The sequence below is a fragment of the Brachypodium distachyon genome, chromosome 2, assembly GCF_000005505.3.
Source record: "Brachypodium distachyon strain Bd21 chromosome 2, Brachypodium_distachyon_v3.0, whole genome shotgun sequence".
In the NCBI taxonomy this organism is placed as follows: Eukaryota; Viridiplantae; Streptophyta; class Magnoliopsida; order Poales; family Poaceae; genus Brachypodium; species Brachypodium distachyon.
In genome coordinates, this window is record NC_016132.3 from 4,358,673 (window position 1) to 4,415,132 (window position 56,460).

At 44.5% G+C, this 56,460-nt stretch overlaps 5 protein-coding genes and 1 pseudogene across 7 annotated transcripts; 3 read left to right on the forward strand and 3 right to left on the reverse strand.

Annotated features, from left to right (window-relative positions):
• Positions 1–2,618: 2,618 nt before the first annotated feature.
• LOC100842323 lies at positions 2,619–4,759 on the reverse strand (annotated as a pseudogene).
• A 2,502-nt stretch (positions 4,760–7,261) lies between these two features.
• LOC112270850 (pentatricopeptide repeat-containing protein At1g12300, mitochondrial-like) lies at positions 7,262–10,601 on the forward strand. The gene is made up of 2 exons (XM_024459258.1): positions 7,262–8,007; positions 8,564–10,601. Exon 2 carries the CDS (start codon positions 9,395–9,397, stop codon positions 10,358–10,360), a length of 966 nt encoding a protein of 321 aa, XP_024315026.1. The 5' UTR covers positions 7,262–8,007; positions 8,564–9,394; the 3' UTR covers positions 10,361–10,601.
• A 3,394-nt stretch (positions 10,602–13,995) lies between these two features.
• Positions 13,996–15,607, reverse strand: LOC106865940 (EPIDERMAL PATTERNING FACTOR-like protein 3). 2 transcript variants are annotated; one of them, XM_024459259.1, is made up of 4 exons: positions 15,048–15,607; positions 14,775–14,833; positions 14,422–14,655; positions 13,996–14,287 (listed from the first exon to the last, which is right to left on the reverse strand). In XM_024459259.1, exons 1-3 carry the CDS (start codon positions 15,136–15,138, stop codon positions 14,452–14,454), a joined length of 354 nt encoding a protein of 117 aa, XP_024315027.1. In that variant the 5' UTR covers positions 15,139–15,607; the 3' UTR covers positions 13,996–14,287; positions 14,422–14,451. The 2 variants fall into 2 exon arrangements, with proteins under 2 accessions (XP_024315027.1, XP_014753501.1); XM_014898015.2 differs by having other exon boundaries at positions 14,213–14,655.
• Positions 15,608–15,754: 147 nt separating this feature from the next.
• On the reverse strand, positions 15,755–20,330 carry LOC100820989 (BTB/POZ domain and ankyrin repeat-containing protein NPR1). 2 transcript variants are annotated; one of them, XR_002963360.1, is made up of 5 exons: positions 19,657–20,330; positions 17,116–17,863; positions 16,730–16,930; positions 15,931–16,302; positions 15,755–15,843 (listed from the first exon to the last, which is right to left on the reverse strand). XR_002963360.1 is itself a non-coding variant. In XM_003564809.4 (4 exons), exons 1-4 carry the CDS (start codon positions 20,203–20,205, stop codon positions 16,049–16,051), a joined length of 1,752 nt encoding a protein of 583 aa, XP_003564857.1. In that variant the 5' UTR covers positions 20,206–20,330; the 3' UTR covers positions 15,863–16,048. The 2 variants fall into 2 exon arrangements, 1 of the variants encoding a protein (XP_003564857.1); XM_003564809.4 differs by lacking the exon at positions 15,755–15,843 and having other exon boundaries at positions 15,863–16,302.
• Positions 20,331–30,240: 9,910 nt separating this feature from the next.
• LOC100835201 (monothiol glutaredoxin-S2) lies at positions 30,241–31,113 on the forward strand. The gene has a single exon (XM_010232278.2). The coding sequence runs from the start codon at positions 30,365–30,367 to the stop codon at positions 30,728–30,730; it is 366 nt and encodes a 121-aa protein (XP_010230580.1). The 5' UTR covers positions 30,241–30,364; the 3' UTR covers positions 30,731–31,113.
• Positions 31,114–36,792: 5,679 nt separating this feature from the next.
• Positions 36,793–47,267, forward strand: LOC100835515 (protein FAR1-RELATED SEQUENCE 9). The gene is made up of 3 exons (XM_010234701.1): positions 36,793–37,069; positions 44,867–45,289; positions 46,327–47,267. The coding sequence occupies exons 1-3, from the start codon at positions 36,793–36,795 to the stop codon at positions 47,265–47,267; spliced, it is 1,641 nt and encodes a 546-aa protein (XP_010233003.1).
• The last annotated feature ends 9,193 nt before the right edge of the window (positions 47,268–56,460 follow it).

A 56,460-nucleotide genomic window follows, 5' to 3' on the forward strand; every position in this document is an offset into this window, starting at 1 on the left:
CATCCCGGGCCGGGCTCGGGCCTCAATTTCCAGTCCCAAGCCCGGTCCGAAATGACCAAAAACGGGTATTTTTTTATGAAAAATAGGTATAAAAATCATTTATTTATTCCGAAAATAATTATTTTAATGCTTACATGGCATATTTTCGGGGTTTCGGGCCGGGCCTGGGCTTCAAGTTTGAACGTCCGGCTTTTATGAAGCCCGGCCCGAACCCGGCCCGGCTCGAGGTTTGCCCAGGTATAATTTCACCTGTGTAATTCTCAATGTACAAAAGCCTAGTGTTTTCCAATGAGGTGGATGATCGATTGAGTCGAGTGTGCTGCATCCAGGGACGGAGCCAGAAAATCATCACTAGGGGGTGGGGGGGAGAAAAATCAAAGCCGCAAAAAAGAACTGCTCCATCCGATCCATAATAAATGTATTGAATTTAGTACAAAGTTGATGATTCGGAAGGAGTATATAGTTTTGATATCCAATATATATAGATAGAATAGCAAGTAGAGTCAGATCTAAATAATAAAAATATAACTACAATTGAAGAACCAAATAAATTTTATAATCTGAACATAGTTCGGCAGTTTGTTTGTTATAATCAATTTTCTAATCTGAACACAATCAATTGAAGAACCAAATCAATATAGAAGATGAAGTAGATTAACTTGTCCACCTGCCGTGGTGCTGCCTGCTTGATTAATCAGCAGCTTCCGATTTTGATCTGGAAGAGAATTGGGAGCGCCGCTGGTTTGGGACGTTTGATCTGGAAGAAAATTGGGAGCGTCGCTGGCTGGGGACGATAGCTGCAGCAAAGAGACAACGCGAGCGCATCGAGGTTGGGCTTCTTCTCTTTGCTGGGCCATTAGGCACAAATATGCAGTCCCACATGGGCGGGGGGCAAAATCATAGGTCCAACTAGGAGGAGGGTGGGGCTGCATCCAATTTTGCTATATGTGTTCTTTTCTGAACTAATGGTAGGTACTACTGGGAAAATAGCTCTTGTAGACCTCAAACTGTTTTGGGAAGTGCATGTGGTGGCTCATCTTTATTTGCTTAGGCAAGCCTTTGCTTGCTTTGTGAATCTGCCTGCGCTGATAGAGAAAGACAATAGAATGCAGTTTTCATATGCAATGCTACTTGTATGGGCTGGCTGGCAATTGTCTGTTTTTAATCACCTCTGTTTAGCTGTACAGATGCAAGGAAAGAAATCATAGTTCATTGACATGCCAGTAAGGAGATACTTCCAGACTTCTAGAAGCAATTTCATTGATTTTTTTTTACCAGCAACAAGATCGTATTAACAATCGTCTTCATTTTCTATCCTCTTATTCTTTCATCAATGTCATGAAAGATGGAACCGATTTCTGTTTTGCATGATGTGGCAATCTCCTCAAAGAAATGGCTGATAGGAATTATTGCAGGTACTTGTAGCCTCTACGGACACAAAAGTATTACGTCACGCACTATGCTACTCTCTCTGATTCTAAATTCTTGACTCAAATTTGTCCAAACATGGATGTATCTATTCTTAAAAAACGTCTAGATACATGTAATATTTCGACAATAATTTAGAATCGGAGGGAGTACGTTAGAACAAAATAAAATTTTCTATCAGGCATCGGCAAGATCAATGTTGAAGTTAATAGATCACGGAATTACCGGTAGACGTGTAAAACCGTAGCAAAAATAGAGTTGATTTAGCGAGCTGATGCCGAGTAGACGAACTACTAGCTTCTCCTTGTGAATCTTCGTACGGTTCGTCCAAGCGAGTCCAAGGTTGAAACAATTATGAAAGAGTCATAAATCTTCCCACGTAAACAAGCTAAGGTTGTGTTTGTTGGATAATATATTATTAGTACACTATGGTATAATGTGTTCAAAATTATTGTCATGCATATACATTGTTTGATGGAGTGAAAAAATGATCATATGTAGCAAAATAAACACACACACACACTCTTAAACGACTAATTTACATTTAAAACAGTACAGTCAGCACTAATACAAAACTACAGAACTACGTGGTCATTCATGTCATTTCAGCATATTTTAGCTGCAGTCAGACCAGTCGCACAAACAAACAACTCCAATCTTTCAGCTGCAGCTGGCAGACAAACACAACCTAAAAGGTTCGACAATGATGGTAGAAAGCTGCAAGGAAGCCAATGGGGCCTTATGTAATGTTAGCAAGTACACTACATTTTTCTTTTTTGCCAGGGAAGTATACTACAATCAAATTGAAGTGAAAGCACTAAGTTGCACCTGTCATGTGCACCAAATTTCTTCCCGTTGCAATTCCAAACAACTTCATTTGGTCTTGCGTCTTTCTTTGCCTTGCTTTAGCTGCCAACTAGTAAGAACCTTATCACCTTCCATTTCTCACATGTGTTCCTGCCTTTGGATTGAAGAATGCCATCCAACCTACAAGGATCTGCCTCCTGTATTGATCTGTCTTTGCATGATTGATTTATAACCGCTACAGGGAAGCAACTTCACAGGGATTCAGAATAGACCTTAATTGTTGTTACATAGCACGATTTACTATATCACTGGTTGACTAATTGTGTAGTAATCTGTGCATGTAGTTGTACATGAGGCTATTTGCAGTCATTGTCCATTGCCTCAAACGTTAGAATGGAACATGCACCAAAAATTTTAGCACCAAATTTACATATTGTACACCAAAGACAAGGATAATGCAAATACAACGCCAAATGATCAGATACATATATGCATTCTTTGTACTATGGTTTCCTTAGCATGGCCAAATCAGTGCCACCTCGGGCTCTTGGCACTGATCATCATTTGCTACTTTTCTTTACATCGGAACTATGTAACAGAGGAATAACATAGAACCACAACCTAAGCAATGCACTAGAACATGATAAGGTAAGGGTGCATATTTATGATCTCATACTAACATCAAGCATAACACTTCTTATATTTCTCAGAAGCTCTTGTAAGGGCCTAAGCTGCCATGCCATCTCATTTGCTGCATGCAGTGCTAAAACTCGGGTTTGGCAGCAGCATTCTGCCCCAGTCCAAGCCATGGCTGGCTCTCAGGCTCCTTCTTTACAGGTGGTTCATCTGATGGAGAAGAGGCATATGGTGCCTTTGCATGAAGGCTATAAAAACAGAAAAGAAAGTTAGATCCAGAAAATGCAGTGGTGACTAAACCATACCATACAATGTGACAGAGAGAGCAAATTACCGATCATTCCTCTTCTCAAGGAACCGGTGAAGTGATGCCTTCCTAGCAATAGGCAGATCTAGCAGGCCAAAAATAGTTTAATGAATAATTGACATCATAGGATTCAACAAATCGTATGTTAAACATCACAATAGACATGAACAACAAAGTCAGGTAACTACCGGCAGCGTTAGGATGAGCGGGCTTGTGAGCATCAGTCTGAGCACCAGGCAAGCTACTTGCTGGGGCCGGCACAACTGTTTCAACCTTCTTGTTGTCGGTAACAGGTGCGGGCACGGGTTGTTCTGAACGACAGGGTTGCCCTTGCTAGCCAGCTAAATCAAGTTCTTTGCCATGTCAGCTGGGAAGTCGTTGAACACGAGCACCTTTCCACCATAGAAGATGCTCAGCTCACGCTTCTCTTGCTCCCTCTAATTTATTTGCACACAACTCTTGAGTACACTTGGGAAGAACACCACTCCAATTTACCGTCAGTTGCCTTCTGAGTGTCAAGCACAAATATTCTTTCAGAAACGGTTCATGTACTATCAACATCGGTACAAATCAACTCTTTCTATTAACAAGGATCCAGTTTAAGGTCCATAGACTCTGAAGTCTGAGCAACCTAGTGTTACAAGTCTGAGCATGCATGACTGATTAGATCATTCCAACAAAATAGACAGCAGGTTCTTGTAATTGCAAAGATTCAGTTTTAACTGCTCTTTCAATTATAGTTCATGCCAATACAAAATCTTCTTCCAACATTTAGTACTGATTCAGTCATTCAGCTAAACTAACACAAGATAGGAAGGCTTCTGAACTCAACGTTTGGCTTTTATTTCTATGATTCTCACAAGCTTAGTATGAGCCTAAAATAAACATCGAGTAGAGGAAAGTGGCGTGTGTGGTCCAATACCTAGCAACAGCATCAGGGGTAGACGCATCCTGCACACTGCCCAAGCCGGCGCTCTGCGGGAAGAGCTCCATGGTCTCCTTCTTCATCCCTGGCTCTTCGCCCTCCGCTCCGAGCAAAGAGCTCTTCGTCCTCTGCGCGTCTGCGTCACCTGAAACCAAATAAAACCGCGCACATATGAGATCAGAGAACTGGACCGCCCGCTCTGAAATTCCAGACCAAATCGACGTGAAGCCAATTGGAACACGAACCCGCCCAAACCTCCCCCAACCAACGGAAAAAGGCGACCAGCTCTAATCGACAGCATCACAGCAATCCCAGACCACGTGCTCACCTTTGCTGAACCCGAGGCTAAGCTCGGCCGCGGCGCCGCCGTTCTGGCGGACGTAGAGGCTGAGCAGGCTGCAGGCCACGGCGAAGCTGCTGGGCTTCTCCCCGGGCCTCGTGGAAGCCGCTGCCATCTCCTCTCCTCCGCTCCACAACAAACAACCTCCTGCTCAGGCGCCTGAAGAACCAGCCAAGCTCGTGGCGCGGTCCTTGGCCGGAGCAGCGGTGGTTGGTTTGCCTCTTCTCCCCGTGTGCCTTCACTGCCTTGGCCGTGTGCGTGTGCGGAGGACGCGGTTTCAGGTTCAGGGTACGAAATGAACCAGAATGAAAATGAGTGATTAAAATAAGGCGCGGGCCGGGCCAGGCCAGGCGGCCATGATTGTTGTTGAAGAATTCCGCACGTGGTAGATGTGGTGGGGCTTTCGAGCGAGAGTTATTTTCCTTACTTTTTTTTAGGGACGTTGCGTCCGCCGGGCGCTCTCTCTCCCGTGTGCGCGTGTTCATGCGGCGTCGTGCCATCGTGTCCTCGGTCGGCATGGACAGCAGCCGTGCAACCGTGGAGTGCAGAAGAGGGAAATGGGAACCGCGGTGCTCGTGGTGTTGAACTGCTGGAGCAGAAAGCTGTGTTTTTTTAACGGAAAACGCTGGGTTTTTTTTTTCTTACAAGAGCAGGTTGCAGACAGAGTTTGTGGAGTATTTTTTTTTCTGTTTTTTAACGTGTGTATATGTATTAACAACGGTTTTGTTATATCCAAGTTGCAACTTAGATATAGTCACCCTATTAAGAATCGTTCTAAATCAAATACTTCAAATGATGCTGGTTTGGTGTCAAAAAATATATTTGATAATACTCCAAACGGAGTATTATGTTAGAAAAGTGATGTTTTATATATTTGTAAAATTTCAAGTCCAAACTTAATTTCGTTTGGTAGCAGCGAAATGTTCCGACATTTTGCCGATGTTGCAAAATAGCAATGCATACTTGAGAATGTTCTATAATACTGTAGAGAATATATAAGAGAAGATATCTGCAGTGAGCTTTATAGATTGAATGAAAGTTCTGTCATTGGAAAATTCTAGACATTTACCATGACAAACACTAGCAATTTCTTCATGGTACACTAGTAAAAATCTAGAAGTAAGATATTTGTGTAGAGTACTCTAGAGTAAAGATATTTATAGTCGTAGAATTTGGATGGTTGCCACTTGACAATAATGCAACGGTGTTGTAATACTATAATGATTATATCTAAGTCGCTTGACTTTCGTTTAGAAATAAGTCGATTTCTCAGACATTGGATACGGCTTGTGCTTCGAAATTCGAATGAATTATGGAAAAAAGACGAGTGATATGACATCCATATACTACACGGCTCTGATACGTCGACTGATGTTAAAAATCATACGCATAAGACATAGCCACACACATGCTATAAATATAGGTGCTCTTCTAACCTCGTTAGTGCACTGCCACACTACGAGAAAAGAAATGAGCTATCATTATTAAGAGATTATATACTAACACAACTAGGTATTGATAACTAACTAATGATAGGTATGTATCCAAATGAGATGTAATCCCAACGACGCCTCTCCAATACGAACCCCCTCACTCCAGCAGCCATACCCTCCAAAACCCCAGTGATCACAATTAGTATTCTTCACCTTCCAATACTTCTTCTCGGTCTTCTTTTGTTTATGCAATACCGAGGCTTCGACTTACTTTAATCGGCATGCAAAATATCAGTTATATAAACCATATACACTGCTTACGAGTGTTGATCTCACTAATGAGGCTTTTGCAAAAAATATGATTACTAATGTATTTATGGAATTTGTCCAAACTTTTCTAATTTCTCAAGTGGATCACCAAAATCTGGATTTCTCCGTTGCTGAAAATCTTTATTAGCGAGATAGAAGGAAACAAAATATACACAAAGGTTTCATGATCTGCTTTTCATAATCTTTAGTACCATGGCATGAGAGTAAACATAAAATAACAAATTCACATGTACACTTGCATGACATAATAACAAGAATAAAACATGAGATGGTAAAGTTGCATTATGTAACGAAAAACATTATTAAAAGTGAGACTTCATATTATACTATGTGCACGAAGCGTAAAAATCGACTGGCAACTATTATTTCTTATTGCTTAATTTCAACGATTAACATTTCTAATTGCTTCATTTCAGCACATTTGCATTGTCACATGATTCATGTACCGATTGCTTCTTATTTCAGCACGTTTGGCATTGTCACATGATTCCCGTGCTGTTTCGAATTGATTGTCATTCAGGTTACTTGGTTAGTTATTTTGGATTGGATTATTTCATTAATGCTTACATGTGACAAAAGAAAATGCTGAAGTAGTTGTTTTTAACTGAAAGAGAAATTATATTGTTCACAAAAATAATCGACGATTTAGACTTTCACACACGACCTTTGAAACTCGGCTTGGATAATTGATTTTGATCATAGTTAGCGCAACTCCAACCACACAACTCATTGGGGACGGACCGGCGGGACGACCCATTTCGGTCCGCCGCAACCCTTTTTCCACCCAAATTTGGTCCAGGTTTGGGTCAGAACGAACAACACGTTCAGATCTGTCCGGATCGCGACCCAAACAATCAAAACAAATGCTTTTGACCACGGATTTGAGTCGCATGGCTGGAGTTTGCGCTGAACTTAAGGAAGTACTTTTCAAGTAAAATCGGCCATCACAACTCGACTAAAATAAACGGCTGATTCGACCGCATTTCGGCTGCAGCCTCAGAGGCCCAAAGCTGCACTTCTGCTGCAGCCCATGGATGTACGACCTGAGTAACCAAGAAGCACAGTCAGCCCAGGAACCTAACAGCCCCATAGCGTTTCGGAGTCCCGTAGTGTTTCGGGGCGAAACCGCCGCCGCCGCCGCGCAGCCGCCGCTCCGTCCTGTTCTTCCTCGCCGGTACCGCCTGTCTACCTTCCTCCTCTCCCCCCCGTGCTTCTCTGCAGGGCCACGGGCGCCGCCGTCTACCCATTCCGTGCTTACCCAGCCACCAGTCCGCCATAACCATCCCGTGCCTCCTCGCCGCCGGCGCCTCCCCTTCCCGCCGGCGACGTAACTCTTCAGCTCGGGAGGTTCAGCAGCAGCCTCTTCGTTGAGTTTTACAAATAAATTTGACAAGGAGTGGTTTCCCCCGTCGATCTCATCCGTTCTCTCTCCGCGTGAGCTTCAGCGGCGACAACACTGGGCTGCTGCGGCGAGCACAGCGAGTGAGTGCCACGGAGGCAACAGAGGATGATGGGCTCTGCATTTGACGGGCTCTGAATTTTCGAAATCTCTAGATTGCCCCAGCCAAACCCCTAAACCCTGTCTTTACTCTCCCCACGGCGGCGCTCCCGAATCTTTCGACGGCAGCGCGACCCTCCGCGTCTTGCGTCTCCACCACTCAACCCATACGGCCACACGTCCTCTTCTTCCTGTGACCTACTCAAGCTCCATTCCGCCGCCGCAGCTGCTCCCTCTGTCCCTGCAAGGCTGGACCCGTCCCGCAACATTGGACATTGGTTTTCCAGGCACTCCGTAATCTCTGTGAGCTTTTACTCATCTCCCTCTAAACCCAAACTAAACTAAGCTCCACAAACTTTGGGTGCGTACACACATCTAGATCCTCCTGAATTTCAGTACATGTTATATAATTCCCTTTCTGCCTAAATTTTATTATTTGTGCTCTCAGCAGTCAGCATTAATCTGGCCTAGTTTGTCATGTCATGTTCTGTCAGGAGTAATGGTGGATATATTCCAAATCCTGCTCTGCTGAAAAGAACTGTGCACCACTTAATTCTGCGCAAAGCCGCAAATAACATTCTTGCGACGTTTACATGATTTATGTTCTCACTCAGTGCCTTGGTGCTCTATAAAACTCTTTAAAAGGTGGCTAAATCTGCCCTTCTTTTCATGCCTCGAATACTTGTGCTTGTTAGTGCTAGATGTATTCCTTGGTTGGGTGTTTTTAGTTAGTACAATGATTTCTGCCCAACCTAAATTCTAGTCCTGAATTTACATTGTAGGGATTTTTATGGGAACAGAAAGCCTGGAGGCTTGGAATTAGGGATAACAATCACAGTGATATCTTTGTTTCTTGCAGGAAATTTTTATATGACTTGTACAATTATTTCTGGGGTGGCTCTCTGCGCCAACTAATCAAGGAAGTATGCTCCATGAAGTGCAATTTTTGTGTACGTTTTTCCTTCTTCGACTGGTGCTGTCAATGTAAGGAGGGGACATTAGAGCCCTACTTCTGCGCCAACTAATCAACGAAGTATGCTCCATAAAGTGCAATTTTTGCGTACGTTTTTCCTTCGACTGGTGCTGTCAATGTAAGGAGGGGAGATTAGAGCCCTTCTTCTATGCGACGTGCAGTGCTAGGGTTCCTGCATCAAGACCTTGTAAAAATAAACCACCCTCCAGCATCGCGCCTTTACTCTCTGGCTTGTTGTTTGAAGATCTCAGATCATCAAGAAACCACGGGAAGCTCTGTTTGCAGTGAGTATAGAAGTCAGTGTCTTCTTCTCCTGATCACGCAAGCAGTTCGGACATCAAACGGGGACAAGGCCAAAAAGATAAGCTTTGGGAAGTGTGCCAGGTTATATGGGCTATCTCGGACAATTGGGCTGTTTGCATTGCTTATACGATCCTTCTTGCCACGGAGAATCAGAGAGATTTGGTGCTTGATTCGGAGCATTGTTGATTACTGTGGAAGTGCCGGCCCGGAGTTGTTTGAGTTGGCACCTATGTTGGTCAGCAATTTGGGTGGCTCAATGACATTGCTACAAGTTCATGCTACAGCCATACGGATTTTTCTAGAGTTGTCGATGTTTGAGGATGCTCTCCTCACTTACACTGAAGCCAAGAAAGTTGGAGTGGAGCTGCAGCTGTGCAACTTCCTGCTGAAGTTTTAGTTGAGAGGAATCAAATCATGTATGCGAGGAGTTTGTTTGATGATATGAAGAGTTCTGGTCCGTCACCAAATGTGTACTCTTATTCGGTTTTGATGAGTGTGTATACCCATGGGGATAGGTTATACTTGGCAGAAGCTTTTGAGCTTCTTTCTGAAATGGAAATGGAAGGTGTGAAGCCGAATGCTGCAACCTATGGCACTTACCTCTATGGGCTAAGCCGTACCAGACAGGTGGCATCTGCATGGAACTTTCTTCAAATGCTTTGTCAGAGAGGCTACCCTTGCAACACTTACTGTTTTAATGCAGTGATTCAGGGTTTCTGTAGTGAAGGTCAGGTTCAGGAAGCCATAGAAGTGTTTGATGCGATGAAGAAGCGTGGGTTTGTCCCAGATACTCATAGCTACAGCATATTAGTTGATGGGTTATGTAAGCAAGGGGATGTATTGACAGGCTATGACCTGCTTGTTGAAATGGCAAGAAATGGAATAGTGCCTACTCTGGTCAGTTACAGTTCACTTTTGCATGGTCTTTGCAGAGCTGGAAAGGTTGAATTGGCACTTGAGATTTTTAGGAGGCTTGAAGGACAAGGTTTGAAGCATGACCACATAGTTTACAGCATTGTTCTTCATGGCTGTTGCCAACATTTGGATATAGAGGTTGTCTGTGACCTTTGGAACGAAATGGTTCATCATAATTTTGTTCCAGATGCGTACAACTATACTAGTCTGATATATGCATTCTGCAGATGTAGAAATCTGAAAGAAGCACTGGGAGTATTCGAACTCATGCTTGACAGTGGAGTAAGCCCCAACATTGTGACATGCATCATTCTAATTGACGGCTTCTGCAAAGAAAGGATGATTGGTGAAGCCTTCTTATTCCTTGATAAAGTACGTCAGTTTGGAATTGTCCCAAACCTTTGTACCTACAGAGTTATCATCAATGGTTTGTGCAAGGTCAACAAATCTGATGACATGTGGTGAGTTTTTGCAGACTTGATTAAAAGGGGCTATGTTCCTGATACTGTCCTTTACAGTATTATCATTGATGGTTTTGTGAAAGCTTTGAAACTACATGAGGCTTTCAAGTTGTATCATAAAATGTCGGATGAGGGTACAAAACCCAATATCTTTACATATACTAGCCTCATAAATGGTTTGTGCCATGATGATAGGCTCCCAGAAGTTGTGACATTGTTTAAACATATGATCGGGGAGGGACTGACACCAGATCGTATTCTGTATACATCTATTATTGCGTGCTATTGTAAGCGTCCAAACATGAAGGCAGCTTTGGAATTTTTTAGAGAGATGGGAAAAAACGGCTTATCAGCAGATGCTTTCGTCTATACTTGTTTAATTGGTGGCTTCAGTAAATTGCTTGCGATGGATGGTGCACAGTGGTTGATGGAAGAAATGATAAATAAGGGGCTTACACCTACTGTTGTAACTTATACAGATCTCATAATTGGGTACTTCAAAATCAGAGACGAGAGAAAAGCTAATATGATGTACACCAGTATGCTTCAGGCAGGCATTATACCGGATGCCAAGCTCAGTTGTATATTGGGTTTAGGCGATGATGCGGATGGTTTTGGGGATTCTCGGAAAGAGAAGGATGTATTGTAGTGGCTCTATTAACTTGCTACTGTTCCTTGAATTTTCCTGTTTTATAGTCAAATGGGGCAAGCATACCTGCGTGAAATGATGACGAGAGAATAGCTTAGTGTTCAGCGAGCAGCTCTCAGAGCGTGTAGTCTTGTACAAGTGAGACTGGAATTGCAAGCACCTTATTTACCAAAGTGGCCTAAAGATCCAAGTATTCATACTATCCCTGTATTCCTTGAGTTTTCCTGTTTGATAGTCAACAGGGGCAAGCATTTCAATGAGCTGTAAGCAGATCAGCAGTGATTGGTGAGATCTGGCATGCAGCATGCTATTGGAGACTCAGGATAAGATCTAGACTGGTCAATTGGGAGCATTTAGGTAACCTCAGAGATGTATATGATTTCGGCAGGTTTGCTTCTGTTCTATTGTTCACTTTTTTGAAGCCTTATTTACACCCAAATTCTATTTTTAGTGTTCTACTCCTAGACAACTTAGTTCCATGCTACTCTACAAAAGGAACCTCCCAGAATGGTATTACACCTTGCTGCAGGGAAATGTTCTGTACATGTAGGCTACTGTGTTACAGAAAATAGATTAGTTTCATACATCTCACTGGGTATCCTATCTTTGTTGTGTAATAAAATCGGAGTATATTGAGCATGATACTCACCTTTGGACCCTCTTCTACTCATAATGATTTTTTCATTTCTTTTCCCTTTAAAAAATGTAGGCAAATTCTGTTCATTAAGTCAGTAAATTGAGTAAAACATAGTCTGAAAACGACAAGTAGAAATTAGAAAGATATAAAGAATGGCATGCATTTGTTATTTTTATTTATTTTCACATTCTTCCAGTGCATGTTGCCATGTATTCCAACTTTAGTCCTTGTCTAGCAATCAAAACCTTGCATTTTATGTTTCTATCTCTTCTGGTTTGTTTGGCGTATACAAGTATACAACATTTGCAGTTTCTGACGAAAACTATTTAATTGCATGTATTCGTGTCTGTTGATATTTCATCCGTCTTCAGCAGAAATCAGCATATCAATGATGCTCTTGATCTTCAGAGTACTGTTCAATATAGGTAGCAGATTTTGCTCAGATTTTTCAGTGACAACTGGTTCAAACCTATTTCATTTTTTTGTTTTGCGGGGAAAACCTATTTCAATTTGGGCTGTACTTAAAACAGTTCTAACATTCCAGGTGCAGGCTCTACTTATAGCAGTGCAGAGACTAGGCAGAGTAACTTGTACGTTGCATCATGTCCCCCTTTTCCTTTAGTTTCACACTTGTATCATCTTGCTCTGATAAATTTAATATTCTTATTGCTTTGGTCTATGTCAATGTTAGTTTTCATTAGCACAATAGTCATGCGTTGCTATGCCTTATAAAATAACACGTTCTAAAAGAATGTTGTACTATTTATTATCTGTATTATCTTAGATCATGCAATCCATATTTGTTTTCATCTCAATGATTTGTGTCAAATCAACAAGTGATAAAAAAATCAAGTAGCACTCCCAAAAAATGATGGACCACCACCACTGATTAAGTCTTTTATAGGAGTAAAGGTATGGTGCATCGACACTGATTTTGGCACCAAATTTGGAAGTAGTACAAATATTGTGTAAACAAATAATTTAAGCGGCTAAATTTCTTATGATGGAACTTTGTTTATGAGTTATACGCTTCAAGGTTTCACATTATATTATTACCTCCTGAGGCTTGGAATTTACCATATTCTGATTCTTCAATTTATTGAAAACCAACCGGCACCATCCAGGCATGAGGGCATGCCTCTGGCGGTCCACCGGACGAGCATCGACTCAGGTTGGGTGACCAAACCACAAGCATGTTTGCCAAGCTTGTCTAGTAAGTTTTCTTGACTGTGAATTGTGCATATTATGTGCTCGTCATTTTGGTTTTATTCTCTCAAGTTGGCATATATATCTTGATGTGTTTTTAGATGGTTCAGTTTGTCAAGTGTTACACGAAGATAAATATGTGTCTCTAGGGAAGTTTTAAGTTTTTAACTTCCATACCGAGTAGATGCTAGGCCTAGACGAGGGGGAGATTGATATTCTCATTCCTTTGAAGGTGTGCTTAAGCAGTGCTATTCTGCTTGAGAACATAAATCAACTTTTATTATAAACAAAAACATGGTTGCGATAGACTTAAATGCTAATCTACCTGTGTCATGGCACCCTTTTCACATTATTGTTGTTTGTGGGATCAAATAAATATTTAATCTTATCGCGGCTAATGCAAACATTATATTTTGTCCAGTGTTAACTATGCTGATTAACTATTCTCTATGGCAGTGTGCTGATTGACAGGGACCATTGAATGTTGCCTTTTGTACCTAAACACAAGGCCATGCATTTGACCATTTTTGCATGCGGTCCCTTGATTATACTGATTGAGTATTTGCAAAAAAAGAAAATCACACTGATTGTCTGATTGTATTTCTTTTAATTTGTTCTATCGGGGCAACCAGGGAAAGACAGGAAGCAAGAAGCATCGTGGGTGGCGAGAGCAAGAGAATGAAACGAGTGGATCTTTATACAGATGGAAACCGATTGTAAATTTGGAGCACCCACATAGGGCACACAAGAGGAGGGACAGTGAGAAATGAAGGCATGGAGCTCGATGGCTGGTGGAGCATCAGCAAGTAGAAGGCATATGAGACCAAGACCTTCTTGTTGCGATCTCAGACGAGTGGAGGAACTGGAAACTTGCCAAGCTGTTTAGCAGTAGTTCTTATTCGTTCTTCTTTTACAGTAGAGACAGAGGGGACATGTGGAGAGATGAGGGGTAAACGCTAATGTAAAATACTTTGCTGCTCTCATGCAGTTTCTTTCTATAAAAGAAGATATTCTAGAAAAAAAATTGTGTCCTTTGATCTATTTTTATAATTTACAGTAGTTTGCAAAAAGAAATATTTCTGCATTTTTGTTTGTTCCGTACGGGTATCTACCTAGCCTGACAAGTTTTACAGTTTAAGCACCAAAAAGCGAACAATAATACTCCAGTTGAGAGGTGAAACAACACTCCAGTTCAGACTCTGAACCAGTCTGAACTTCTGAGGTGAAAATTAGACTGTTTCTACTCCCTCCGTTCCATATCAATATCAAGTGACATTCTATTACATGTATAGATACATTCATATTTGGCAAATTTGAGTCACTTAAATGACGGTTGGTTTTTTTATTAGTATTTAGCAGTAGCGTTGGTCAATGATCGCACCTGCATGTTCCTTTGGATGAATAAAAAAAAGGTTGTTCTTCAATTACAGAGAACTCCTCTGCAATAAACAACAGAGGCAAGTCATTCTTTTTTTCCCCCACCCTTGCAGATTTTTGTAGAAAAATCAAGGCCAAGCAGAGAAGCTCTGTACCGATCTCGTACTTAGTCAGACTAACGCATCCCCTGACTTACATAGTTACATGGTGATGGCAAACGGCGTCATCACGGGTCGAAGACGGCGCCGCCGCACTTGCACGTCCACCGGATGGGCTCGTAGTTGGCACACTGCACGCCGGCGCCGGCGCGCACCTGCACGGCCGTGCACGGGGCGCAGCCGCCGCACCGGCGCTCGCAGGCGCAGCACGGCGGCCGCGACCCCACCCTGCTCAGCCGCTGCTCCCCCATTCTTCCTCCTCCGTTCATCACCTGAAGTAACCACCCACCGAGCATAGCATTAGCAATTCAGCATTGCAGCAATCGAGATGGTTACTGATTAGAGACGGCGGCGGCGAGAGATAGAAGAAGAGAACATGACATGTACCGACCCGCAATGGGCGCGCGTCCTGGTCCTCCTTGGCATGCACCAGCTGCTCGCCATGGCCGCCTGCATTGCATTGCATTTCGTGCAGAGATTTCATCAGCCGGGGAAGAAAGACAAGCAAAGTGTCAAGGGATGATATATACTACCTCCGTTTCATAATTCTTGTCAAAATATTACATGTATCTAAACGTTTTTTAAGACAAATTTGAGACAATAATTATGAAACGCAGGAGCACGTCCTTGATCTTTACTCATTTGCGCTTTGCGGCACTTTTACCTTGGGACATGGCGAGCAGGGGCAGGTACAAGAAGAAGAAGCAGAGCCACCGCAGCTTGCGCCGCCGAGTTCCACACATCGCCGGACGCATGCGCGAATGACCGGCGGAGATCCCGGAGCTGCTCTCAGGCCTCCTCTGTTCTCAAACAGAAGTCCCGGGGTCTCCTTGCTCGCTCTCCCTCTCCTGCTCTGTTTTTCTCTTGGATAAGACTTCTGCAGCCTATGTCCTGAGCTAGCTAAGATGCGAGCATGTAATGGCGATGCAATTGCGAAGTCACAGCAAGACGGCAATACTATATGCCATGGGCGTTGGCCACCAGCTCTTATTAGTCCATCCCTCTGTGGCCGTGCCTGAGCTGTGCGTGCGTGCATGGCTGCCGTCTCACTCCAGAGTTTCTTTCGACCGTAGTAGCGATGTAGCATCAAAAGGCTAGGGCGGTAGGAGGAGAGCGGATTTAGGAAAAGGGCGCAGGCTTTCTGGGCTACCTAGGCTTGCAGGAGCAGACCTCTGCTTCTGCTCCTGCGTCAAGGGCTTTCATTCACGCCACATGGTTTTTGCCTCTGTGGTTCCATCCAACAGGGGCATCTTTTATTCTCTTTTTACTCCGGCAACAGGACAAATGGGGCAGTAAAAACAGGGCTGTAAAACAATGTGGTTTTCAGTGCATCAAATTCTGGTACGAAGTAGTAGATGCTTCAGAGATTTCTTTTTTCTCAGACCAAGATGCTTCAGAGATTAATACTACAGTAGTACTAGTGTTCACCTCAGGCCAACAACTGCTCGAGCATTACTCCACTACATGGAATGGAAGTCATTTGGTCAAGAAAACACTGTAGGCTATCATTCATAATTCAAGGATTCTGGGCTATCCGTATTACATACCTAAAGGAAAGCTGCCAAGGAGACTACGGACTACTGTTACTGTACAAGCAAAAATGAGCATTACTATGCGACCAATAGGGCGGCAACAATACAGCAAGAATGAGGAGGGGCAAGGTGCTCATCTCCTAGGGCGGACTCCTCCGATCGACGTCGCCGATGATGAGGAAGACGAAAGGGCCGACCGGGCAAACTCCTCCTTGTCCTCGCTGAATGCCTTCTGAAGCACGTCTTGCAGGTCATGGAATCTCCTCTTCCTCTCTGTGGATGTATTATCCCGTCCGAGGGAAGCCAACTCGGTAGCCTCAGTTTCATCATCCATGATCGTGTCCAGCACTTTTGAACAGCGCGGAAAGAAGCGTTTACCGAGTTCAACTGGTATAAATATGCAGTTTGCAGTTAGTACAGACCCATAGACTTGATAGAATATCATCTGACAACTGAATCCCAGAACCTGATGCACAACAAGGTAAGACAAATGGGTAGCATTTTGTACAACTGTACATATTTGGGCTAAAATTCTAGTGCTCAACCTTTAGATCATTCTCATAGACCACAAAGAGCTAATTATCCAACATTCACGGATGATGTTAAGCTAAGAATTATACTTCCATTTGGTGTGCAAGATTCTGTAAAACCTTTTAAGGTACTCGACAATAGACTATCAAAAGAAGAAGGTGAACAAAATCTGGTGTTTCAACTTCAGCTACACCAGCTTTGTTATTAAGAATGTCACAAGCAGATAAGCAAAATGAGTGAAGATTATTGAATTCAAAATATACAGAGTCAAGCTGTGGGTCACCTGTTTTGGAGAGGGCTGTCATCCGAGCCAAGTGTTCATCCTTCATTTTAAAAGGAGTTTCATTTAGATCAACGGTTGCCCGTGGTATCTCTGGAAGTTGATTTGCACTAGAACCAAGGGTGAATTCCAAAGTTCCATCCACTTGAGCAATGTCCATTGCCACTCTTGCCTCAATAGGAAACAATATCCTCGCCAAGGCAACTACGTAGCATGAAAATAATGTGTGAAAACTTAGCTTGTAATGGTAAAAAAAAAGACTAGAACATTGCGCTTGTGGAGAACAGTGTTCTGCAAGCAACAACACCAAAGCACAAACCACAGAAAACAGACAGTTTTGAAAAGAAAAAAAAATCAGCAACACTTCACAAGTTCTAGATGAAGATTACCTCGGTTTTCGAGGTACAATAATTTTCCACGTAGACAATCACCAGCCATTGCAAGAGAAACCGATGCTTCTCCAAGTTGTGGATCCCTTCTTTCAGCTTGCTCCAGTATCTCAATACATAGCCTATCTTTCGGAGACGGCTTCCCTTCTTCAGTAACCCCAAAGTAATCACCATGTTTTGTGAGTCTCTTTGAGATCTGAACTGCTTTTCTTCCATCAGATGTAACATCCGAAGGCCGAGCCCCTTTGGTTAAAAGAGAGACAACGATTTTAGGATCTCTTCGCCTAGCAGCGATGTGAAGAACAGTATAACCTCTTGGGTTTCTATGATTAACATCTGCAAGTGCGATGTCCAGAAGTTCTGTCGTAATTTTTGAGTCACAATGTTCTACAGCATAGTGCAATGCAAATGCATCATCAAGATTAGTCTGCCCTTCCTTGAGCAACATCCTCACTAGCTCCACATCATCAGAATCAAGAGCTCTGTGTATCCTCCTTACATGTTTGTTAGGAAAGCCATTGTCTTCCGGTGAAACTAATCCAAGACTCAGCCGTGAATCAATAATTTGCTTCATAACATCTTGAGGCACAGTTTTCTCAAGAGTAATCATGTCAAGATTTGACTGAACTACAATCTCTAGGCATCTCTCAAGCAGTTTCATGCAAGATTTACTACATAAGCTTGCAACAGATAAGATCAATGGAAGGTTATCCACTTCAACCTTATCAAGGACATCAAGGAGATGCCGCTGCATGCAAAACGAGGGACATAACGTGTGGCTTAGTACTAGCATTTTAAAAACGCAAGACAAAAACAAGAATAGCAGACTGGCATTGCTAAACTAAAGCAACTAAGCAAGTAACATCACAAGAACAAACTCATCTTGTCATCAATACTTGAAACAGAAACAAGGGCATCCGACGATGCATACAACATTTCTAAGTTGGCAAGTTCTTTACAGATTTAAATATCTGATATAATTAGCAAGTTTACAAGAAGGATCGTTGATTGGAACAATCGAGACTAGATTACACTTATAGATGGCATTTTCTGCGTAGTTTGGGCGGCTTATCTGATATGAAGGGTAACCAAAGGATACAAGAGCACCAGCCACACAGAATTGTTAAAAGGGCTCCATTATAGGATTAATCAGGGCAAGGACCTCAAAGATTGTACTCTAGACCATTGGCGCATACTCTCATTTAAAAGAATATTCCAAGAACCTAATGTAAAATGAGAAGTTCTGGAGCTAACATGTGTACAAACATTAACAACCTTGGGTGTCTAAAATTATTGTCCATTGCTCTTTTGTTATGGTTGGCTGAATTACATATAAGAAGTTAGATAGTACATAGGACTACAACCTCATTTCCAGGATAAAAGAAAGAAAGGAAAATTACATGTAACAACCTGTTGTTATTACTATTTCATCATCAATTCACAAATGCATGTGATATTTCAGTGACACATGCTGATGTCCACAATTATATTTATGCACAAAAACCATACTGAAGTGTCGAACCATACTTGATGGACTCAGTGTTGTGAATTTTGGAAAAATGCTGCATTTATATGTTTTGTTTTGTGTCAAACTCTGCTATCAACTGTCTGTATTAATGCAGCCTAAATTTGGATATCATGTAATCCAAGCATTTTTCCCATGAATAGTTTGATAAGAAACTGCCTTTTGTTGTCGCAAAAAAGTAGGCGGCTGCACCATATCAACGTCGCTCGTAGTTTGAACATAGTTACCTTTCCTTTTCACTAAAAAAGAACATCTAACAAGAATCCTTTAGATAGTATCAAGATGACATACAACTCAAACTACTATTGCATCATTTGCATGTTAAACACGCTTAGCCACAGATTGGAATTCGGAGAGACACCACGCACAGGTACTCCGTATTTATGTGTGTACGTGCTAGAAAAACAATGGAGGATCGGTCCACAGGCTCGCTTATCTTATCGCAGGACGGTAGGAACATGTCGTCCCAAATTAAACGTGCATGAACATGTTGACAAAATGTATTGATCCTGAGATCGAACCCGGTTGGGTGAGAATAAACAACCTCGCTGCGTCACATGTTCATCCCTCGTTACCCCTTTCTTTTCTTTATGTGCACACATGCTGACAAATTGTAAATAACTGATTTTTTTTCTAGGCGAGGGGAATAAAGATCATAAGACTTATTCCCAGCCCACTTCAAACTGAGTGAGGGGTGAGTCTTGAGCGTGGGACCGTGCCCCAGTAGAGATCTCCAAACAATTAAACAATCCAACATGTCCAAGCATCCAACGACAGCTTCACCAATTTGACGATCACCATCAGCACGAGGTCCTCATTGCAGCAGTAAAAAGTCGTAATGCTTAATGGAAGAATTGGAATGGAAGAAATTCAGCATGAAAGAATTGAAATGGGCGAAATCCCATTTTACCGCATAAAGCAAAACTTCCTCTGGCGCAGCGAGAAATACAGCATTAAAAAATCCACTGCTTGGGAAGATGAAACGTCTGAGTGGATGGATGGAGGGAGGAGCGGACCTGGAAGAGGTTGGCGAGCTCAGCGACCTGGAAGACGGAGGCGGCGAAGAGGACTTGCGCCATGAAGGAGACGGCTGGGCGGCACCCGACGTGCGCGCAGCCGTCCTCGTCGACGCAGAAGAAGGCCGACTTGGGGGGCTCGCGGACGCGGCCGCTGTACAGGTACTCGAGCACCAGAACCAGCGCCTCATGGCCGACCTCCACCTCGTCACCCAGCAGCTCCCGGAGCTCCACCCGGTCGCCGACGCCGCCCTCCGCGGCGGCGCGGCGCGCGAAGAAGGCGCGCAGGAAGGGGCTCCGCGCGGAGAGCACGCAGCGGTGCACGCGCAGCTCGGGGGCGCCCGGGCACGCGACGAGGCGCGCGTCGGTGAGGAAGGCGAAGCGGTCCGGCGAGCGGAAGGCGGCGGCCAGGTTGTCGGAGAGGCGGCGGAGCGCCTCCACGTCGGCCGCGTCCGCCGCCGCCGCCGCCGCGTCGTCCTCCATCTCCATGGGCGCGCTGTCGCAGTCGGAGAAGGCGGTGGTCACGTGGCTGGTCAGGGGAGCCTCCATTGGCGTTTGGCGGCGCCCGCGCGCGACTCGAGTCTCGAGAGAGGAGGCGGAGGAGGGGCTTTGGTTGCCAGTTGGGCTTCCGGTTCCGGGGTGTGGGGGAAGGCGCGAGGAAGTCCAAGGGCCGATTTGGGTGTTTTTAATACGAGAGCTGAACGAGTAGTAAACGCGGGGGCGTGGAGGACGATCTGGCGAGCTGGCCCTCTGATTTGTGTGTTAATGCAAATAGTTCTAACAGTGCACGGTTGACCCGTGCAAATGATCGAATCCCCCATTTTTTCTACCCTCTTTGACCGATGAGCCTGCAAGCGTACAACAGGATGATATCAGCTGTTTCGACGAGATGTAATTTAAGGTTTTTTATCATGAAGAAAGAAGAAAACTGGAGACAGTTTCTTGCATGCTAATTTATCTTCACAATGTTGTTTTCTCTTTTCTCATGACATACCCATTGCCCATGTTTTGCACCTCACATGTTTTGCTGCCTCCGCCGGCACCGTCACATAAACACCGTGTATATTTGCAGTGTTTGTTCTTCTTCTTGCAGTCGAAGTCACGCAAACTGGTTCATGAGCCCATCGGAGAAGGCAAGATTTGAACCACCGGTGACTCATCTCATGGGCTTTGGCCATCATTGTCATTTCTTGCCACCGGTTTGGAACCGCGATGGCATTCGTTTTGTCTTTTTTTTTTCGTTCCACCCTAGAGCAAATGTTCAGTTGTCTCCGTGCTCCCATCCACCGCCCCAAGTTGATATAGTAGTAGAGCCTGACTGATTTTATTTTTGAATCTCCTAAGGAGAATATATTAGCTATGACCAGAGTTACAAACTAGATCATGGGCAGAAACACCCACGGAACCGTCCCAACAATAAACTCATTACATGGAGCCTACCAGAAATTTAGGTGAGTTTATCTTGGATTTTCCAAAGTTTGTCTCAATGTACTGAAGATTCGTTAAAAAAGTTGAAAGTACGCCCTTCTGTGGTTAAAAGTTAGAATTGGATAGGTGAAAGTTCATAGGCATATTTATGAAATTCAATTCGACTTTTTTTCAAAGCTTGATTTTAGCAGCTCTCGAAGCTCATGATAGTGGGAAGAAGAGACACATAATCAAATTGTGATGGAGGAGCATTTTTGGAGCAATGAAATGCGAGAAAGTGAGGTCTCCCAACCATTGGCATTATCGACCATGAGGGAGATTACACTAGGCGGCCACGCAAATTAGCAATGCCCGATATGGAGCCACATTCACAATTTGCGGGTCATACATCGTTGTGAACGTCTTAAAAACAATGCTATCATTTACGGTTGGAAATGATAAAATTGATTTTCATATTGGTTATATGAAGTCCTTTCAAATTGTGTTTTCATATTGGACGCACGACATTGATCCACCGTCTACATGCGTTAATTTTGTTATCTTTACCTAACAGAATAACCTATTGGGTTCCCGATGTTGGATCGACACACTTGTGCTGCTAAACCCGGAGTTCGAAGGAAGTCGGCACGCGGGCACGGCGTTGCATGTGTCGGCCGGTCCTAAACTATTGACACAAAAGACACTAGCTTTAGCGCACGGTCCCCGGCTACGTCGTTTTGCCAGAAACAATGCAGAGCCGCTAGCAGCGTACGGCTTACCGGACGGGTCGGCCCATTATCTTCCGTCTACTAGTAACCGCGATTAACTAAATCTACACACTATTCTGCCTCTTCCCGCATTGGATATCTGCTTAGATTCCTTTCAGCTGTACTAGCATAGATATCTCCAGCACTAACCAATGATAAGCCAGCTGGCTTGAGCGGCTCGAACCTAACTTGTTTGGGTACTAGGGTGTGTACTAGCTGATGTTGGTCCACAGCCGTGCAGTGCAGACCATGCAGTGCCGTGCGAGATGCAATATGTGTTCAGAATCCTTGGCAATAATTGGCAAATCGAGGCAGCAATTTCTTTCGTGTGTTCGGAAAGGTTTTGTTTGAGGGGTCAAAAATTAATGATGCAAATACTTCAGGCCGGGTGCTGTCGTACCACCTGGATTTGAATATACAGTACTCACAATAAAAAAAAGAGGAGAAAAATGTAACAAAATCTGATATTATTTTTGTTGGGAAATACGGTATTATTTTTGTTAACACTTGTGCAACATACTGTATTAAACAGCGGCAGAGCCATAGTGAAAACTGTTTTTAAAAAAACTGTTTGAAAAAAATACAAAATTGTATGAAATGTAGTGAAAACTGTTTTTAAAAAAAGGAAAAGGGATTGCTCCTCTGCATCCATAGCGAAATCTGTGAACCAATATCCCGTCTTCGTCGGTTTCCAAGGTGTGATTGGCTAGCAGCCACGCTCATGTGTGTGTTTGCGTACGTCGGTACGTGCGTACCTGTGTACAGTATGTGTCTTATCTGTAGCCGTATCTGCTAAATTTTGTAGCATTTTTCTCACGATCATTTATTATTAATTCTCTGGAATTTGTTTTTCCTCGTGACCCATTGATTACCGCGACATCTTTTCCCGGTTGGAATCATGGCATCCTTTTCCAAAGTGACGATGATCGATGGGCGTCATGGGCAGGCTCATGGATGGCACACGTTCAAACCGTGTCCGCTGCAAACAACCAAACACGGATCGACATCCATCGACCAAACTGCCAGGTTTGGCCGCCCCGGGTTAGTCTTCTTTTAGCCTGCACGTACAAAGACATCTACTACGACTTTTTCGTTCAGGGCAATCGTGATCCAGAACTTGTTTCCTTGGGTTCCCTTGGCTGCCAGGCGTCCACCGCCGTCGATCGGTTCGAGGTTGACTCCCCACTGTCGCTGTCTGGTGGGCCTACCCAGGCGATATCAAGAACTCCCCAAAATTAAGGAGCTCACTGCTCACGCATCACATGTAGGCCCCCTCTGCTCGCCGCCAACACGACCCAGGCCAAGCAACTGCCGTGCCCATGCACGATGCTCACGTACGTACGCCACGGCATATATTGAGCAGACATGCACATCGAGATTTGACAGATCGTGACGTAACATGGACACCTTAATTTTGTGTGTTTTGTTCGACGTACGTTGCGTCGAGGGTTCTGTTGAAGTTTGGCGGCTCGGCAAAGTGAACCCTCCAGCTGCTAATTTTGTTGCGTGGCTTAATTTCCAGTTGCGTTGTTGCTAGTGCATTATATAGTTTAGTGTGGTCCTGTTGAAGGAGGACCATGTGTCCCCATGACACGGCCATGTTGGATAAATTAAGGAGATGCAGATTAAGCTATCACAAGCCCAATGAGAGGCACGGCTACGATGAAGCTAACCAGGACACGATGATTCATGATTGGTCATTGTGTTATGTTCTCTAATCACGTTTGTGTGCAGTTTTCTTTAGTACTCCGTATTGAACTCGTTATCATTGCTTCAAATATAGTGCGAAGAACGTGCACTTGCGTTGCGCGGTTGCGGTACTCTCGGAAAAAACTATGTTTGTGATATGTGTTTAGAGTTTTATGGCTCTTTATCCAAGTTTAATCACCGAAATATTAGGTCCAACGATTGATAATCCTACGCGTTGGCTTGGCTCGAAAGGGACTTTTAGGATTTCATTAGTTTTATTAGATCTTAGAAACGTATCTCTAGAGTAAAATTTAGTCTGCTAAACCACAGCCCAAAACAAACTGTAAAGGTAATTTTGCTCTCAGCAAAACATTCTCACGAGTCACGCACGACCCGGGGCCGAAAGGCGCAAGTACACGAGCGAAGTCCAACACGTCTTACCCGGCCACGTAAAAAGACAGAATCGGTGAGCACATATGCTGTTTCCAGTTCAAGGCCTCCAGGGGAGACAGAAATTAAAGGCCTCCGTGAGAATGGCCAGGTCAAAGTCAGAGTCAACACACACGATCTCACTGGGGCGAACTACGGGTCCCACACATCCGCGTCAGTTCACCATGTGCCCCAGGATTTGTTCTTCGATTCCCTTTGAAGTCTGAAGCCCCGGCCGGTGCCTGTATTCTTGCCCAGTGTACCTGGCCCCGCCGCAACTGTAGTTTTTCGGGCCTGTCCTTTTCCAAGGTAGCGGGTAGCCTCTGCTTTGGCAGCTTGGCCTTTGGCGCCCGTGGTCGATGGCCTCCCATGTCATCCTGGATGATCGGACGGTGAGGATCGGCCTAGTAGTGTTCAGGGGCGACGAAGTTGGCTTTGCTTTGCTTGCGTCCACAGCTGCTGCTCAGTATGTGCTCACATCACGCATTCACGTCTTCCTTTATTTTGACTCTGACGAATCGAGATCCTTCGATCCGACGGCGACCATCAAGTACTCCAGTGCATAACATGATACAGTACTACCGAGTGAGGTAGATCATGTACGAGGCGTATGCCGTCGCTGTCGGCCCCACGTCACGTGTCCCTCCGTCAAAATCCGACAGAAGTTTTTCTTTTTCTTTTTTTGAGCGGAGATCCGACAGAAGTAAATCGTACCCAAATCACATCGTATACGATACACTGGATTAGAGTAGTCCGTAGTACACACTCGACCGAAAACGCAAGGGCAGCTGCGCAAAGCTACGCCTGTAAAAAGAAGAGATAACGTACGCAAGGCGCGAGAGTGCCTAGTAGACTACTAGTAGCAGTAGTAGGAGCAGCTGTAGCTCCGCTCTCAGCTGTCACGTGTTATGTCTTCTACGTCGAAAATAGAGATCAAACAAATTCGTACATGGGCCTTACGCCCATTTAAAATGCCGGACAGCCCATGAAACGAAATTCAAATGGGAATTATACTGCCCAACAGGCTTTGTTGTCTTGGGTGTCAGACGCGCAGGTCCATTGCGGCCTGAAGCGGATGTGGCCGGTGTAACTATTCCTGGCCCTGGGCCGTTTCTCCCTTTTCTTTTCTTGTTTATTTCACTTTTTTCTGCTAAAAAAATTCACATTTTTTCTATATTTATTCTTTCTTTGCTTTTGTTTTTTAGAAAAATACATTAACTTATCTGATACATGTGAAAATTTCTTTCGAAAGTCCATGTGTTTTTAAACATACAAACTTTTATATGCATGTGTTGTCTGTTGGTCTTTATGGAATTACCAAACTGAACTTATTTACAAGAAAAAACTTTTCATTTCTCGCGAGTTATCAACTAGCGTCACATTCGATCTGTACTAGGTCCCACTGTAGCTTGCGGACCTATTGGATTCTCTAAACTATGCATGGGTGCAACCACTCGAAAATGATTAAGGAAACCTTGCACCGAAAAATAAAACTAAAAAATATAAAGCAAAAACAACCAGATGCCTTGTTGGCCCGGCCCGCTGAAGGAGGACCTGTGCGACGACCCCTCTCTGATCTCACAATTTTCATTTTCCCCTCAAGAAACGAAATGTGAGCTCTCATTTGGTATCGTGTTTCACATGGTGAGTACAGTATGTCGATTAGCTTCCAGCGAACTGAATGAGAAAGGAAGAGGATAAGTTCTACGCACGTCGATTTTGCTTGTAGTTTCTGCCATGAATTGGTACCCATGAATGACGTTTTTTTGCTGCGTGGTTGCTGTCAAAGCTTGGAATTGGATATCTTACTTGTAGTTTCTGCCATGAATTGGATAGAACCCATACATGATTTTGCTTGTACAACATGCTGTGTGGTTGCTGACAGTGTCCTTGGAGATGCCCAAAGCACAAAAAACAAAAGCCTGGGACTTGCGTCCAGCAGCAGGGGAATGGGTATGCTATATCGATCGAGGCGCTCGCAGGCTACCGATCACCCCGGGACAAAGAATCGAAGCGTGACGCTCGCCAAAAAGAGATGATCAGATGAGTACTCAAAAGAGATCAAAAGGGTACGATGACGAGTGATGACATGATGATGGTGGGTAGCCCCGGTGCATGGTGACGGAAGCGGGCCTGATCTAGAAACTCAATAATGCAATGCCCCACGCACGCATTATATACTCCAAGCCCACATGATTGGTTCCCAGGTACACCGGCCTTGGGCTCTTTCTGACAGAACATCCTGAACCGGGAAAAAAAGAAGCGAAATTGCTGATACATCAACCGTGAAATGAAGAAAGGAACGATGTAAACCGTCGATGGAGTTGTCAGTGTATTCCGCGAAGATTCACCCCGGTCACCAAAAAGGAGATTCCGAGTCGTCTCCTGCCGGAGATGCATTGGCAGTCACTGATAGTGGTGGCAAAACAAAACAAAAGCCTCAAGCCCGTCATCCAGGGCAGCTGAGGTGAGCTGAGGTGAGCCGTGGAGCATGAAACGTGCGCACGGCACCATCCATCAATCCATCGTATCTGCCTGTCGATTATTGCAATCTTAAGCTATCTAATTAGGCTAGTGCTGCGACGACTGCGACGAAAGGCGCCCTTTCCCACCAAAACGCGATAAGAAAACTACTGCCATTATAGTCCCCTTGGAGGTGTGCATATGCGTTAGCCATGGACATATGGGCCACTGCATGCTTGGGCACCACGGACGGCTGGAAACGCCCACACTTGTTGTTTCCCTGTTAGTTTCTGTCGTAGACTTGCAGTCGACTGGGTTTTCTTCTTTAATTTCCCTTGAAGTAAATTAGATATTCAGAATGCTCGAGCTACTGCGTTTACTGCGCGTATATGTGTAGAGCATCGACAGGCCAGCAGAGACTGGCGCACGAGCAGAAACAGACAAGGCGCTGTCAAATCGCATCATGTTTGTTTAGCGTCATTAGCATGTGATTGCTGTTTAGAACATTGCGCATACTCCAAGATACTAGTATACTGTTGCATGTGCAGGCAATGAATTTTGGTTGACGTGGCCGGCATGCATCCCAATGCTTTGCCTAGCTAAGCTGAGCAAGCGGTGACACTAACGTACCCATGCATCATGGTTGCTGACCTTTGCTTCTACTGCCGACATCCTCCTCGCATCGAGGAGCCATATCAGCTGATCAGTTTTTCTGGAACTCTCCGGGAGGCGGGACACAAAATACCTCTGCTCTAGTTTTATGAGTTCTTATTTGACAGGTCTCCTCGTCACGCCAGAAGATTAGTCAGAGCATCTCTAATAGAATGATTAGTTAGAGCATCTCTAATAGAAGGTCCGTAAATATTTTGAGTTTGTGTGAAAATATGCTCGGAACAGGCAAAAAAAAACAAAAAACCGGACTGTAAAAGTATCGTGGGTTATGTACACACCTTTTCGCCCGCGTGCTATATCAGGGGCTCTGACGTTGTACCTAAAACAAAAAATTTCCTACGAGAAGTGCGGAATAAACCCAATAATCATATTTACTAGATGTAAGTAACGAGAGGGATTATGAGCATCATACTCTCATAGACCACAAAACGTTACGATCACGGGATCGTTGTTGGCGTAGTAGAACTTTCTATGAGATCAATCTTAGTGCAGAACCGACGGCACCTTCTTGGTATCCACACGTTCAGCTTCACGTCGTCTCCTCCTTCTTGATCCAGCAAGCGAGGGGAAGAGGTCAATGAGATTTCAGCAGCACGACGGCGTGGTGGTGACTATGGTGGAGAGCTTTACGGGCAGGGCTTTGCTGCGCGTGATAGAGGAGGAGGAGAGGGGCTTACGAGAGAAAGATCCAGCTGAGGGTTTGGTGTATCCTCTCCTCCTGCCCCTCACCTCTATTTATATAGGGGGTGGTGGCCAGGGTTTGTCCCTCCTCCAAGAAGGAGCTAGGGCCGGCCAAGGGAGGGAAAAGGAGTCCCGGGAGGACTCCCTCCCCACGAACTCTCCGACGTACGGTGGAGTTGTTCCTCCCCTTGCCCCTAGGCCCATTAGGAGATAACTAATTAGATTGCTCTAATTAATTACTATAGTGCCCGATTAAATTCTCAAGAATATTCTGGAACATTTCAGAACCTTTTAAGAACTTTCGGAACCTTCTAGAACATTCCCGGTCGATACCGGAAAATATCCCAAACTTTTTCGAAACCTTGAAACAGCTTTCCCATATATAATTCTTTATCTTCGGACCATTCCGAAACTCCTCGTGATGTCTGGATCCCATCCAAGACTCCGAATCAATATTCGATATCAGCATCTATTATCTCATCGAACCCTAGCGACATAAAGCGTTAAGTGTGTGACCCTACGGGTTCGAGAACATGTGGACATGACCGAGACACCTCTGCGATCAATAACCAATAGCGGGACCTGGATGTCCATAATGGTTCCCACATATTCCACGAAGATCTCATCGGTCGAACCACGATGTAGAGGATTCAATTAATCCGGTATTCAAATCGCTTTGTCTCGCGATATATTACTTGCCCGAGATTTGATCGTCGGTATCACCATACCTAGTTCAATCTCGTTAACGGCAAGTTCTCTGTACCCGTACTGCAATATAATATCCTGTGACTAAACACATAGTTGTACAACAATCAAGTACAAAATGATTAACAAGTAAGCGATATACTTTGTGCACAGTGGTACAAAGAACCCCTCGTGGTAGAATTAACTACTCCGTAGTTTGCTCTGATTTCGTTGTTTGGCCAGTCTCCTATTTTTTCTGTTTTATTTACCAAGACGACAGCACGATGTGAAATACTCCACGGGACGGTAGGCACCGAATGTGCGGATACAAACATGACGCGATCGATGAACAGAGCACGTACTTACGTACGCGTGAGCCGAGCCGGGCAAGGTAAAACCTTACCCTTTGGATCTTTCGTCCGATCACTGTACGGGAAAACCTTACGCATGAGCTGACCTCACGGCGCAAAATCCAGCTGCAGTCCATCGCGAACCGGCCGGCCGGCCTAACACCAACGTTACGTAGTCACGTACGCATGCCGTGCGTACGTCATCGGTCGATCGCTTGACCTGAACCCTCGCGCCTCCCGCCCCCGGGTCGTGCACTTGGGCCCATCAATCTGCTACGACACTACCCGCCGAACGTGATGTCGTGGCGTCGATCTGTACGCACGTAACGTCAAGGACGTGACGTGATGCGACCGCTGCCGTCGCCGCCCCGGAAGGACGAGAAAAGAAGATCTCGGCAAAGACTAGCCAGAGCCATGTCCGGATGTCCCGGCGTCCGCGCCGGGCGCGCGTCGATCAAGGGAGGGGGGCCGTGTACTACGTGCCGTCGATCTGGGCGCCAAACCGCGCGCGATCCATGGTTCAGTTCGATGGGCCAGTGACGTTGCGTGCGCGCACTATGCGAGCGACGGCCCCCCCGGGCCGCGGGGAACAGCGACGGCACCGGCCGCTGGGCGAGCCACGCGCCCCCCGCCTTGATCGGTCTAGCTGACCTGAAACCCCAGGCGACGTGACCGACGACGTCACCCGCTCCATCCTTCGGCCTCTCGGAATAGTAGACCGCCGCCCCAGGGTCGTGGATCCGGTCGAGATTTTTCCTTTTAAGCCAGCCCTGATTTCCCGTGGCACTGTTGCGGGCGTCGGCCTCGACTGTCTTCGCATGGAGGACAGTCGACCGAACTCACTCTCGTACTACGTACCGTCGAGTTCCGATGCCGGCATCTTTTTTCTCCGTGCTCAACTGACGCGCGCTAGCTCCCGGAAAATTCCATTCCGACCGATGGGTGGTCCGTGTTGTCCCGCTCATCCTACTCGCGCCGGGACAAAGTAGTTACCCCACGAAAACGTGGAAAAAGATTCACACGAAAACGCTTTGTTAACTCTACGCCCAAATTCACAACGCTGGCCGGGGAGGGGAACACAAAAGTGGAGCCACACCTGGGACTGGAACTGCAATTGTACCGCTGCTGCACCTCCCAAAGAATAGAAGCGGAGTACTCCTACAAGGAGTCAATTATTTCCCCGCAATTCGCATCACCACCCGCGCGGTGGTACTACTGCAGTAGGAGTAGCTGCAGAATAAAATCCTTCATCAAGAAGGAAAAGAGGAAGACGACGTTGCTGAATTTAACGCCGTGCTCCGTGTCCGTCTCCGGCCACGTGACGCAACCTCAGTCCCCACCGCTCCCCACGTCACCGTCCGCCTGACGTCACCTCCCCCATGTGCACCCCGGGGCCGGGCCGAGCCCGCCCGCCCGCCGGCCGGCTATATATAAAACCTCTCGCACATCTCCCCTCTCCCACCTCCCTCCGGAAGTCCGGATCGATCTTCATCTTCTCCTCTACCGGCGACGCGTCTCGTTCATCTCAGCTACCGGAAGAGGCGACCGAGTCGAGCCGAATCAAGCATGCAGGCGGTGGCGGGCGTGCGGCGGGGGCTGACGATCGATCCGGCGGGGGAGGAGGAGCCGCCCGCGGCGCGGTTCGGGCGGCTGGTCCGCGAGATCCCCGTCGTCGTCTTCGCGCGCCGCGGCTGCTACATGGCGCACGTCATGCGGAGCCTCCTCGCCGCCGTCGGCGCGCACGCCACCGTCGTCGAGCTCGACGGAGCCGCCGAGGAGCTCGCGGCGGCGGAGGGCGGCGCAGCCGGCGTGCCGGCGCTCTTCGTCGGCGGCGCCCCCGTCGGCGGGCTCGAGGGCCTCATGGGGCTCCACCTCAGCGGCCGCCTCGTCCCGCGCCTCCAAGAGGCCGGCGCCATCGCCGCCTACCCATAGCTGCTGCTGCTGCTTCTTCTTCTTCTTCTTCCCCTCCGGCGCGCGCTTCTCTTCTCTTCTCCTCTCCGCCGTCGTCTATGTACATATGGAAAAACAACCATGAGGGTGCTCTGTAATTCGCAGACTTTAGAGGGAGCGAGAAGGAAACGTACACGATAAATAAGCTGTACCGCCACTGCCAAAAGGGTGGCTCTGGGTTCGGGATGTCTCTAGGGGGAACTACAGGGGGGCTTTATGACAAACGGTTGGACCAAAATGTGATTATTACTTTTACTTAGAACTGTTCCAGTATTTAGTTCCACACCAGCTAGCTCCAACTTGTAGCTGTGTTCGTGTTTCAAATCCCTCTTGGCCACTTGTTTAAAATCGTCCTGCTTCTATTTTGTCCTGATGCATCATCACGCATGCTGTCATGTGTTTGTTGTTTGGTGCCAAATTGATTAGCGATTAGCACGGATGATTGACGTATAATCCTTGCTTGGGGTTGGAAGCCGACTATTCTACTACGGCAGGGAGATAACATATTGAAGCGCCGTGGTGGGGAGCGGCGGGTCATGGGGTCGGAACGTCAGCACTTACTTAGAACCCTAATGGCTGCTTTTCCCGGCAATAATGACCGAAATGTTAAATGCCCATCAGTCTCGCTCGCTTAGTACGGCGGAACTTGAACAGCAACGGAGAGACTCTTCCAAAATGCTTGCGACTATTGATCAATCAAGGACTGTATTTTGTATCTGTGCGGTTGATCTGGACCGTCTATTTCCGGACGGCTCACCATGCGTCGCGTTTAGGGAAAGAGAGGGAAGAGACGTAGAGTAAAAATCTGCGGTTGCTAACAATCCAAGGCACGGCACGGCTAGGGAGGCGGGCCGATTCGATGCATGGCGCCGTGGCACATCACGTGCCTGCCGCATAATTCCCGGCGAGAGAAATAAACTATGGACACGACGCGAAATTTCATATTATGGCGAACGAGACAAGCTGCACCCGATCCCACACTGTTCACCCGTGCACACCGTTTTTACTACTACTCCTACTTAACCTGCAGACACATTTATTAGCCACGAGCAGGTCTGAGAAGTACTGTGCTCTCCTCTTCGCCCCAAGAAGAAGACAGTGGCAATTTAAGCCGATGATCTCTTTTCTCTTTTTTTTTGCTGAGAGGCTGGTTGAGCTCGTAGATTAATACTCCCTCCGTCCCATATCAATCCCTCCGTCCCATATCAAGATTCAAATTTATCTAAATATGAATGTATCTATATCTAAAAAACGTCTGGAGTAAATTTTAGCGCTGCACAAAATTCGTCGTAGAATAACCCGCGGAAGTAAATTAACTTGCTGCTGACGTAGAGTAGTTGGGCCAGACCAAACTCCGGCCAGAGAAATATTGCCATGCTAGCTCGGAAAAGGAAGAAAACAAAAACGTTGCTCCGCGGCTCCGCCTAGTTGTCATCTTCTGCGGGGGTCCTGAGCGGACAACGCCACCGTGTCAGCGTGGAACTCGTTTGGCACGTAGCTAGCGTTGGCAGAGCCGGTTTTTAATGGGCATGGCCTGCGAGGCTTCGAGGTTCTCTCTAACCTGTAGCAAAAGTACAGTAATCTAATACTACATGTACTTGTTACGTGCTCCCGTGTGACAGTACTACTAATCTAATTCTGCGTCGCGGGATCCGATTCTGATCGAATAGCCTGCTGCTGATGCGATGCGACGCGGGCGGAGCGGATCGCCCACCGATTTCTGCCGTGCCACCCCGCCGCCGTACGTACTCGCGACGCCAGCGCTCTGGGTTTCGACCACGTGCTCTCTCGCAAGAGATTGCTGCTAAATCTGGACCTCTGAATTGCGTGAACCAACGCCATATGGAACCCCGAACGAACAACCGAAGACCGATATTGCCCCGTCATCGTGCCTTGCCTAATCCCAGTCCTCGTATGCTGAGTTGTTGCGTAAGAAACGGAAGCTCTTTTTTTTCTGGTAGCGCGTAAGAAACGGAAGCTTGTTGTACGTACTATACGCGAGTTCAAAAAAGAAGAAGCTTGTTCACCCGCAAAAAAGAAAAAGAAAAAAGAAGAAGCTTGTTGTCCTAAACGGAGCAGGCCCAGCCCATTGGGAGGGGCGAGCGGGGCGGCCGCCGCGGGCCCACGAAACCAGAAGGGGCCGTTAGGTTTATATCTGTACTACGCCTGTCCAAGTACTTACCGGACCGCACATGGGCTTCATAACCTTCTCGAACTGGACTTGAACTCGGGAAAGAGAGTCGGGAGATGTGCCTATATAGGATGCGTGCCCGAGGCGCCGGGTGCACGAGAGTACAGAGACTCGATCACTCGAGAGACAAATCAGGAAATCGCTTAATCGCGTGCGCACTGGAGGCGCAACTGCGCAGATCGGCAAATTTTTTGGCAGACTTAAAATAACGTCGCCGCGGCGGACGGCGGATTCTAGCCTTCAGACGCCACGCGGATAAGGGCAGACCGCAGACAGCGACAACGCCGAGTTGCCTTAACGACCCGGGAGCCAGATCCGTCGGACGAGACGATAAGATAATCGGTAAGAAGTTAATTAGTTGGTCCAGTACTTTGTAGTTTTGTGTGTTTGTGTTAGTTTTAGTTAGGTTTCAATTGTCATGTTGTTTATAATTGTTGGTTAAAATTTCACGATTGTCATGTTAGTTAAAATTTCAGGATTGTCATGCCGTCTGAAAAAGATAGTAAGAAGCAAAAAATAAAATGAGTAAATGAGTTTATAGAATCATAGAGAACATCATTCCATAATGTTTAAAACATTAACGGCTTATTGACAAAAATTCCTATGCATTTATCATAATTTTAATGCTTATATATATATATATATATCAAGGTTTTAGATTCTACTTTTCGTCCTGAGCCCCTGAAATCTCGGCACAGGCCCTGAAAGGGGAAAGCCAATTTATTAACCACGATGCTGGAATCGTGGACTATCGAACATCTCAAGAAAGTCAGCGACGTTGGCAAGACGGAAAAACCACATGATATGGCCACGAAATCCGGTGTCACTAGGAATGTTCTGTGCAAGTGCATCATGCAGGCAAGTGTTCTGAGTGCTTCTTGAGATCAAATTTCGCAAATCAATTACTCCGTAGCTCATTTTATTCATGGACGTTTCAATTAATTAATTGACTTAACATTGTTCGAATTGCAGCTCATCATTCTGTCACCGCTTGTACGGCTTAATATCAATCTCGTACTCATGGACCTGCGGTTCGCGTTGATGTTCTTCATGTTGTATACGGTTCCATCTGTTCTAATATGCTAACCTCGTTTTGAAGAGTCGGATAAAGAGGAGTATGTCATTGTACATGCCCATGGCGCGGAGGCCACGTATGTCAGAAATAACTTCATGTTCCTAGGTTATAATTTCAGTATTACATACCCATGGCGCGGAGGCCAAGTACGTCAGAAGTAACTTCATGTTCCTAGGTTATAATTTCAGTATCATGTTTCAAATTTAAGTGCTCTTGATGTTATAAAATGCAGGACATGTAACTTTTATGACTTGATTTTTTTAAAGTTTGATCAAACCACGACACTTAATTCGGGACGGAGGGAGTAGCAAAGAAATATCAACAAAATACAGCGTCAAATCAAGACACTTCAAAAATATATTTACCAGTAGATCTCACGATCTTCAGACATCATACTGTATATCCGACGTAAAATTAACAGTACGATGCATTTTTTTTTTCAATTGTCGGGAACAGTCTTTGTTCCATACGTACCTCCGGCAGCATGTACATCTAGACGTTTTACAACGATCCCTGTACTCGCAATGGCTGTGGAGAAGACTGAAACAACAGAAATTGCCCAGCCTCTGGATGGCGATGACTGTCCTTGTTGAGCAGAGCACTTCCTGACGCTTTTTACATGTCTTGAATAGTAGCCGGATAACATCCTTGCTATTCATCTCATAAATTTAAGTACACGATGTAATTAAAAACAGATAAGGTACATGCCATGTACCATAATGTACTTAAACTGATAAGATACAATTCATATAATTTGCAGAAAAGAGTGGGTGTCTGGCAAAAAGCGAGAGAGAGAAAGAAAGACAAATGTGTGGTCAGAACGATGGGGCTAGATAGCCCCGGAGTCACGGCCTCCGAGTTACTTGCTAAATGATGATGCCAGATACTACTACGTGCAGTGCTGAACATCACAGCAACCACGAAGTGAGAACAGAACCTCTTGTATCCCGCAAAGCCCATAAAACAATCCTAGCGGGACATAATCGATTGTGGGCTCACCAGTTTCAGTCCTCTTATATCCCGCAAAGCTCAGAAAATACTCCCAAGATATAGAAAAAAAAGCAGCAACTTATCTCCAGCAAGCATAAAAGAAGCAACATAGATATCACATCCAGCAACCATAACAAACACATAAAACAATCCTACATTCTAGGTATATGCAGGAAATATAAGCCATAAAGAAGCTATTAAAGTCCATAATTAGGAAATATATATAAGCCAGTATAAAACGCTATTACAGTCCATAACAGGCCATACATCAAGCCACAAAGTCGATAATCCTAGGCTTCATATAGTCCATGTAAATGCATTGCAGTCGATAGCTAGAGATGTAAATGTATTACAGTCCATAATTAAGAAATATAAGCCAGTATAAAACATGGGTCCATTATAGTCCATAACTTCAAGAACTAAAAGCATTAACTTCTCTTGCATATCTTGTTCTTGCCGCTGAAATGAAGCTGCACATAATTACATTCACATTAAGCATCTGAGATAGAAACTCTAACATGCAGTAAATGAACTAGCATACATGTATCTCTAGTTAATGTCACGAGTGCATGGTAGCAGTACATGCCTACATGGCAGAGTCAGCTAAATTCCACGTACCAATTTGGTAGTTCATAATCAAACATGTAATTCAAACATGGAGTAAACAATGCTAGTTAATGGAGTGAACAGTTAGTTCATGAAGTAAACAATGGTATCAGGTAGAGACCCGAGCTGAGCTCAGGTGGTCAGCCCAGCGAGGTATGCCCACCAGGGTTCAACCCCTGAATGTCACATTTTGGTGTCTCACCTTGCGAAAATTAATATATGTATCTCGATAACAATTACAGATGTTTGCATGCTTTTCACAACAATACAGAAATTTGCATGGTTTTGACAACAATTACAGAAATTAGAGAAACTGGAATTGCAGAAATTTGCACATATCTTGGCTGCACAAAGGTGTCAATTTCAGATATCAAAGCTTGCTGGATATACATAATGACACAAGCTATACTCTTGTCTCAGGACTTCTAGTAGTCAATTATAAAGGCAGAGATGGGTGAATTTCTTAACTATTTTTTATCAAATGAGAACCCAAATATAAAAGCAAAACTCGCAGTGTCATTGACATCATGTGCCGTCACAGCCCCTACTATCTGTTACAGTTTAGCCATCATTTCCCATTAATAACAAAACGAATTATTCCGATATATAAAATATTAATTTCAATGGCTTTTGCTATAGTAACCTTCCCAACCACGATTTTTATTCTACTCCCTTCAGCAATCAGTCCTTGCACTTTTTTAATATGATTTTACAAAACTCGTGCCAGTTTCGGTTATGATTAATGAAAGGATCGCTTGTATGGTGTTATGATGAATTGTTTCCTTGCAGAAGCCTGCAAATTTTTTCAGTGCTTCAAATACTGTCCTATTTGAAAGAGCTCTTCTTCGGTACCCCTAAATTAATATAAGCCGTTCATTTTTTTAATTTAAGGGCTTAGATTAGCCAATACTCCTTAATACTCCAATTTAGATAGATGGAGTAGTACAGTGGAGTATTGAAAAATCAAGGGTAAATATGTAATCTAACCTTATAAAATATCTGAAAAATACGTCTAAAAAGTTTGCTGCAGTTTTGAGACTTTTCCCATTCTCTTCTCTGTCTCCGGCATCCCGGATCTCACCAGAGCGAGGCCGGTGGCGGTGGTGCGCTTCGAGGAGATCGGCGGCTGGGCGAGGGAGGCGGCCGTGCGCAGCAAGGAAGCCGGCGGCGGCGGGCTTCGAGATGGCCGGAGGCCGTGCGACGGAGGCGGTGGTGCGCGGCAAGGAAGCTGGCGGCGGCGGGCTTCGAGATGGCCGGAGGCCGCGCGACGGAGGCGGTGGTGCGCCGCAAGGAGACCGGCGGCCGCGCGCAGCAAGGAAGCCGGCGGCGGCGGGCTTTGAGATGGCCGGAGGCCACGCGACGGAGGCGGTGGTGCGCCACAAGGAGACCGGTGGCGGCACGCTTCGAGGAGGCCGACGGCCGCGTGACGGAGGCGGCGCGCGCTTCGAGGAGGTCGGCGGTAGGTCGACGGCGGCTCCCTTCGAGGATGCTAGCGGGCTGCGTGCGGCAAGGAGGGCGGGGCGTCGGCTTGGAGAAGATTGATGACGTAGGCACGTAGCCAGGATATGTGCAAAGTCCAGAATGCCCATCCCTAATACTCCGTTAAGTCTAATGGAGTATTAGGAACAGTAGAAAAGGCCATTTGAAAACGGTTGATTTTCATAGAGAGATAAAAGAAGTTCAGAGGGGTGCTGCAGGTAAGGATGTTGGGGGCATCCAGGCATCAAAAATAGCATTAGAAGCTAATAGAGAGTTAATTTTCTCATCATCAGAAGCTAATAGAGTTCATTCAAGGCAAGTTAAATGTAAAACTTGCTGTATCACTTAGCATTAGAGTCATTTTCTAAAGCAACGTACCCGTAATTCGATCCGATTAGATTTAATACCCTGATTAGTTACTGCAGATCAGCAATGGCACACAATAGTCAGTTTCCTGATTCTGCAGTGACGAGCGTGAGCATCTCTGCCGGCAGCTACACATACGTGTCGATCTGGGTAAGAAGTTTTTTTTTCGTGTGCAGGTGAGTGATTGAGATTGAACTATTTTTATGTTTAGTGTGTTTGGTGCATGCACAACACTGCGTCAAGGCGTACGTGCTGTGCACATGGTGCGTCCATGGAAATGTGATGGGAGAAAAGTAATGACGTGGCGGACAAAATTTGATCCTTCATTCCACCCTCAAATTTGGGAAATAAACGGGGAGGGCAGACAAATTTGGGCAAATGGGGAGGGTCTGAGGGTCCTATGGATTACATTACTTATCTAAATCCCCCAAATGGATAGACGGGGAAGAAAGGGAGGTCCCTTTGGAGATGCCCTTAACAGATCATACAGGATGGTATTTTTCTGACATTTGTTGTCCCAGTTGAGCCCATGCGGGATATAGGGGCCACTCGCGAAAATGTTAATGGGTTTTTTGTTAGAGGATGGGTTACGGGGTAAACGGCGGCTCCCTCCCGCTTGCATCCCTTTTCATGGATAAGAAAAAAATTGTAAGCATAATTTCTATTATGTCATAATTTGTTTTGTTTATCTTTTAACCTGTGCTTGTCTCATATTTGGGCCTCGGCATATGCAAAATTATTGTACGGATAATTCCAATTGGTTGTGATAACTGGTTGTTTGCAGTGTTATTTCAGATAGAATTGTAGTCAGAGCAATTGCAGCAGTGGGTAGGAAACAGGGAGACTTCATGAGGCTGGTATGATTCACTTTATCTTTGTTACAAACAACTATAACCTGCACCCTATCGCCTACTGACTATGCAATGTTTACCACTTGAATTGTAATATCTAGGTGGAGTACCTTCTTTCCATTTTCTGTTGATCTACATGAATGTTTGGTACTTCCCTGTGCAATTTGAAGTAATCATGAAGACATGAGTAATGCAATATAAGGTTACTAATAGGCTTGGCTTGAGACTACTTGTTTTGATTTTCTGGTGATGAACTAATGATATGACAAACTAGCAAACAAGGATACAATGCAGTTTAACACAGTACATAGTGCTTCCAGCCCAATATTGGAGCTATATTGCCAACAGTTTGTAGAGTTTCTTGATGAAATTCAACTGTCAACTGCTTGGAGCCGCATCATTGTTGTTAAAAAAACTTGAACGCCAATTTGGCAACAGATGTATAAAAGCAAACAAGGTTTTGTGCTGAAGTCAGAACTTGAACTAGTGGTACTCGACTATGCAGTTTTAAGTAACTGTGAAAACACATGATTAATGTGATTGGTACACACTAGCTGTTTCGGACCACACTCCTGATTTGCCAAATACAAAATCCCTTCTGCTTGCACAGCATGGATGACACACATGTCATGCTTTGGCCATGTTGGAGGGTACCTTGAATTATCTAGAAAAAAACAAGGCATACATTTGCTACGGTTGTTGCTTTGAAGGATGCTGACTTCTAAGTAAAAGTTGATGACGATGTGTATGTAAATATAGGTAAGCTCAAATTTGAATATATGACTTTTAAGATTGGGGTCAAAAAATTGTAAATGTGCGGTTTCCACATTTACTTCTACAGCTCTTATTTATTATTTAGTTTCTCTTTTGATACTTAAATCTTGTTTCCTAAGGTGCCAATTACATATTCCTAACATGAAACTTTTACATCTGCACTTCTTCAGTGGTTGTTTGACAGATTTTATCCAAACATGTCTCGAGGCCCAGGGTTTATACTTTTTTTTGAGAGAAAACTGTAGGAGAGGCTCCGACAGTGAATAAATTAAAAAACAAAATATTTACAAGTATTTACAAGGAGGTCAAAGACCCAGGGTTTATACTGGATGCATGAAGTCTGGTCCTGGCCTACTCCTATCTGAAAAGAAAATGGAGTATTATATTTAGCTCCTTATTTCTTTAACATGCTTTCCTAGTTGTCAATATGTCAGTTGGGCATTGGAAATTTGGGGATTAGTATTTCCAACATGCCACTCTGCAGGGATGTCTTGCACATATCAATGAGGATGTTGCTTTGGGGCTTGGTAGCGGTTTAGAGCATCCTCAATAGCTCTTATCTGAGTGGCTTCAGATTGAGCACCCAAATTAGTTGAGGATTTACATTAATTCCTCCAAATCTATCGGTAAGAAATGTGATAGAGAACCACCTGTAACTTATAAGTTGCTAACTTTGCACACAAAGCTAGTCTAAATCATGTGTGTGTTAACTGGTCACAGGTTGCGAATGGAAAGCCCACGGAGGGAACACCTGTGTGGCATCATTTGATTGGAAACGCACTGGTATATGAAACTCCACAGAGAGCATCCAGGGAGTGCACAACAGGTGTGGAGAAAGTGAAAAGGCGCTCTGATTTGCTTCTTTCTAAGCTTTAAATCTGGAAGAAGATCGGATGGAAGCTAGCTCTGTATGAAATGTATAGGTGATTATGTTGATGCAAAATTTGCTATTCTGTTCATGGTGATATTGTTTACATGGTTCGGTTCCTGCGTTTGAAATGTTCTCCAAACCAAGAAATGTTTATATCAGAATTTGAAATGAAATGATGGAAATAAAGAGATTTGGAAGTTCATGAACAGAAAAGACAAATGAAAACAAGTCATATTTTAACTGAGGCGAGAAATTAAAAACAATTGACAACGAATATTAATAAGTGGAAACAACTATTAACCTTTTATAAGATGAGATAGACGATTCACCCTTCTAATCCTCATCCCTTGGGGGAGGAATTCCTCCTCTTGCATAGTGGAAGTCATAGAAATTGTAAATGGGACACAGAATCTACACATTGAAATTGACAAGTTAGATACACAAATAAATTTTATTTGCAAGAGACACACAAAGGGGGCTAATTGCCATCATAGTAGGAGCATTATATACCTTGGGATGACCCAGAAGTTTGATCCACAGGAACGTGAACACCACTACAGCACAAGCAGCTAAGCCCCAAACGTTCTCATCATAGTTAACTGCCAGCAGATTTGTCAACACTGTGCCGTAACAGATGATAAACACAGTTTGCGGCCAGGCCATAATAAAGGATGCCTCTAGCCATAAACTGTTATTCTCAATTGCATTTGCCATCGCAGCAGTGTTGATAGACACGATGAAGTAAAAGAGCGATGCACACACGAAGGCATACTTTTGAAGCTCGCCTATCGATTTAGACTGAAACACAAGCATGCAACCCAAAGTGTGGATAGCGAGGCCCGAACTGACAAGATCCTTGGTCAAAGATTGGACAAACTTGACGGCAACCTAACATAGAAGCAGAAAACAGGCATGGGTTTGCAATCAAAAGTAAGAACAGGATGAACAAAAGTACTATTTAGATCGGAGTCTACCTTTTCTTTCGGGGTCAGGGGTGCATTGCGCTGCATATCAAATCAAAGAAAAGGTTCAGTTCTTGAGGGGGGAATTGAGCAAGAGATGAGTCTTTATAAGGTAAATATGATTACTTTTGAGGATATGTGGTGCTTAGCATGGATCTAAGTACAATTCAAATCTAACAAATCAATTAGTCTGCACAAAATAACAAAATTACAATATATCCCTGTGGTTGGAAAATATCTAAAGGAAAACACGACATGCTTTTTTATTTTGAGAAATGGGTCACCCCCAATTTCTGTTATCACAACCATCAGAACACTACAAAGTTCAGAAAGGAAACAAACTGACAACCAAAAAATCAGAACAATTCTGAAGCTTGCCAAAAAGTTTGATTCCTTCATGAAGTGGCTCTATAGCTAGCCTAGCCCAGCTAACAAAAATTCAAGGTGATAGTGTTGCTATGGCAATGGTGGACTGAAAGAAACAAGATGTAGAAAGAAGATAAATCCCGAAGCATTGATCAATTTATTTTATATCATAATGAAATAAACTAATGATTACTATCAAACTTCTTTTAAGGAATAGGAGAGAATTAACAGGAACCCACAAAGATGGCATCCTCCAGCTGGTACAAACAAAAAACCAAAATTTATGATGCATACTTTGCTGAAACGGAAGTTGGAGGATGGGGAGCACTAATCAGAGACCACAATGGTGCAGTTTTGCAGTTTTGGCGTGTGGTGCAGGAATATTAGGATGTGTTTGGATGGCGACCAAAACACAAATTTGGCTCTTGTTTGGATGGCAACCAATATGTGCTGCTCATGCTCCTTAGAACAACCCTAGTTCTTTTTTCTTGCCAAAACATGAGCAACCAAAACATTTAGCCAACTTTTGGTGGGATTGGCTTGGGCTCAAACCAAACACACCGGAAGCCCGCTGCATGCTTGAATTGCTGACTTCAATTCGCCCACTATGTAATGAAATTTGTTTGTAGTTTGTCCAAATAGAAGAAGAACCACTGGAAATTTCCCTTCAACGAAAGAGAATCAAGAATGGGGAAGTCAATGTCTGGAAATTTGTTTGGGGTTAGTTTTTCCCGTGTACTTGCCGCCGGAGGAGCCCGCGAAGGCTAGCTCGCCCCAAAAAATTAGATATTTTTTGGCCGAACCAAACACATAAACAAGCCCACAAAACTAGGAGGGCAATTGCCCAGGATGAAAACACGCCCCAGTCTCTAGACCGATCTCCAAACCCAAGGAGATCTCCAACGACTCCCATTCAGGCTAAAGAAAGGCAAGAACTTTATCAACCAAAAGCGCACAACTATGGCAGCGTCGTCGCCGGTGGCCACCATTCAGGCTAAAGAAAGGCAAGAACTTTATCAACCAAAAGCGCACAACTATGGCAGCGTCGTCGCCGGTGGCCACCGTCCATGCTGCAAAGACTTCACTTGGTTTAGAAGCTTGGTACCTTGGCCCCCCACCATAGCTCCACAAAACGCAACATGCTAGCGGATCTAACGCCGGCCAGAACCAAGCTAAAACAAGGTAGGAATCAAAATAGATGAGGCAGAGGAGCATGTGGAGCAAGATTACCTCCATCGGTGACTTCGTGGGCTTGACGGCGCGTACTCCTCGTCAGCGCTGGACACCTCTCCGCCTCTGTCGACGAGAAGGAAGGGCGTGTTTGAACGGAGTGGAAAACGAGGCGACCCCTCTAGAGCTTCCTATGCACTCCTGTAGGCAAGGCAGGGCGGGTCCCACCTCCACTCGCAGCATGAGAGCACTCCAGGACAAAAATATATATATACAGAGTATAAATTTTTTTTTGGAATATATACAGAGTAGGACTTGACTATACGGCAGCCGTATGGCAGTTACCATACATACCGACCGCTTCCTGCCATGGCGCGCGAGCCCAAGCGCACGGCGGCGCGCAAGGCGAGCCCGAACAGGACGCGACCCTGACCTGGCGCGGACGCGAGCCCGAACCGACCCCGACCCTGACCTGGCGTGGACGCAAGCCCGAGCGCGCGGCGGCGCGCGAGGCGAGCCTGAACCGACCCTGACCCCGACCTGGTTCCTATGCCTGAGTTATTACCAGGAGCCGGCTGCCAGCACTAACCAACTTAGGGGGAAAGAAAAGGTGGGCCCAACGAAGCTAGATCTGAAGAAGCAAGAACCCCGATCAGAACAGAGCGCTTCTCCACGCGGAAGGGCAACGCCATGGAAGAAGAGAGTTGGATGAGAGGAGTAGAAGAATTACCACCCCTGATCAAGCCAATTACCAACAGAACCATGTAGAAGAAGGGCAACGCCATGGAGCAGTTGTCAAATTTGGGGGGAAAATTGGTTGGACACAGTGAAGAGATTGGAAGCAAAGTACCAGGTTTGTGTTTCTGTTGTGTGAAAAAACTGCTTCTCCCTGTGGGAAATCATGTTACTGAATCCATCGTGCTCACATCGACAGGCTGCCAAAATCATCCGATAGCTGCCCCACTTCAAGAAACAAGCTGGTATTTGGAGTTGCCATCAAGATAAATTCAGAATTAACAGGCTGTGCAAGATGGAGTTATCAGGTACGTACTGGAAAACTCATCACATAGGAAATTAAGCACTAATCTATGGGGAAAACAGTAACACGTAACTCGTGTTTCTCTAGGAAAACACAGAAGATGATCCCGGCCCATCCCTCGATTCAAGATGCAACATGGATGATGCACAAAGAATTTCGAGGTGGATATATCCATAATTTCCGACATGCCAGTGGACAAGGAAACAGGTGAACACACTACTGTTTTGTTTCTTTACGAATAGTTAGTGGATCTACAAGCATCATGTTGTTTCATTTCTTTGTGAAGAGTTACAATCGATTTAGGAGTTAGCAATATATGTCATACACAAGTGATCCACCCCCTCCCCCCCCCCCCCCCCCCCCCCCGATCATCATGAGTTACCAACAAAGTGTCCTGAAAAGCCTGCTGTTGTGTTACCAACTAGTGATGCGCTCTCCTGATCATCATGAGTGCTTAGCAAATCTTGCAACGGTCCTTGCAATTATCAGCACCAAAAAACATGCCAGCTCGTCACCTGCAGAAAATGAGAAACCCAATTCCTTTGTTTAGAAAACCCTGCTGTTGCATCAAGAAATGGCATTTATAATTCATGATCTTGTGGCAGGTTGTACAAAATTGAATCCAACAGTGATTCCACACAAGGGCTCTCAGGGGGTAGTAAGAGGACAGTGCCAGATTCTATTGTAGAAGAACCTCGTGACGCTAAGAAAATACTGCAACAAGTTACACCCGAAGTGGTTAATGCAGGTAAAGTCCAAAGGAAAATGCATCATGTCTTGTATCTTGCATGCATGTGCATAGGCCAAATTACACGGAAATGTTCCCTATGTGTGCAAATTACCATGGCAGCTGGTAGAACTTGCCAAACGGAACTAGCAAGTTGTTAGATGGCAATGGGCTCCATTTTTGTGTCTTGCTTGAATTTACCATGTATTAAGTGTAAGAGTCACCATTATATGAATTCATAAATTACCAACTGATGTAGTAACCTGTTACCATAGAAATTTGAACCCTGGAAACTTATATTTTCTGTCTTGTATCTTGTATCTTGCATTTATGCATAAATACAAGAAAATAATGGGAGGGCTTCCATTATTTTCTGTCCTGTATCTTGTATTCATGCACGTAGGCGAAAATGCAAAAAAAAAATGTTCCCCCTATTGTGCTTCTTGCCATGGAAGCTTAGTAGAACTTACGAAAACAGAGGTAGCAATTTTGTTTGTAAAATCAAAAAATATTCCACTTTTGTGTGTTGCTTGAAGTTACCATGTATTAGGTATAGCAGTGACCACTCTGTGAATGAAAAATTACCATCTCTGCAGTAAATAGTTGCCACAACTGTAAAAACCAGGGGTTAATTTTTTTCCACACCTATAGGGATTCTTGGACATGCTAGTGCATATACAAGAACATCAAGTGCTGATCTTCGTAGAGTAAATGAACCAGCAACACCGGAATCGGAACAGAATGATGACGATGGTGTCAACACAAATGCAAAAGCACACTCAACCCTGCAACCCCCGTCCGTGCATATGAAATTTGATAGCTTCGATGCCGCTTATGAGCACTATAGTGTGTTTGCGCTGAGGAAAGGGTTTGGGATAAGGAGAGAGTACAGTAAGAAGCTTGTAGATGGAAGAATAAGCAGGGTAATGGTGGTGTGTACTAGGGCAGGGAAACCACGGTTGGAGAAGGTAGAGGATGAGAAAACAGAGAATATTAGAAGCATTGTGAAGAAAAGGAAAAGAAGTAGGACAACAAGGACCGATTGCAAGGCGCACATGTACCTGAGATGCACAGGTGAGTGGTGGGTTGTGGCAGAATTTCAGGACAGCCACAACCACCCGCTTCTGAAGAAGCCGTCGCTAACTAAATTCCTCAACGCCCATCGACACATACCACAGGAAGAAAAAGACTTTGTGAGGCTATTGCACGGCTGCAATGTGGAAACGAGCCGTCAAATGCAACTAATGGCCTCGTTTTATGGTTCGTTTGAAGCTATCACGTATATCGCTAAACATATTGCAAATCTAAGGGCCTCATTTCGGCTAGAACACCGCCACACCGACATTCAAGATACGCTTGCATACTTTGGGGAGCTGAAAGCTATGGATGCTGACTACTTTTGGAAAATCAAGCTGGACGAAGATCTTCGGGTGGAGAATATTTTCTGGGTGGATAGAGCTTCCCGGAGAGCATACGCTCGGTTCAATGATTGCATATCATTCGACACGACATATCTTACCAACAAGTACAAAATGCCATGTGCTCCTTTCATAGGCATAAATAATCAGGGACAGTCCATGCAATTTGGTTGTGGTTTCTTGCGTAATGAACTCACAGAGAGCTTTGTGTGGTTATTCCGTACATTCCTTGAAGCTATGGGTGGGCTCGCACCAAAGAACATGATCACGGACCAAGATTTTGCAATGAGAGCAGGCGTTGAAGAGGTGTTCCCAACCACTAGACACAGGAATTGCTGTTGGCACATCATGAAAAAAGCCTAAGAGAAAATAGGCAGCTTGATGGCAGATGAAGAGGAGCTCCATGAAGCCTTCAAAGACTGCGTGGATAACAGTTACACGGGTAATGTCTCTCCTCTGTTGTAGCCATACTATGTTACACATGTCCTTGGTAGTAGTTACCAGCCACACAGAAGTTACTAGTTTGTGGATTATACAGTGATCAATGCAAAATTCTACAAGTTATCCACCCACGGCATGTAAAGTTACCTGGTGTTTTGTTATGCTATTACCATAACCCTTGTGCACAAGTTATCACAAACCCTAGCACCTAAAAGTTCTTATGATTTGCATATGTTTTCCCTCTGTAAACAGTGGCAGAATTTGAGGGGAAGTGGGTGGCGATGCTCCAGAATTACGAAATGGAAGACAATGATCACCTTCAGGAGCTTTGGGAAAACAGGGCATGCTGGGTACTAGCTTACTACATGCATGATTTCTATCCCTTTTTGCAATCTACCCAGCGCAGCGAGGGGTTCAATGCTGTCCACAAGAAGTACGTTAACCCGCAGAACTCATTGACAGAATTCGCAAGACAATACACATCAATACAAGAGAAAATAATGAGTGCTGAGAACAAGGAAGAGGCTGAAACTGCTACTAAAGACCAGGATTTGTGGGGGTACCACCCGGTTGAAAGGCAAATGCACAAGATATACACGCACAATTTGTTCTTGAGATTCCAGCATGAGGTGAGGGAAACTACATCGTATGACTATGAGCATGTTGGAGGGAATAGACACATGCTTACATCGTTACGGGGGAGAGTGGGCAAATATGATGAAAGAAGCTTTCACGTGGAGGCCTGTAAAAGTGAAGGCATTTTCATATGTGAGTGCTGCAAATATTATCGAGATGGCATGGTTTGCTGCCACGTAATGAGAGTGATGATGCAGATTGGCGTTCACATGATCCCAGATAGATACATATTGGAAAGGTGGACGTGGGATGAAGATGCTGACCTAATACAACCAGATGCTCAACCCCAATCAGAAAACAAGGCGATGCCGGAAGAGTCGAAAAGAAAAATGCGATATGCCACCCTCAACTCGAAATTCAAAGATTTATCGAAACAAGCATGCATGTCAGATGATGAAAACCGGATAGTGGCACAATATTTGAAGGACCTGGGGGTTGCGCTTGCTGCCTGTAGGAAGAGAGAGAAGAGAAAAGCTGCAAAATCAGCTACGGTGGACAGCCCAAATGCTCCATCCAACTCCTCTAACTTCAGTGCAACGTGTGGGTGGGGAATCTGAGGCATCAAACACAAGGGGATTCTGAACCCTAAAATGTCAACAACAAAAGGTCGTCCGCAAGAAAAAAGATTCCAGTCCCCGGCCTATGGACCTAGCAAAACCTAAAAGGCCAAGAAAGTGTAGCATCTGTTCAAAACCAGGACATGATGCAGGGAAATGCAAAGAGGCGCCAGGCAAGAGCAACAGCAGGGCTGCAAAAGGGTCCACAATAGGGGGTCCAACAGGAAACACAATGGTAAATGTGGATGGTTGATTTTTGTTTCAGTAGAGAAGTTAGCAGGCTCCAAAACTCTAGTTACCCGGAAACTGTTATTTTAGTTACCGTGCTATCACTTTTTGAGTTACCGGACTGGTTTTCAGTTGTCATACCCTCACTAGAAATTTAACCATATTCATCGCATTATATGTCTGTGGTTACCTAGTTATATTGTAAGGATGTTGAGTTTATCATGTTGGACTTTCGTATAATATTCCGATGTTTTTGTATGGCCTAGAAAAAAATATACTGTACGCACTGAATGTTTTACCTTCATAAGCTGTTTCGGAACAAAGTAACCTGCCACTCCTTGGTTTTATAGCGAGCACTCGTCAACCACATGGATGTTAGAACCTACCTTAGAGCTGAAATCTGGCTTGGTGTGATTGCTGGCGTCCTTGTACCATCCCACAATTCAAGATATTTTAGCATAAAAAATCCACAGTCAATGCTGCAAAATAGATTAAAAAAAAGAAGGTTAAAAGAAGGGCACAACTAGCTTGGATAAATAACATGTGTTGATCCACAAGTTTCAGGTTGGGAAAAACATACATGTTATCCTATTTTATGACATATATGAGTACAAGTTCATAATCCTCGATTGATTTTTTAGAAGTTGAATAATCCCACAAGTAAGCACACTTTATTGCATCCACCAAACGTGCTGCATGCTCCACCATTTGCTGATCACGTTCGTCGCGTAGAGAATCAAGTAGCTCAAACCCCTTGGCTCTTAGGTTCTATGACAACGCATACCAATGGCCTGGTTCCTGCACGTCAGTAGAACTTGAAGAACACAAGGCATCACGGAAAAATGTAATGACAGATTTTGGCACCCAGATTTGAGTTTTTGTATGTTCTCCACGCATTATGGTTCCAGTGAAATTAGCTCTCACTTTATTATCCTTACCCATCTTCAGAATGTAAGATTCATTGACATGGAATATCGGGTAAGCACGTGAAGTATCGGGAAAGCATCCTTGCGGGGATTCAGATTTCCCACAAATGGAGGAACCTCAGTATACTTCCCTCTTCCCTGGACAAACTTTGTCGGGGGATATTGCTCAGGGAGCCAAGCATCACCATTAACATTGTACTTCCTCTCAAAACCGATACCATCCTTGCGTCGGCGAGGAATTTTAAGACCAAGAATCTGGTTCAAGGTTTCAGTCCCTTCGTGACACTTGAGGATACCAGTCTCAATCTGCTTCTTCAACTTAGCATTTTCTTCAGCCAGTGAAAGATCACTAGGTGAAGGTTTAGTGACAACAGAGCAAGATTCACCAATGGTAGTAAAGCTAGAAGTAATATCGGGTGAATCAGAAAAATCAGTTTGAGTCATAGCATGTGAAGTAATGATTTGAGGAACGTTGTTCAATGAAGAATTGCATTTAGGCATACTTCAGAGGAATCACCGTGTTGAGGTAAGTCAACTAGCTTAGCATTAATATCAAGATTCTCAGTTTTGAGGTCCTCATGAGAAATCTTCAGATTTTCATGCTCGAGTTTAATCGAAACATAGTTAAGACTAATCTCAGCATGAGTTTTCTTCAGATCCTTATGAGCCTCTTCCATGGCCCGAATCTTAGACTTGAGTCTTTTGAGTTCATTAGCCATGTTAATGTTCTTCTTGATCTCAGTGATAAGCAGGTCTTCTTGCTTCTCAACGATGAACTGAAGTCTTTCATATGTCATGGGTTCAGATTCTTCATTATCAGTTTCATCATTATCACTAGAGTTTATTTTTTCACTAAGAGATGATACCTTAGAGGATTTTGCCATGAAGCATGATGGTGATGAACGATCGTCTCCGGATGCATCTTCTGATGAATCTGCAGAGTCAAGCAGTGAAATCTTCTCTCTGGCAGATGTAATAGCTATGTCCAATCCGGCAACACCGTCTTCAGACTCAGAGTCAGATGATTCTTCAGATGATGAAGAATCTGAGTTCCATTCACCAACATGTGCTCTAGAGTAATACTTGCCCTTCTTCTTGTGAGCAGAGTCCTTTTTCCAATCCTTTTTCTTGTGACGATCATGGTTCTTCTTGTGAGAGTGCTTCTTGAAGCCTTTTTTCTCCTTGTCTTCATCAGCTTTCTCGGGGCACTCAGCAATGAAGTGACCTTTCTTGCCACACTTGAAGCAAGCTCTCTTGGCCATATCAGCGATGAGCTGATTTCCGAAACTTGGTGGGGCTGGATTCACCTTGATACTTCAGTTTGTTTCCAAACTTACTTCCAAACTTCTTATTGAACCTCTTCACAAAGAGAGCAAGCTCGTCATTGGATTCTTCATCAGACGAAGATGATTCTTCAGATTCTTCACTGGATCTGACAAACTTCTTGGACGATTTCTTGGCCTTGAGTGCAACATTGTTCTTCTTCGAACTGGATCCCAAACCAAGGATCAATCTCTTCTCTTCTTGGTCAAGTTCATAGGACACGATTCTTCCAAGAACCCAGGTGGGAGTTAATTCCTTAAAGTCTGGTCTATGCTTGATTAGCTCACAGATAGTAGTGTATTCCATGGGAAGAGCTCGATGAAACCTTCTGTTTTGCATCAAGTTAGTGATATTGTGATCATCGAGAGTATTCAGCTCGTTCACGATGGTACTCATGCGATCGTAAAGTGAAGAAGCGGTCTCATTGGGCTCAAGCATGAGACGATCAAACTGACTGATGAGGCGAGTAACTCTAAAATCTTTGACAGTGGTTGTCTCTTCATGGACTTCAACGAGAAGATCCCAGATCTTCTTTGGATCAGTAAGATTGCTAATCTTGTTGAACTCACCATCACTGACAGTTGAGAAGATGATATCACAAGTTTTGGCATTTGCTTGATACTTCTTCAGAGAGATATAGTCATTTCCAGAGATGGATCCCTGAGGAACAACAAGGCCATTTGTGACTGCTTCCCAAGCACAAGGGTCAGAAGATACGATGTAAGTCTTAATGCGATTTTTGCAAAAAGCATAATTGGTACCGGTAAGAACAGGTAACTTCCCTTCCTTAGACATACTTCTTCCTCAGTTGGTTAAACCAAAACAAGAAAGCCTCGCTCTGATACCAAGTGAAAGATCGAGTATGTCACAGAGGGGGGTGGGGTGAATGTGACCAGTTTTAATTATTTCTTCAAAATGAAGACTGAAGACTGAAGACAGTCACAGTACTTCAACAATTTAGATTACACTTAACAATTTTAGAGTTGCAGCGGAAAAAAGAAAGATGAACAGGTTTAGCAGCAGCAATGAAGACAGAACACAATGAAACGGTTATACTTCACAGAGAGTAAGAGTTGAGGAACGAAATCACCAAGACTGAAGACACAGAGATTTGTTTCCGAAGTTCAGATTGTTGGCACAATCCTACGTCTCCGTTGAGGGGGCTGAGTCACACAAGACTCGCAGACACACAAGTCCACCCAATCCTCCTGAGATAAGACCGAAGTCTCGTCCAGTTATTCGTGGTAGATCTTAAGGTGATCTTCGGACCTTCACAGACTGGTTGATGGCCAATCACAATCTTCGATTGCTCTTTCAACACTGACTCCTAGCCGTCTAGGTGATGCCAATCACCCGAGTAACAAGCTTCAAGTGCTCTGCTAGAGAGGGGATCCCATTCTTCACGCTCAGTTCAGCTATAAGGGTTTTATCAGGTGTTCTTCAAAACAACTCACTCGGGATCACCACCGAATTCCTTCGGGGTGGGTCGTCTTATATAGCCTTGGCCACGGCAATGATCTAGCCGTTGTGACCCATTGGATAAAGTGAACTTTGAGCCTCCAGCTCAAACTTTATCACTTTGTCTCACAACGGTTAGATTAGGTGGTCAAGCACGAAAGCGACAGATTTTCAAACACATTTGAACTCAGAGTGAAAACTTCACGCGGAAGTTTCTGTGAAGCCTGAAATGCTTCATTCTTCACTCCGACGAAAAACACACACAGAAAATGGTTTTTGCCTAAGCTGAACGTGAAGAATAAGTTTTCACCTAAACCAGCTACACACTTCAAACCCCCTTAATAGTACGGCGTTCCTATACTCAAGTGAAAGAAAAAGCTACGGAAAAACCTATGAAGAATGACATGCTTCACGTTCATCACCGTTCTTCACGCCAGTACCTGTACTTCAATTTTCAGGGGTCATCGATGCTGGTTAAACCAACTCTTTTGAGGAACTAAAACCTGAAACACTCAGTGTAACTCATTAGTTCCTCAACCATGTTGTCATCATTCATCAAAACCCATACAGGGGCAAGGTTTTCCTTTCAGTTGATCCGTTCTTTTTTTATTTACAGATTCCTCAAATCTTCGGTATGGTCATTTTTTCCGCAAAAACTGAAACATACGGTTATTTCTCACGTCGAGCATGTTTTCGGTACCTGCTCATAGCCGGCCGGCCCATAACGTTCCCGAACTGGACTGGGACTCGGAGGTCGGTACATAATAGAGTCGGCAGATCGATCGTCCGGAGATCTGCCCATATATGACGCGTAGCCGAGGCGCCGGCCGTATGAGAGTACGAGACTCGATCACTCGACACACAAATACGCAGATCGGCAATTTTGGCAGCCTTAAAATAACGGCGCCACGGCGGACGACATAACTCTAGCCTCTAGACGCAACACGGAACGGCGGAACGCAGATCGCCTTAACGTCTCAGGCGCCAGATCCGTCCGACGAGACGATCAGACATCGGTATCTTTAAGTTAGTTTTAATTTAATTAGGTCTAATTGTTGGTTAAAATTTCATGATTCTCATGTCATCCCAGAAATAAAAAAAACGAACCTATGAGTTGATAGAATCATATAGAGCAATAGTAATAACTTCAATGTTTATACCCATTTTAAGGTTCTAATTTTGAAGTTCGCCCTGGGTCCCTGAAATCTCGGCACGGCCCTGAAGCAGGGAAGCCAGACGATGACGGAATCCAAGACTGTCGTCCATCTCAAGAAAGGCGGCCACATTGGCAAGAAGGACGAACCGCCGCAAGCTACGGCGTCGAAACCCGGCGTCGCCAGGAGCAGGAATGGTCTGTGCAAGTTCATCACGCAGGTAAGCGTTCTAAGCTATATTCGTGAATTCAAATTTTGCAAATCAGTTAGCTCATTGCATTTTTGGACGTTTCAATTGATTGTTTAACATTGTTTGAATTGCAGTTCATCATTGCGTTAGCGATTATATGGTTTAATATCCACAATTTCTTACTCATGGATCTGTGGTGCGCGCTTGTGTTATTCGTGTTGTATACGGTTCCACTTGTCCTGGTTGTATGCTGGGAACCTCGTTTTGAGGAGTCAGATGAAGAGGAGTATGTCATTGTACATGCCCATGGCGTGGAGGCCAGATACGTCACAAGTAACTTCATGTTCCTAGGTTATAAGTTTAGTATTAGGTTTCAGGTTTAAGTATTCTCACTGTTCCAAGATGTGGGACGTATAATTTTTATTGTTTTGAAATTTTTCTAAACTTTGATCAAGCTTATATAGCAAAAAAATTATCAACATACACAGTGCCAGATCAAGATACTACAAAAAAGATATTATAATGATGTTTATTTGACATCGAATATGCTGAATTTTTTTTCGGGTAAGTATATGCTGATATTTTTATTATAAAGTTGGGTGAAGATTAAATAAATTAAAAAACTAGGCCTGCGGGGGAGAAGAAACCCCCCGATATCGTCTGAAAGAAGAAGAATTTCTCACACAGATCTAGAAAATCCTCGAACCTCATGCCCCACCCATACACAGCGGCACCGCGGAGCCACGTGACATCAAAACCAGCCTTAGACATGTGCTTTGGTACGGGACATATGAGTGGTTTTTTAACCCTTCGGCCTGAAATTCGCTCCAATGAGAGTCGAACCACGAAAAGGGTGCTGCTAGAGCCTGCTAGAAGCTTGTTCGCAAGATTAAATAACTTGAAAGTCAACAAATGTAATGGGAAGTACATTTTGGAGTGAATGGAGTAAATAGTAGTTTTGGGTATACTAGTCTTAGTTGTTTAGAGCCTTGTATATCCGATGTGAAATTAAGATCATTGAATACGTACCTACCACAACATCTTTACTACTCCCTCCGATCATAAATTGTTGTCGAAATATTACATGTATCTAGACGATTTTTAAGAATAGATACATCCATATTTAGACATTGAGTCAAGAATTTAGGATCAAAGGGAGTAACATCTTTACTATTCTTTAAGCATCAGTCTGACCGTCGTCGTAAGTGCGACCACCCTCAGACCCACAAAAAAAAAGAAAAAAACGTTATCATCCTTTTCCCTTTCCACAGTACCTCAAAAACGAAAAAACACTCAATCAGGGTAATTGTCTCCACCTTCCGCAATTAACGACACAATTGTCGGGAGCTTCCATCACTGCCTCGTCCAGAAAAAGGAAATTGCATCCCTAGGTACCTCCACTCGACCAAAACAAATAACACTGTCCCCAATTCTGCCGCTCAGAAAGATGAAACACGCTAGAACAATCAATCGGCGGCTTGTACAAACTCGCCCACAAATATCATTGCAAATCTCATGTCTCATAACTTTGCCAACAAGAATAACAAACATGCAAAAACTAATATGTAGTCTATCCGTTGTAACACACGGACGTTTAGAATTTGCACTAAAACCACGACAAGTATTTAAGAACCGAGAGAATATATATATGATGCCTAAACTCGCCATGGCTGTGGAGAACATTGTAACAGATACGCCCAGCCTTGACGATAACTGTTTAGCAGAGCACTTCCTGACGCTTTTTAGGTGTCTTGAGTAGTAGTAGCTCGATAACATCCCTGCTAGCTGATGCCTGATGCATGCGACTACCTACGTGCAGTGGTGAACTGCACAGCAACCACGAACAGTTCCCCTGTAGTACGATTGTATTTTGCATGCATCTCGTTGATAATAACTCTGCTTTTACATGTATTTTCATCAGCAAAGTGGTAGACGTAGATAAGAAACTGTTTCCATGCGTGGTTCAAGCAAGCTCACGCCGCTCGGCTCGTACGGAGTAGCTCCGTCTCTAGCCTTTGGGCCCTTGGTTTAGCGTATCGTGCTATGGATTTCGGCCCAACGGTCACTCCAAAAGAACTTCATCAAATGATTCAATAGATTTAGGCCCACAACTGTGCGACTGCCAGCAGCCATTCTTTTGTGCAATTTTTTTCTTTTGGGCTTGTAAATTCTGGCTCTAGGAGAGAAGCTGATACAAAATTGAGTAAAGCTTCCTATTCGCTCAAAAAAAAAGGAAAGAGTAAAAACTTCCTGAGTCTGACTTGTAAAACCGTATTACAAGTCAAGTTCAGCGAACGACAAGAAGCTACTGCTAATGAGTATTTCTTCCGTTACTTGCATAAAACCACGACAAATATTTAGAAACAGAGAAACTAAGTCGTATCCGGGCAGGTGACGCCCGAGATCGAGCTGAAATTCTCAGGAGGAAACACGCAACACACATCATCCCTTCTCATTTTTTCTTTTTCAAAGGAAGGAAGGAAGACATATTGATTAGAACTTCAGAAAAGGGTCAGCGTAATCGTGCATGTACGCTTCATATACACGTGGTACCATGTGACTTTTGCATTTTTTTTGTTTTTGTTTTTTGCAACGTGACGTTTTGCATTTGGACACGTACAGACCGTGTCGATCGTACCACTTGAAAGAACGTAATTAACTGCGCGTCGGCCGGCCCGGCCGGAGTACGTCTCGAGAAAAAGATGGTTTTGTTTGGCTGCCTGAGGCTGAGACTGAGAGTGAACCGTGACAAGAATGCATGGGGGTGGACCCTGGCTGAAGCCTGAAAGGAGCATGCAGCCAAGGCCGGCCTGCCTGCCTGCCTGCTTGGGATCAGTTTAATTTGCTTTCCTGGAGCGGCCCCTACCCAAAGGCTTTAATTGGAGGACTACTTTGCATCAAAATGTGTTGCTCGCTTGCTCCTCCTGTCGTTGTTGCGCTGACCTAACCTGATAGCTCCCTAAGTCCCTAGCACAATCCCTGCCTCCGTCGGCCGGTAGCCCGGTGCTGTATTCCATGACACGACAGTGCTCGATGCAAGGCAACGACAGCAATATTGGCATTGCAGGCTAGCTAGGCTTTACTGTGCCCATGGAGGCTAGCTAGGCGTTAAGATAGCTGGCTAAGCTACCTTGTTTCCAGTAGTGTCGACTTAAACTAATGGAAATGGAAGAGATCCGCTTGATTTTCTCCTCAACTCACATCTTCTTCTAGACTTTTTCTTAATTGGCCCACTGGACTAATCACCGGCCGGCCCCCTTCCTAATCCGACATCAGTGACATTCTAACTGTCTTTTTTCTTTGCGGGGATTCTAACTGTCTTTTTAGATACAGTGTGCCACACAATGGGCTTAATTACATGGCGTGACATGAAATGCGGCCGACGAGAATTTACATGTATTCCCTATCGACCTGTAAAGAGCAGAGTATGAGGCTCGAGGGGGTTAAGATTTTTGAGCTTGGCAAACTCCAATTCGGAGAGGTTGCTGTTTTCACCATCACGTCGGCGCGAGTGGAGGACGAGACTCGCTCGACTGTGCCATAAAGCCGATAGCACATACCTTCACGTACGCAGCATTGTTCTGATTATCCTTGATCAGGTCATTGTTCGTCGCCACACTTGACAAAGAAGAATCACAAAGAAGGGAGGTAGTAGTACGGCGAAGGGGTGTCAAAGCGCAAGGGCATCTCCAAGGTCACTGGCTAAATTGACATGCCATCCGTCCGTTTGTCCATTGTCCGGACGATTTGGCAAGTGTTCATTTACTACATCACCCAATGGTCACAAGCTAAATGTCCGCATTCGAAATTGTCCACGCTTAATTTCACAAAATTCATCTCAAATTCTATCATCACTAGATCAAATATATATCCCAAATTCACAAAAGCACAAATTCAATCCAAAATATTTGAAA

Excerpts from the sequence above, each read along its gene's own strand:
- LOC112270850 (XM_024459258.1), top strand. The coding sequence starts at position 9,395 with ATGTATGCGAGGAGTTTGTTTGATGATATGAAGAGTTCTGGTCCGTCA.
- LOC106865940 (XM_024459259.1), bottom strand. The coding sequence starts at position 15,138 with ATGCGTCCGGCGATGTGTGGAACTCGGCGGCGCAAGCTGCGGTGGCTC. Across the intron at positions 14,834-15,047 it reads CCTGCTCGCCATGTCCCAAG|GCGGCCATGGCGAGCAGCTG; the intron begins GTAAAAGTGCCG and ends AATGCAATGCAG. Across the intron at positions 14,656-14,774 it reads AGGACGCGCGCCCATTGCGG|GTGATGAACGGAGGAGGAAG; the intron begins GTCGGTACATGT and ends TGGTTACTTCAG.
- LOC100820989 (XM_003564809.4), bottom strand. The coding sequence starts at position 20,205 with ATGGAGGCTCCCCTGACCAGCCACGTGACCACCGCCTTCTCCGACTGC. Across the intron at positions 16,931-17,115 it reads ATTGTACCTCGAAAACCGAG|TTGCCTTGGCGAGGATATTG; the intron begins GTAATCTTCATC and ends CATGCTACGTAG. Across the intron at positions 16,303-16,729 it reads GACAGCCCTCTCCAAAACAG|TTGAACTCGGTAAACGCTTC; the intron begins GTGACCCACAGC and ends TATTTATACCAG.
- LOC100835201 (XM_010232278.2), top strand. The coding sequence starts at position 30,365 with ATGCAGGCGGTGGCGGGCGTGCGGCGGGGGCTGACGATCGATCCGGCG.
- LOC100835515 (XM_010234701.1), top strand. The coding sequence starts at position 36,793 with ATGGCCGGAGGCCGTGCGACGGAGGCGGTGGTGCGCGGCAAGGAAGCT. Across the intron at positions 37,070-44,866 it reads GCGCTTCGAGGAGGTCGGCG|GGATTCTTGGACATGCTAGT; the intron begins GTAGGTCGACGG and ends CCACACCTATAG. Across the intron at positions 45,290-46,326 it reads CATGTACCTGAGATGCACAG|TGGCAGAATTTGAGGGGAAG; the intron begins GTGAGTGGTGGG and ends CTCTGTAAACAG.